This window comes from Cupressus sempervirens, chromosome 6 (genome assembly GCF_028749045.1).
Source record: "Cupressus sempervirens isolate cs-2001-9-10 chromosome 6, ASM2874904v1, whole genome shotgun sequence".
Classification (NCBI taxonomy): Eukaryota; Viridiplantae; Streptophyta; class Pinopsida; order Cupressales; family Cupressaceae; genus Cupressus; species Cupressus sempervirens.
In genome coordinates, this window is record NC_143123.1 from 334,377,862 (window position 1) to 334,449,950 (window position 72,089).

A 72,089-nucleotide genomic window follows, 5' to 3' on the forward strand; every position below is an offset into this window, starting at 1 on the left:
AGATCACCTGCATGTGAAAACCTGTCAAAGAGAAGCCAACGAAGGAAGAGTGTGGAGCAAGGGAAAAACCCTAAGCAGACATGAGAGAGAAGAAGATATTGCAACACAAGAAAATATGTATTTACAATATACAATATGAGATGTTAAAATACAATGAGGGAGCTCGAATCTAAAGAGCTCCAGGAATCTCCTAGAACAAGCTAGAAGACACTAGGAGATAAGTGTGACAACTAAGCATACATCCACATAAGGTGGAAAGTCCGCGAACAATGTGAGAGGATAAGTATGACTTAGGAGAGAACAAACTCTCATATTGTCAACAACTTATAACAAACTCCTAGACTACAACTAATAAATAAATGCATTTACCTAAGTAAGCTTAAGTAAATAGAATAAATAATTAGTAAATTAATTATTTACTCTAACAGATTTCTTATAAATACATGGATGTAATAATGTACTCTAGGCTGTTATTTTGATACAATAATATATGTTATTGGTGTTGTCATTCTGAGAATAGTTATTCTTGTCGCAGTGTGTTATTTTTCTGAATTCATGTTCATGAATAATAATGTAGCCAATGGTTTTATTGTGTTGTTATGATTGTGTGATCTTTTAGTTCTGGTGTTTTCCTTGTGTTAATGAATTATGTCGTTGTGACGAATTAGAGAAAGGATCATCTTTGTTCTTGCATAATGTTTTGTCTCGTGTGAGCGCACTCTCTGTGGTCTTGTGATTTGATGAAATGTGAAATATCTTTCGGTTGTTATTGAAGTTCTCATCGACAATTGCATCAATGGAGTTGAGGAAGCATTGCTCCTAATTTCATTGGTTTCCTACTTGATCCTTTTGATAATTTAATTCATAGACATGTTATCTTGGTTTATGTCCATTGTGGTTTCAATTATTTGCTTTAATCTCTCATTACTCTATCTTTGTATTTACTTTTCAAACACTTGGTTAAAATAGGAATTCATATAGTTGCATCAATAAATTGCATTCTGTTGGAATAGGTATATGGGAAACAAGATACTGAGAGGGGATGAATTAGGATCTTAAAGTTTTAGCTTCAAAACCAATAATATAAATTCACTCCTAATTCATCTCACAAATCTACCATTAAAATTGAAATGTTCTAACATAAATGAAATACATCACACCCATAAATAGTTCAACACATAACACAATGATTTGGTAACCTAGAAACACTTCAAGATGAAAGTAAAATTGGGGTGGGGATGAAACCCTCAAATCTTCACTGTTGCAACAATAAAGTTAACCTATTAGGCTTACAATGTTCGATCATAAAATATGATATACCCCATGAGGGATCTGCCATGTTTAAAGCTTAAGAGACTATTAGCTCTCACCTTGTTAAAGGATTTTACACTTGCAATGAAGTAAAGACTCTATTAGGAGATTTACGTAGGCCTATTAGGACCACTCTGTTAAGAGATTTACCTTGTCTCAATTAAAAATAATTGATTTAGTACCTGACCCTCAATATGCTCTGAAAGTTGATATTGGGTCTCCTCCTTGTAATCTGATAACTTTGTTCAGTCCTCCACTACTCTAATTGCTCTCTATCTGCTCTACTCTCAGACTTTGCTTTCTTCATATGCTCGCAATCTCTCTCACATACACCCTTGCGATTCTAGTGTTAGAATCCTCTTTAAATAGATGTTCTATAAAGGTTCTAGATCTTGATCAATGGTTTACAGTTCACCATTTTTATTTTGTTTACATCCCTTTTTTTGATTGGTTGAATCGTTTGCCTAGGGATCATTACCTTCTGCAATGACGTGTAATAAAAATCTTAGTCTTCTCTTCAAATACTAAATATCATAGAAAAGTCAACCAAAATAGTATACATATGAGTTTGTGCCATTACAGACTCTCATATCAAAAGTAAACTACTTGGCACTTGAATGCTCTGATGCTTGGTCATGCATAAGCCTTCATATTGTTACTCAGCTTCTATATAACTTATTAGTATGTGTAGTCTTCATTGTATTGATCGGCTCATACTATATTTCTCAGCTCATATCTCTTCTCGGTAATCATTATTTTGCTTAGTATAAGTGTTGTATACTCAGCCTTTACTAGATAACTTGGTCGCAGTGATGACCTTATAATCTTTCCTAGTAAATGACTTGCAAATGACTAAGTGTTTGGAAACTAATCCCCAATATAGGCTTAGTGACCAACGACATTCATCATGAAAATAGAAAATATGAAAATATATATATTGTGGTTACATTTCAAACAGTAATAGATTATGCAGATTAGTTTAGAACCAGCAAAGGCCTCCTTGTGAACATACACATTTATCTTCAAATTGAGTTACCCAGTCAATTGAAAAATCCACCCAAAACCTTGGAGTTGGCCCTCGGTCAACTTTTCAAGAGAGAGATTCGAAAGGATTCCTATCATTCAGCATCGTTCAAAATGATAGCTCAACACTAACTCGTAATGAAAAATGCCAACTCATTCGCAATGCCCTTCACTATACCCTTGCCTCTAGTGACTTGTATAGAAAGGGTCTAGACATAGCATTGCTTAGGTGTTAGAAAGGGATGAATCTAAAAGAGCGTTAGCTAAAATTCATGATGGAATTTTTGGGTCTCACTCAAATGGCCTTTTGTTTGCTCAAAAATTGATTAGGGTGGGTTACAATTGGCCTCCTATGAAAGCTAATGTTGTGTGTTATGCTAAGTCTTGTAAAAAATGTCAACTCCATAATAAATTTAATCATGCCCTTGGATGTGAGTTGATTCCCTCTATCACATATTGGCCTATTTAGCAGTAGTCCTTTGACTTGGTTGATGAAATACATCCTATTTCTTCCATTGGACATAAATTTATCATCCCAGCTACAGAGTGTTTCACTAAACAAGTTGAATTTGTACCTCTCCATGGCTATTGGGAAACATGTTGTTCTCTTCATATTGAATCACATCATTTATCACTATGCCATGGCCTCCTCTATAGGTACTGATAGTGGGGGATAATTCAAGAATAAGGAGCTTGAACAACTTTGCAATAAATTCAAGATTAAACAACATTGGTCCTCTATTTAGTAGCCCCAAAGGAATGGTCAAGATGAAGCTTTAAATAAGACAATGCTCAAAATCTTGCATATAATTTTACATAATTCTGGAAGAGATTCGAACCCATAGATAAATTATGTGCTATGGGCTTATAGAACTAGTATATACACACCTACTGGGGCTACACCTTTTTCTCTAGTATATGGCTTTGAGGTTGTTCTACCATTAGAGGTTGAGATTCCTTCATTGTAAGTCCCCTTGAAAAGGCTAGTTACTGATGAGGATTATAGAGCTATGAGGATACAAGAGCTTCAACTCCTAGATGAACATCAAAAGGCTTCTTTTGACCACATGAGAGCATATCAAAAATGAATGTCTGCTAGCTACAATAAGAAAGTTCATCCTAGGGAGTTTCAAGTTGGCAGCATTATCCTTAGAGAGAATATGAAGAAACAAAAAAATGGAGAACAAAAGAGTAGGTCTAAACCTAATTGGTTGGGTCCTTATATGGTCACTTCTGCATTTGGCTCTAGTGCTTATCATCTCTCTACACCTGAGAGAGAACATCTCCCTAATCCCATCAATGTATTAAATCTAAAGAAGTTATATGCTTAGTGCTCTTATTACTCAAATAGTGTAGATACTTTATAATCTTGAAAAAAAATTAAAAAATCATATATGATACTAAAAAAATCCTAAAAAGAAGAAAATGTCCTAAAAAAATGACCATCTTAGTGAAAACCTGGCAATAGGTGCTTTGATGTATCACCCAAAAAAAAAATTACAAAGATGTTAAAACCTAAAAATAGGCACTACTTGAGCCCCTTACACTTATGTCTATCAGCATCTTGCTTTGTGCTCTAAACCATTCCTATTGGTTTTCCTTCCCTAGCTTGGAACTGAATCTTGTCTACGTCTAGGGGGCACATACTATATAGCTTATCAGGGTCTCTTAGTTGTGTTAGGGTTTCTTTGGAAGCTATCTAAACAGTATTTTTCAACACTTCCCCTTGACATCAATTGTTTCTCAACACTTATCAAATACTTTGGCTATAGTCTAGGATGTTGCGATATTTCTCACTGGTAGACTTGAGTCCTAGGAAGATGGTCATATGACTTTCACACAAACACTTAAACCAAAAAATTGAGACTTTCTTAACTATTTCTTGTGTTGTCTATGTTGAGTGTTTCCTCCTTAGCCTCTCGAGGATGTCATTAAACTAGAGGACTAGGGGCATGGGGCATGTTTTCCTTTGGTTTCTATCTACAGGTCTACTTTGTAGATCTTATGTGTCTTGAGCATCTTTCTTGGCCCACTTGACACTTAGGGTCTTCAAAGTTACGTCTTGGTTTATTTTTGCAACACTATGCTTATGCCATCTTGACATTTTATGTCTCGAAGCAATTATAACCTTGCTACACTAAACTTAGAGAATCTAACTACACTATCATCTTAACCTTATATCTTCGATTCATGGGTTGGGTTTCCACATTTCTATCTGATATAGATCATATCCATATCCTCATCAGTAGTATGATCTTCTAATGTGCCTAATAAGACTCAATGATAAAAACTAGGACCTACTTATATAAGCCTTGCAAGTTCACTTTGCATACTAGTCTACATTCTAGGGTTCATGTTAGCTTAGCTTTGCATTTGGAGTGTCAAGAGAGTCTTCTTTATCTTTATCGGACACATTGTCAGTTGCACTTGATCACCTTTTCATTAATCTCTTCTTGATCATATCTTGTCACTTCTTCTAGTCTTTCATTTATCTCCCTTTTATCTTGTTATAAAAAAGGGTAAATCATATCATCATATTTAATCTATCCTTTTGGGCCCCTTATATGCCCTTTTGACCTCTCTTTTTTTTTTCAAAGTCCCATATTTCAGCAATAATTGCACCCTTACCAAATTTTGACTTTCTAGATCCATTTTCAAGATCAAAATCAAATTTTGGGTTCATCTTGCTAGTCAAAATTGTGTTTTAAAACTCTTCCTTCTTCTATGCAATTAGTTGACCTTTTGAGGCTTAATCTTCAAATCTTTTTGAGGAGATCTCTATTTCTTTATTTTTTCATTATTTCTACCCTCTTTATTTCTCTTCATTTATCTTCGCATTCATTATATTTCATCTCATCTCATTTTTCTTCTCATTTTGACATTATCCTTATGCTTTATCTTTCTACTCAAACTTAGTCAAACTGGGGCATATCTTCATTGCTCGGTGGTCATTCTTTGGTCTTAATCTCTTATCTGTCATCATGGACCTTGGCTTATCTCAATTTGATCAAATCTATTTTATTTCTACATCTCCTCTACCTCATTTCAATTTTGATCCTAAGGGGGCGGGAATACTCTTATCATTTTATCTTGCTCTATCTATTTCTTAGGAGCATATGTTTGACCTTTCCATTTTCCCTTGATCCATCTATCTCTCTATGCAATATATGCTTGACCTTTCTATTTTCTTTGGATCCATCTCTCTTAATGTTTAGTCCCACTGCTTATCGCCTATGCATTCAGGATCAATTATCTCTCTCTCTACTTTATTTTTTGGAATCAGATCTATCTATTATCATAACATCTTCATTATTTGACTTAATGAATTCCTAGATTGATCACACATTAGTCAAAGAGGGTCAAATTTAATCAGTTATGTCCACTTATCCTACAGTCTCTTCAAACAATTTTAGTACCAAACAAACTTCAAAAACATCATAAGATTCCACTTGGTGTACTCATTCAACTTATCAATTAACTCACTCAACCACTTTACTACAAATTGTTCTTTCATTGTTATGTTGTGACTAACTAACAATAATACAACTTGGTTATTACTAACCATTAACTTAGATAACCTAGAGGGAGGGGGTGGTTGTGAATCAGTTATGTCCACTTATACTACAGTCTCTTCAAACAATTTTAGTACCAAACAAACTTCATAAACATCATAAGAATTCAATTGGTGTACTCATTCAACTTATCAATTAACTCACTCAATCACTTTACTACAAATTGTTCTTTCATTGTTATATTGTGACTGACTAACAATAATACAACTTGGTTATTACTAACCATTAACTTAGTTGTCACCAAGTTGGAGTAAAATGAAAATAACATGTAAAACGTCTTGCTATATAACAACATGCACACATTTGACACCAGGATTTTTAACGTGGAAACCCTATAAAGAGAAAAGCCACCTAAGACCAGCAACCCAAAATTTGCACTCTTTTGAGTGAGCTATGTTAGTGTAGGACTAGGAAATGAGTTAGAACCTAGCATACTATGAGCAACCACAAAGCTCAATCAATATATACTAAACCCTTCTAATATATTATGAAACCCAATTAAAACAAAGGAATTAAAACAAATTAAAACCTTCAACTGTAGTTCTCATCTCCTTTCTTCTCCATTTTGATGTAGCTCCAATTGCCTATAGTGCACACAATTGAAAGAAAATGATGCAATGATGGGATGAATGCTATTGAGAGTACTAGAAGCTTGGTTTGGGCGTAATGTTAAGGATAGGGGTTGATGACCAAAAATGAGTGCAAGATGGTTCAATTTATAGCCAAAATGCAAGAGTTGAGACATGAATGAGGAGATGGACATTTGTCAATTCGAATGTGCAATTTGGCACGATATTCCTTAGAATATCTATGACAAATATGACGTAATATGCCAAATGTAGGATTCTATGACACATAAAAGTCAACATGGTTAAAAAGTGTAGGAGAATCTATGACGTGCATATGACACATCAAAGCCACTTGTAGACAAAAATCTTATGATGAATGTGGCTTATTATAGTCATGCGTAAGGAATAATATATGTCAAATATGACACATATTAGCTAAGTGTGGGGAGATAATATATGACGTATGATGTCCATGTGTCAAGACTAGGTAGAATTTTTGAATTAAAAATTCATAATTCTCATAAATGAAAATTAGTAAAATAGAAATTAGAAATGGAAAATAGGACTTAAGAAATTGACGATTCCCATAGTTTGCAAAGGTGAATCAATTAATTAATAAACATCAATTAATTGAAAATGTTGGTTAGTAAGAATAATTAGTAATGCGAGATAAACATGATCGAAATGACATATTAATAGATTATGGGTTAACTAATCCTATAAGACGAATTAGTAAATGATTGGCCATGTTGATGAAATAAATGCAAGATTAAACCTTCAACGAAATCCGATGATTATGCAGATCGATTAGGACGATGGTGAGTAGATCAAAGTCATGATCAAATTGATTGAGTGATTAGGATTGATAACATGCCAAGGACACATAACATGGATTAAGAACATGTGACATTTAATGGACATTTTATGTCACAGAATTGAAGTTGATTGATATAATAACATCGGCGGACATTGTCAATGTTATTAAATTGATTGGATAGAGTCACAATTGGACACTGGGGGACTCAACAATGTCAATGATTGGATGATGAAAATGACAATTTGACCTAGCATTGATGGACATGACCCACTAAGGTCAAATTTGATAAGTTTGAGAGGTTGGATAGATTGTCAAGTCACTAAGAGACAGGAAAATCCCTAGGGTTGGATAAAGGATGATTGATTATAGGTGTTTGACATGTTTTGGGTTGATTAGGGTTGATTTGGGATGATTTTGAGTTGATTTGGGATGATTTTGAGTTGATTAGAAAGGATTTTGATGATATTGAAAAGGTTTAGGGTTGATTGGATGAGATTTTGATGATGTTACAGTGATTTAGACTCAATACCAAAAAGTTTTGATAGAATAGGAACCGATTCTGAAATGATATGCAGTTGATTTGAAAGGGGATACGAGTTATAAAGAATATTGTCGAAATACGCTCGAATGATAATCAAGTTAGCCAAAAGATCAAAATTAGTGAAATGAGAAAATGGAACAGGTTAGTGTAAAAATATGATTAAATTGTAGATGCACACCATTTTTAGCGTCTACATTTTGCCCCTTTGATACAATGTGATTTAGAGCATTGTATCAAAGAATAACTAATCAGAAAGTCATAAAATCATGCCCTAATAGGGGGTCAGGGCACACTTGGTTCGCATAAAGGTCAAGTTTTAGTCATAATCTACATCTAGGGTTTCATTTTGATTCTAGGACCTAGAGTAACGGTTTTTGTGTTACTGGTGATCTGTTTGCAACATGTGGAGTTTGTTGGGAGAAGACTTATCCATTGAAAACTACTAATTATTTGGTGCATGACGTTGACAAAGACTTGTGTGCTCGTTCAAACTATGTGTGTGGTTTTCTTTAGATTAGCTAACACTTAGTTTAATGCTATAAAATGAACTTTCTTATCTCATTGGTGTCTCTACATTATTTAGAACCCTAAGAGTTGCATGGACATATCCTCACCCCTCGCCATTTGTGGATCTTGGGTGTAAGAGAAATCCATGCAATTCCTTTTAGAGAGGCATGCCTTGGAACAAAGACTCACCACTTCGTAAGTCCCAGGGGTCGACCTCAAAGCGATAACGGGCTAAAGCCAAGTCTACAGACCAGCTACTATAAAAAATTTGATACAATTAATGCCATATTGGCAATATTGTTTCATGATTGTTCTCCTCCAATACCCTTGTGGTGCATCAAACCCTGATTCTCGGGGCTAGTGGACCTTCTAAGGAAGTCTATCATTCACTTTCCGAATGGAGTGGCCGAACTAAACACCATATCTTAGTGGCCAAAATCCTTTCTATCCATTAGCTCAGGGGGGGGAACCCATGCCCATAAAGACATCCCACATTCTTGTGGTCCTTAGTAGAGGTAATAGTCCATTGAGAAGTGATGACCCTTGGGAAGCAGATCTTGGTAGCCCCTAGAAGTGAGTATGTTGTAAGGGGGAGCCTATGGTGCCAAGATATTAGGTTGTTCAGCCTAGATAAGCGTGGTCGAACTTTGATTCAGGAAGGAACTGCTATGTATAGACTTTTTCCTAAGTCGGAGAATGTTAGAAGGAATGTGCAGCCCTGGAAGAAGAGATATTTTGGTGATATCTTTAAGACTAAGGTAGAGGTGGAAGAAAAGTTAGAAGTGGGAATTCAATGGAAACAAGCTTAAAGCCTAGGTTGTTATGTGTCTTTTAAGTTTGACAATAGTTATTCTTGTCTATTGTGTCTTTGTGTGTGTGAATAACATTGACCAAGATAATGCCAAATTTACAAATGCACACCAAACACATTTGAACCTTGGACACTTTCAAACATTGTCAAAACATTACAACTCTTGTCAAAACATTGCAAACCTTTTGTCAAACACTTGAGATCTCTTTAGACATGGAAACTTGTAGCCTTAGGAGTTCCTTGGCATGATTGAGACTTCACCTTTGCATAGCATACCCTTGCATTTGCCATCTTTTGATCCTCATACTTGCATCCTTTAGTCCTAATTTTGCATCTTTTAGTCTTCATAGGACATCTCTTAGCTTCATAGTGCATCCCTTAGGCTTCATTTTCCATCTCCTTATCTTCACCTTTCAGCCCTTAATCTTCATCTTGCATCCCCCAGCTTGCACTCTTGCATGTCCTAACCCTCATTTCTCATGTCCTATCCCTCATTTTGCATCTCCATTCTGATCATAGCATCATCCCTAGTCAACTCACTCTTTGGCATAGTAGTTTGAAAGTCACCTAGTCCAAAATCAACAAAGTTTCAGCCCACTTAAACAACTGCACTCCAAAACCACCAACTACACCCCAGGCATAGTTGGTTGTGTCATAGCGCACTTGGTTGCCAGAATAGTCAATTTTGACTTCTAGATAGCATTTTGAAACGCTAGAATTGCCTCCAGATGCCTATATAGGTCCTCGTTTTGATCATATTGCACCCTAAATATCATTTTGCATCCTAGGATCCTTGCAACTTGCATATCCAATTCACATAGCCCTCATTTTGATCCCCTCTAAACCTCATTTTGAACCTAAAACCCTTTGAACTTAATCAAAAATCATAACAAACTATGAATCCTAGAGTATCTCCTTATGTCGATGGATGATGAATCTTGATCTTAGTCTTTTTGTCATCTTCTTTGTCATTTTCTTGGGTCAAACTCTATCTCTGTCTTGATATATTTTAGCTTGTCCTTTTTATCAACTTGATCTTTTCATTTTTTGTCTCTTTTGGTCAAGATCCAAACTTCGTCTTCATAAGGTTAAACTCTTAGATTAATACTTTCCAAATATTTTACCCTAAGTTCAAACTTTGCATACACTTTTTCATAGCATTATCGCATCCTTGGTCTCCCTAAACGTCATTTTGCTTAACCCTAGTTGCATAATCACTTCATCTTGCATTGGCAAAAACCCTAGTATTTCCTCCAAGTATCGAACTCCCACAAACGTATCCAACAATCAACTTGTCCAAATCATTTCTCAAACCCAACACTTTACTTGATCTCATGTCCCTATCTTGCATATCCTAAACGTCATTATCAACCTTAGCATAACCCCTTGCATAATCCAATCTTAAGTTGCATACATCAACCTTTAATAGCATTTCCTAATCTAAGGTCCAACACAATCTGCATTTTGCATACCTTAGAATCATCTTCATATACCTTAGCCAAAGTCCAAAACATCACTTGCATTTGTGTTAGTGCATCATTCTTATAGGTGTATCCCCATGAAGATGAAAACCAACCAACCAACCAACCAACCAAATTAAACCTTTAGGTCATGTATACCTTACATATCATAACCCTAGGTCATTTTACACTTCCTTAGCTTGCGTAACACACCTAACCCCTTGAAAATCAAAAAAAAATAGTCATATCTTTCATCCCTCTTTTAAAATTATCAAGTTGCAACCTATTTTACCAACTACACACCTCAAGTGCGCACTTGGTAGTTTCATAGCACATTTGATAGTTTCATAGTGCACTTAGTATCTAGGAAGTCCATCTTAGCTTCTGGAACCCTAAACTGCATTCTTACAAATAGCATTGCATCCCTAAACCCTAAAAACACTTAGAGAATTCATACTTTGCATTTTTGTCACCCAAATAGCTCATTTACCAATTGCACCCTTCTAGATACCAAGTGCACACCTCAACAACTACCACAAGGAGCTTTCCATCTTCAAGGTGCCAACATACCTCCACCTCCTAGCGATACATCACCCAAGTCTTCAAATACAGATATGTCAAAACCGAGTAGACATAGTTCTTGCCATAACAAAAGATCTACTCGAAGACATAAAAGACTCGAAGAAATGACTACCACTCAACATCCTAACAAGGATCTTCTACACCAATTCAAGAAAGAAATTGGCAAACAAGTTGAGGAATTGGGAGTCCAAAAGAAACAAGTTCTATACACAGAAAGGGATTTACATCCTAATCCCTTCGATAAAAGTCTGTATATGCCTCCATTTCCAAGACATTTTGAGGCACCAAGATTTGAAAAATGTCAAGGAAAAGGAAACCCAAATGATCATATCAGAGGATTTTGTGCCTCTTTTGCCAAGTTCATTGATGAACCCACTTATCTCATGAGAATATTTCCTCGTTCTCTCGGTGGACCAACACTTGAATGGTACTCCAAATTGTCAGGTAATATAAAATCTTGCTCATAATTAGTAGACAAATTCATCCCACTTTGCCTTCAACATAACAAATGAGGTGACATTATGTAATTTATGCTCAACAAAGAAAAAGACGTGAGAACCATTCATAACATTCTTGCTACGTTGGAGAAGCATTATCAGTCAATGCTCACTAGATATCCCTAAACAACAAGAAGTCAATCTATACATTGAAAACCTAGTCCCTGATCTAATGTACAAACTTAAGTTCAAAAGTGTTAGCATCATTTCTAAGTTAATGAAAAATGGAGCTAGCATTGAAGATGCCCTCATTTGTAAAGGATTCCTAAAAAGAAGGAAAATACCAACACACACTAGTATAATGACAAGGCAAAGGTTTTCTCTAAGAATAAGAATGTCACCATGATGGTATTGTCAACGCACAAACAATTAGCACAACATAACCTCCGCTGACTTTTAAAGGTGCAGAATCTATGAGTTCACAAAATCCTAACCCAACGCCACCTCATCAACAAATAATTGATACCTCAATGTAGAAAAAACCGCAAAGATGCCCAAAAAATAAAGATAGAAAAATCACAAACCTAGGGATACCACACAAGACTACTCTTCCACTATTACTCAACAATATATTCTTGTAGTTACCCCCAGTCAAGGATGGACCAATAACTAAACCCTCTTGGTGGGATGATAACAAATTTTGTGATTATCATTGTCCCAAAGGGCACTAGACCACTTCATGTTTCCAACTTAAACGTGAAATACATGACCTGGTCAATGAAGGTGTGATTATTGTAGACCCTTCGCTATTGTCCTCAAATTTTGATCATACAATTTTTAGGGATCCTTTGGGAAACTATGACAAAGGAAAAGCCTCTAGTTCAACCTCAAACTCGCAAGCTAATGTTAATTACACATGCACTGGATATGACTACACCATCAATTGTTTCAATGAGTCTCACTCTTGTGTATCCACATTCACCTTAAAAGCTGAAGATCCTTCTTGTGTTGTCACCATGCGTCACACTAGGATCACCTTACTTGGAGCCCCTGCTAGACCTACGGCCCTTGGTAGACCTATTGATCCTACTTTTGATTACAACCTTGTTGACCAACTTGGCAAAGCCCCTGCACAACTATCCATCCCAGATTTGTTGTGTGCATTCCCCCAACATCAGAAGATCCTTGACCAAGCCCTAAAAGAGTCGGTAGTACCAGATAACATCAATGTTTCCCACTTCCAGGCCCTAAAAGAGTAAGTAGTACCAGATAACATCGATGTTTCCCACTACCAAGCCCAAAAAGAGTTAGTCATACTAGATAACATCGATGTTTCCCACTTCCAAGCCATAGTTGGGAACTTATCTGCATCACATCATATCACATTTTCACCTCGAGATGTTCCTAAAGATAGAACTAACCACAATCATCCCCTTCTTGAGGTCTTTATGCATAACGCTAAGGTCAGGGATGTCTTGATAGGATGGTGGAGCACGACTGAACATATGTACCCTTAAGGTTGTCAAAAGTCTTGGTTACTCTAAAGAAGATGTGGATCCCTCTTGTAGAATCACAATAAAGGCCTACGATGATGGTGAATGCTTCTCTAGGGGTGTTATCATATTGATAAGTAGGAGATAATTGCCACAAGTAGTCAAATTGTGATATCGCTATAAGAATTTAACTGTGTGATTTTGATTCATACTCATTGACCCATGTTTCATGAGTAGTGATTCAACATGAATCCATCTCTCATGAGAATAAATGGAACACTTAGCACTCATTGGATCTAAGTGATACTCACAAGGGTGAAGCACCGGGACTTCCCGGGAGGTCACCCATCCCAATCATATTACCTGTCAGAGTTGGTCGTGCCATTAAGAACACATTGTTCCAAGTCCTAGATATTGAAATGAACTGCAACATGATACTAGGGCGTCCTTGGATTCATGCTATGAAGGCAATATATCATCAGTTTCTAAAGTATACCTTCAATAATGTGGAGGTTACCATCCCCGATGACCCAGATTCTTTCTAGTTTTGTGCTAATCCGAGAGATGCTACACCATACAAAGTCCCAACAAACAGCGAAGCACAATCCACATATTCCTCTAAATATATGGACCCACCTAACTCGGTAGTCCAATTCAACAACTAATAAAGGAACCATAGAAGAGTAGAGGGCAACCAAATAGCTTCATTCACCCTCAATAGTAGGTTCACCCCACTTCCCTCAATAGTCCTTCATTCACTCCTATCTCGGTAGTCCTTCATTTGAGAGTAGACTAGTTAATTACCGTTGGAGGGAGTATACTAGTGAACTCCGCGTAGTTTTCACTCTTTCTCCCTGTCGTAACCCCCGGCTGCCCCTACTAGTTTAATGGGAAGGATAGACAGAAGGAGAATTCTAGCTCCTTGAGAACCATCTAGCATCATCTGGCGTCTTTATTTCAGCTGGAAATTACTCTATGGGTTATGGTTCGGTTAAGTTGGATTAATGATGTAATAGAGTAAAGGAACCATAGAAGAGTAGAGGGCAACCAGAAGGCCTCATTCACCCTCAGTAGTAGGTTCACCCCATCTTGGTAGTCCTTCATGTGAGAGTCGACTAGTTAATTACCGTTGGAGGGAGTATACTAGTGAACTCCGTGTAGTTTTCACTCTTTCTCCCTGTCATAACCCCTGGATGCCCCTACTATTTTAATGGGAAGGATAGAAGGAGAATTCTAGCTCCTTGAGAACCATCTGGCATCATCTGGCATCTTTAGTTCAGCTGGAAATTACTCTATGGGTTATGGTTCGGTTAAGTTGGATTAATGATGTGTGCATCATTCTCTCCATCTTTGGCCATTTTTTTCATTCCTTCTACTCTTGTGTTTCCAGAAGCAGTATACATAACAAATACTTGTGAAGTAGCATGCATTCACACATCACACCATACATGGATACACTAGCAAACACCGAGGTGATTCAGCTAAACTGGTACTCCAGATGGTGAAGAAGCCGGTTCATAACTTTTTGAATGAATGTAAATTTGTACTCCAGATCTTGAAACATATTTAGCCACTTGTTGTGAATTAGTGCTACAGAAAATTAAAAGCTATTATTGCCTAGAAATTAATTTAACTACTGATTGAACACAGATGTCTTTGTCTCGCATCCAGCGTATCAGGTTCATCGAACCATGTTCACCAAACCATATGCATTTTCATTCTACAAATAAGTAAAAAAACTACAGAAGCCATGAGCATATGAAAAAGCATTAATATGACACAGATAATTCCCACTATGCCGTATGAACAAAAAACGCCTAGAAATATATATTTCAAAGTTGTACTCTTATTGGCAAATGTAATAAAAAGCATACTGTAACTGAGACCAATCCCAATATGCCATAAGAAAACAAAAAATTACAAATATATTTCAAAATTGTATTATAACTGGGATGGCCAACTGATGCAAGCAAGCAACAATCTACAAGAACTGCTGATTATTAAAATAACCCTACCCAGTTCCAATACTGATACAAAATGGCTAGAAAATATGTCTATTATTCTTCCTTGAGAAAGCCACCAACTCCCTTCGCATGGGTTGAGAAATGCCACTATGAAATAAAACATAAACTACAAAGTAAATGAGAAATGGCAGCAGGCATTGTCAGAACCTTGGACGTTTGTTGTAATCATAGACAGGAGCATTAACAGCTTGTCCTTGGGCAACCGGCTGGAACACAGCTGCTACAGGCACAGATTGCTGTTGCTGATACCCATCTCCCACAGGTACAGCAGAAACTGCAGCTGGAACAGGTTGTTGGTATCCTGTTGCAGCAGGTTGTTGCTGATAAGGCTGAACATTAGGTTGCATTTGATAGCCAGAAGGGGGTACTGCGGTCTGTTGTTGATAAGCAGTTGCTGTTACTGCCTGGTTTTGCTGATAGGCCCCAGATCCAGTAGGAACTTGCTGGGTATAACTTGTTGGCGTCTGTTGCTGATAATTGTAAGTCAATTGCTACAAACAGATATTTTAAAAAAGCAAAGGTTTAGCTTCAAAATTGAGAAATAACATCTAATACCTTTAATAAAGACGGCAGTAACTGCAAAAATTAATGCTAGAAATAAAATGCATACTTGATTTTGCGAACCAGATTCCATTTGATCAGCAGATCGCTTTTGTCCGACATCTGGTGTCACTACAGGTTGCTGCACAAAAAAAGCATGTTCTTAATTTTTTTAAAACTCAGTCAAGGGAAAATAAAAACTAAATTTGTTCGTCTCTTTTCTCTCTGTACAGGATTAAAACTAAACAACAAGATTTATGGCCCTCACCATCTATATTGATTAATCGATTATGTTGGTTTGGTATTCTGGTATGGGCAAAAAAACAATTGGAGGGTTGGGTGCATTTGCACAGGTCCTAAAAGAGGCCAGTCATTGCTCATTCTTCTCATTTTGTTTGCAGCTGGGCTCTCTTCTCATTTGGTCTCCATTTTGGCATTTTGGCATTTTGAAAGCAAGATCATTATTTTTGAAGAGGATCATTAGTAGGGTGTCTAATAGCTTCTACAAAAGCTGTCGAAGAATCTATGGCAAGCATTTCATCCATTTCATGAGCTTTTTTAGTGATTGTTTCTAAGATGTCTCTGAATTTTTCAAGTTTTTTCCTATTTTATTTTTTTTAAGAAATGAAGGAACAAGTTTAGCTATCTTTTTTTAGTATTTGTGTGTCATATATTTGCACTTACATGTTTGATGTTCATAGTTAATTTAAATATTTCCAATTTAACTTTTTTATTTTCTTATTAGATTCACAGTTTGAATTGTGCAAGGATGGCCACTACTAGCAGTCAAATTTCAGCAACAGGGCAAGGTGAACAAAGTGATAACTTCAATAATGATGTGGCATCTCCATTATGGAGACACACCACAAGATTATCACAAGTTTCAGAAGGTGGGTCATAAATTTGGAAATGCAATGTATGTCATAGTAAACCATTCAACAGCTCATATTCTTGGGTCAAAGCTCATTTTATGGGCCCTACTGGTAAAGAAATAGCATTGTGCAAAGGAAGCAAAGATGGAAAAAGGATGAGTGATGCACAATTAGCCAGATTTATAAAGGAACAAAAAGATGCTGATCATTTAGTGAGCAAATCAAAAACAAGTTTCTATAAACCTTCATCCACAAAGAGCAAAGTGAATGTGCCCACCTATCATGTTGCATCCTCCAAACATCTATTTTCAGAAGTGGGAGAGGAAGATAAAGAAGTAGAAGTTATTACCTACAAAAGAGGTCCCTTGGATCAAGCATTCAAGATGGAAGCAAGAGAGCTTGTTGATGAAGCAATTGCATGCCTTAATGCCAATGGTCTTCCTTTCAATTTGGTAAGATCACCATATTGGAAGGAAATGGTTGCATCCATCCATAAAGAGTCAGCTGATTACATTAGCGTTGGGTTTGAAAAGGTACGTACTACTTTCATTAAAAAAAAAAAAATTATAGACAAAGCTCTTCAACCAATCACGACATCGAGGAAAACTTCCAAAATAACTAGTGTCTAATGGATGGAAAGACACAAGAAACCAACCATTGATTAGTGTGATTGCAATGTCCCCCAAAGGGGCAATGTTGTTGAGGGTGATTGGTTGTGAAGGGCAAGTTAAGGATTCACAATTTATTACTAGAATTCTCATTGAGGCAATAGAGATGGTGGGGACTAAGAATGGGGTCCAGGTGGTCATAGATAATGCCAAGAATTGTACGAGTTCAAGTGCTTTGGTTGAGTCTCGATACAACCATATTTTTTGGACACCATGCACCGTACACTCTCTCAACTTAGTCATGCAACAAATTGGCACCCAAATAGATTGGGTGAAGCAAATATACCAAGAGGGAGAGGGGAATGTTTGTGAAAGTCCACCACATGTCACAATCCATATTTAGATCATTCTCCAAGTTGGAGTTGGTGGACGTAAATTTAAAATTGAAATTAGTTAGTTTCATTTATTAATTTATTTTAAAGAAGTTCTATATTCATATTCAATTATCAAATTATTACTTGTTTATAACTTTGCTTTATATTTGTTGTCACATTGTCAACTTGCTTAGGTTGCTGAAACTAGAGGTGCTTCATACTGTTATTATGAGACGACTCCTCAAAGTGCGAATGACATTGAGCCAAATGGTTATTTGTAACCAATGAGGTGTATGGAAGGCTTCAAAATTAGAGAGAGCCTTGAAGGTCGAGGGTATGATCTTGGATGAGCATTGGTGGGCTCGTGTACAATTTGTGTTGGATTTCACCGAGCCTATCATGACTATGCTACGCTTTGTTGATAAAGATGCACCTTGCTTGGGGGGGATGTGTACAATGGCATGAACACCATGGTAGAAAAGGTAAAACTCTCCATACAAGCACATGAAACTAACCCCACAAGATGTGAAGCCTTGTGCAATAAGGGGGAGGCAATCATTCATCATCGTTGGGAGAAGATGACTACCCCGTCGCACCTCCTTGCATATGCCTTATCTCCAAAGTACTATAGCCAGGAAATACTTGCTATGCCAAATAGAGTTGCACCATATGCAGATGAAGAAGTTGCTACTAGGTGCTACACTGCATTTACAAGATTCTTCCCAGATGATGAAATGTACAAAAAGGTGAGGCTAGAATTTGGCTTATTTGCTTCAGGATCGAAACTTACTCCATATGCAATAAAGGGCCAAAATGACATGGAGGCTATCTAATGGTGGTACATGTACGGTCAACAATTCAAGAATCTACAACCTCTTGCAATCAAGATCATCTCACAAGTAAGTTTTCATTTCTTTTTTATTTAACAATTGCATTCTACAATTTAGTGTTTAACATTTTTTAATTTGCTTTTCATTTGTAAGTTTAATTTTATGAACACCATCCAAGTTGCAAGTTCTTTTGCTGCTGAACAGAATTGGAGTACATACTCCTATATACATTCAGTGAAGCGCAGCAAGTTGGGCTCAAAGAAAGCTGAGCACTTTGTTTATATACATACCAACTTGTGTCTTTTGTCACATACGGAGGATGGATACAAGGAAGGGTCGACCAAGCTTTAAGATATAGCCCCTGAATGTGCAAACTCAGAGGCAACACTTCTGGATCTTACTGTGATGATAGATGATGATGTTGATAACATCATGGCACGTGCATCTAGCACAAACTGGAGCCATGTTTGGTTCAAATGAACTTTCAAGTCTTGCAGCGGAAGGAGATGATGAGGATGTGGTTTTTTTTTTGAATCCTTATGATTCTGATTGACTGAATTTGATTTGTGAATCTTGAGCCTTGACTCTTGATTGATCAACATTGAACCATGAACTATGTTTTGATTTTGTAATTCAAATTGCATTGTAATCTTGAATTTGAGTAATTTACTAATTAGACATTACTGTTATTTCAATTTGAATTATCAATGGTTAGGTATCATGCTATACGGAATGGTTTATTTCTGTATATTTCTTGCAGTTCTTTGCATACATAAATTATAGTATATACTATACATATACGTACATACATACATGTATATACACATGTATATATTTTTTTTTAATAAATTATATATGGACGCACCCAAATGCATCCAAAATATGCAAAAAAATAATAATCAGCCCATGAGCACCCAACACCCACATCAGCATCAGTATCAGAACCAGCATCAGTAACTTCATATAATTCTAATTTTTTTAGAATGAGGAATATATTTCAACACGTACATCTTGATATATCCTAATCTATGATACATTCAATATATAATTATCTTGTACTATTTCTACACGTACATCTTGATATATCCTAATCTATGATACATCAAATATATAATTGTCTTGTACTATCGGTCAACTATATTAACATACTTATTCACATATTTGTCTATCTATAAATTTTAGAAATATGTTTCAAGCTTGTATTACTTCTATCTTAACTGATAAACAATAAATAAAGATTCCATACCAACTAGTATGGTTATTCAAAGAGTTCAGACATCCCTGAAATAATTATAATTGATGTGATTTGGATTGATCGGACTCAGCAATCTCATTGCTTTCCACTGTCTCCACCACAGCTTTTTTGTTTTATCATATTATTCTGCACTCTATACATTGCTAACAAAAAAGTTGTACTTTTGGATAATAACTCTGCTACAATTGTTACACTCTTTCCATCAGAAAAAGATTTGCACTGGTTATTTGCTGTGTTCAGCAAAAGTCTGCAGGTGTAAAGCAGACTTTTATCAGTAGTAACCTGGTAGATTCTTCTTTTGTTTAGTGTTAGTTCAAGGGACCCCACGGACCCGCAGAAGTTCGAACTGGTTTGAAGTTGAGATCAGGTTCGCAGTCCAGTTCGGGCATGGTTCCAATTTTTGCCTGCTGGTTCAATATGGTTTGAACTTGGCAAACCAGGGCAAAAAAATAGAACACAGTTCAAACCGCATGTTTTCTGGGCCATGCAGACAGCAATAAAGTGCTATTTTTGCAAATTTAATAAGTTTTTGGCATTCACAACCACAACCCTAAGAGGTTGTTATAAAATGCTTTTGGTGGCCTCAAATTGTCGTCATCAATTTTTAAAGAATTTGATGCCAATACCATTGTTCTTGCTGATGATCCCATTGGCCTTATAGCTCTATTGCTGACTCAACTAATGCCAAAGAAGAAGGTGAAGATTGAAGAACCTAGAATATTAATAGATTTTTATTCCATTAGTTGAAAAATGATACTTGAACTTGATGCTGTCATTTATTTTTAATGTTTTGAATCTTTGATCTTGAACTATATGATGGTATGATCACTATGATTACAAGTTTATGGTGTTTTTGTTGTTTAAATCTGTTTATGCTACTATGCTACATTCTAGTTTTATCACATATATATATATATATATATATATATAAAACTTTTACATGTTTTTGTACTAAAGAACCCAAGCCCCTTTCCAAAATTTTGACAAACTTGCAAAATGGTTCTCAAACTTCGAACTTGGAACCAAACTTAAACTAGTAACTCAGCATTTTCTTTTTATATTTTATTCACTTCTATAGTTTTTCTATACATTGATTGTGAACTGGGAAGTCTAGAAATCTACTACTTTGTATTAAAATATTTAGAAATATATTACCAGCAGTCTAAGCATCAAAGGTTGCAGCTTCAACAAAAAACAATGAATATTTAGATCTCTTAGTATTGCGCTTTGACATACTGAGAGCTATGATTGCATCTGACTTGTTACACTGTAGTACAGGACCTTTTTAAGTAATCAGATACTGTTAAAATATTTGTGTAATACATTTACTGTTGCAATATTAGGTTTTTGTTTCTTCATAGTTGGCAGACTGAAAACCCAAAACTTGTACCTTGGCAAAAACACAAAAATTTGCTTTCTTTAAAAACACCATTGTCCCCTAAAAATCAGTCCTAAACCATACCCATATCGGAAACACATCCCCCTACCCCCTGCTGTCCTCGTCCCCAAAATTTCATGGAACACAGGTGTGGACCAATTGCTGATGTGCTTCATATGATTCGTGGTGACACCCCTGGATCAACATTCTTTCTGAGATAATGGATGGTTTTCTTTTTGCAAAATTCAGAGAGAATATATCAGATGAGTACTGACTAATTTGAATACAAAATTGTGTGCAAAATGGCATCATCATGCGAAATCATAATACATAGTTAGCTGCCAACTATTATAAATGTATGATAATTGTCTTTGAAAAATAAAACCATAGTTCGTAATTGCATATCTTCATATCCCAATAACTCATAGGGATCTAGGAGTGGAGACCCCAATGATTGAGTGGGAGTATTATTCACGGCCTTGGCATTTGAAGCAAATGCCAATAGCAAATTCATTGAACAACACCCCAATAGAGATCTGGGAATTGGGTGGGGAGTATTCTTCATTGGTCTTGGTATTTGAAGTAAATGCTACTAACGAGATCATGGAACAACACCCCCATAGAGGTCCACTAACAACACCCCTCATAGAGGTCTGGAAACAACATCTCCATTGGGGTCAAATTGCAACACCCCTCGTGGGGTCCAAGATTAGGGCCCCAAGCACATGGGCATTCGTTGAGGGGCAGTGCCCCCTGCCACTCATCCCAAATTGAGGCCTCTGAAACCACACAACTTTTTGTTGCACACCATTTAAAATTTTATCACTTGATAGAGAAATCTGGTATTTGGAACTTTTTTTTGTAGAATATTGGTTCTCCACAAGCTAGGTGAGGAAGTGTGAAGGATTTATTGGGCAAAATCTACTTACAAGTTACATGATGAAGGGTGCTCCCTTAATACCACAACACATCACAGAAACAAAGAAATAACAGCAATTTGCAAGAACAAAATATGGGCTTCTTATTATCACCACAAATGCGGAATTACAAAATTATGAAATACAATATGCAAACCCACATAGAGGCCTTACAATAATTTGCAACACAGAGCTGAGCACTATCACCTAGAGCTGTCCTATACAATGTATGTGCATTCCTTAAATAGGCATTTTAACACTGCGTGGGAATTTTCTAGACATCAAACCTAAACCCTTGAGACCAACTAACCCTAAAATTACATATAGAGTCGGCCGAGACACCTTTGACACTTATTTTGAAAATTCTGGTTGGCCCAACTTTGGAAGGCCATAACTTTTGAACCGTTGCTCCAATTGGCTATTATAACCACTTTTCAAAATCCTCAGCCTTTGATCTACAAGGCCTCACTTGTGTAAGCTCCAGTTGACCCCATTTCAAAGCCCATTCGGGGCTTCTAAGGTCTTCAACGATGAGCCTAAAATATCCACAATAAATTCACGAATACTCATGATGTGGCACTGAACCTCAACTGGTACGCTAAAATATCGAAGAGTAGGCTAAAATATTGAAGATGAACATCCACCTCTGAAATTAAGACATTCTGAGCTCATATGACTCACTTACTAGGTAGCGAGCCTCCAAAAATAACTCCGCACTAAGACAACCCTTCTTCAAGAAACAAAAAGCAAATATTTTTGTGTGATGCAAGATTGCTCTTACACCCAAGATGCTCCTACATCATTACAATGAGTAGCATTATACAAAAATATGTACAAAAAATAGACGGGAGACCTCTAATCATCCCTTGAGGCAAACTCCTCATACTGGTACTCAATAAAGTTGGTATAAATATACCAAGTTGATTCAACATTCCCCATCAATTTCTTGTTTTATTTTTCTATTCAAAAGCGAGGTTATAAGAGATGCCTTTAAAACATTTTTGTGCCATTATTGATGTGTTTTAACAAAATATAAAAACATACATTCATTTATTTATTTTAGTTCACTTTTATGTCATTCACCGAGAGCAAACACCTAGGCATCTAATGTGTGTTCCATGGACATTGTGTCATCTCAACGTCACAGTGGTGGCAAAAAGGCAACTATGGCTGCAAGCCTTATCCCCAACTTGGGAACACAAATTTCCCATCCCCAACTAACTCTAGTTGTGACTCCGTCACAATAAGATATGAAAGAGACGAGAGTTTTGTTAAACGGGATATGGAAGGAGAAAAGATGAAAGAAGGGAGCATGGGAAATATGGGAGGAGTAATATAAGAAGATTGGAATGAGAAGAATTTTTTATGAAGGGTTTTGACTTTTTCAAAGGGTGGTAGTTACAAAAAGGGTTGTGACTCTTCTTAAGGGCTGACTCTTCTAAAGGGCATGAAGAATGAAGGGTTTGACTCTCTTGAAAGGTTGCAGTAATATAAGGTTGTGACTCTCCCATCATGAAGATATAAATAGAAGGGAAAGTCAATCGTTAAAGACTCGGAAGAGTGGATCATCAGAAGGGAGGTAATCATACTAAGATCTGTTCTGAGATATAAGACAGTTATGACCTGCATAAAGGGAGCATAAGAGTTAAGGAAGGTTTAATGGAAGGAGAAGAAATAACTTCCAAAGAGGGAGCAAAGATGGAGGGTTGTGACCCTTTCGAAGGGTGATAATTGTGAAAGGGTGTGACCAATGAAAAGGGCAGCTATGGTGAAGATGTGCGGCCCTTCCTCACAAAAGATGTAAAGGGGGACAACGATCAATAGGGAAACAAGAATGAAAACTTATCTCTTCTTTTAATCATCAATAAAGAAATAAGAATGCATTCAATCGATCGGAATAAGAGATAGGTGTCTAAATATAAGCAACATATGAGATTGCTAAAGGCAAACAGTAGACTTGTATAATGCGTAATGATTTAGCTACCTATGGTTGGTCTCTCATTTGTTAGGAAGTACAAACAGTGGACTTATAGACTGATATAATGTATAATGATATGGCTACCTCTGGTTGATCTCTCATTTGTTAGGAATTAGAATATCAGCTACTGTCTTACACACACAGAGGATATTATTATAAGCAGAGCCTAGTTCTTAATCAATTCCTATTGAGCCTTTGAGGAGAGGTTGGTGTTTTGTAGTAAGATGCAGAGTAAATCCTCACAAGGTAGTTGACTCCCAAGACAGGATATGGACAGGGGTCCTGAAGCCTACTTGTAGATTGGTGTCAAACTCCCTAAGGCAAGTAAATCCCCATCCTCCCTAGGGTCAATAATTAGAAAAGTTATTGGGGTTTAAGTTTGTTAACTGCCAGATATATTATGAATCCCTAATGATTTAATTGCTTAATGTGATTTAAATGCATGGTGATATATGTTGAACATGGGAAATGGACAGCTTCCTGGTAGAGAACATTAAAGAGACTAAGTAAATTGCTGTTTCCAAGCACAACCAAAACCTTAGGTGGAAATTTGGGGTAAATCAAGTAGAGTCCCAAGTGGGGACATGACAGAGTACTTGCCAGAAAGTGGCAAGTTCTTTGCTGAGTAAACATGGGAAAAACTTCCAGTATTGCTGTCAGGATTCAACTATGTAGTTTTTTAGTCAAACTCGTTGACAGTTATTTCATGAATGGTTCACAAAACTCATTTTTTGCAAAGAGCTTAGTGAGTACGTGCCAAGACTGCCAACTATGGTTTGATTTATTTATTCTTTTGCCCATTTTTCTAGGTTTCCTAGTCAGTTTCTATTTTTCAGAAAAGAAAATGGCATCTGGAGGTAGATTGTGAAAATTAAAACGGCATCTGGAGGTAGATTATGAAAATTAAAACCACTACCAAATTTAAATGTAATTTTTTATTATTTGAAACTCAAGTTTATACATATTATACTTGTTTTTTGGTGTATGATATGTATTCAACTCTTAGTGTTGATATCTACATGTAGATTATCGATCATTTAATCGCCTAAATAAAGTAGTCAATGATTAAGACTGTCAATCAAGTTGTTGGTAGGTGATTTTCTGAACTGGACCTTTACTTATAGAGGCACACAATCCAGATACAAAATATTTTGTACTTCTATAGTAAATCTAAAAATTAATACCCAATAGACATGTGGTGAACTTATCTTGTAAATAAAGCCTTGTCTAATCTGGTATTTCTTATATTTGAAATCCTTATAAGCCGTTGTCCCAGTCCCCGTTTCTAAGATTCACTATTTAAAATAGTATTTGGTTGCCTAGAAACTGTGAGGAGAGAAGCTACTGTACAAAATGCACAAGCAGGAAAAAGAAAAGATAGCTGCAAGGTAAGCATCTTTTGGTACAAAGCATGTTTTGATATCTGATTCAGAGACCTAGAAAGCCACTTATCCTCTTCTATCATATGGCTTCCATTGATGAAGGTCCACATTTCAGATGTACCTCAGAGATAGATTACCAAATAACATGTCGTATAATTTCAAGCTATGCATCATCCATCACTTTTCCATGTCACCTCAGCTCAATTTATTATTATGGTTGTGTATTTGGCCCATTTTCCTAGTCCATAGGCTTCATGTTATCTTTATAATGCACTGTTTCCTTTACCTAGGATTAATGTGCAATACTAAAAATATTCAGGACCAAAAGATTGATAAGCAGTTTGATAAGTTAGATAGAAGCCGGCAATGTCAGAAATCCACCGTTATTAACTAGCAACTACACCATTAAGACTATAAAGATATTATTCGTTAGTATCTATATGTGACACAGAATTAAATTATAACTGCCGACCATCATGAATAAAGCCTCTAAGTTTAAAAGGCATGTAAAGAACTCCACCTGCAGTGATTATAGTAAAAAATCATCAGACAACAGGATGTGATCTTATAGAAAGGAAGTACCAACTACATAGGATGGTCAACTATTTCAAAGGCATATGCCTAATACAGCTATGGAGATGGCAGAATGTAATAAGGAATTATATAATCATTGTAACTGAGACTACACTTAGAAAAAATCAGATTTAGTCGACAGTGACTCAGAAAGATATCAGGGGCGAAGGATGAACACGACTTAGAAAGATATTATAGAAAGGAAGTGCCAACTACATAAGATGGTCAACTATTTCAAAGGCATATGCCTAATACAGCTATGGAGATGGCAGAATGTAATAAGGAATTACATAATCATTGTAACTGAGACTGCACTTAGAAAAAATCAGATTTAGTCAACAGTGACTCAGAAAGATATCAAGGGCGAAGGATGAACACATGACCTGCATCAAGCATAATGTCCGGCTTCATACTTGCCTTCACATCTATCTGCAATGTTACCTGCCGATACCTATCTTGTTATAATAATCACCATACATCATGAGAACAAAGTAATATATTATCAGGCATCGTTTCCAATTCATATATCAGATTATATATACTACCAGTCCTACAATAGAAGACGATAACATTATCAGTCTGGCAAATCAATGATTCATAATCATGTAATCGGCTGGCACTTAATGGTTCATGATTAATTATGTCATGGATTGGAGATGGTTACCAATAATCACTCATGATTAGTTTACAATAATCATGAATGATTATTATGAATAATACTTACATTCATCATCATGGGTGATGTCTTCGCACCCACACCCTTTCATATTTTGAAGCACATATATACACAAGCCAATCAGCTCACAGGAGTGAATGGTTGATAAGTGATATAATGATATTTGATTTATTCCCTTGTGGAAGACACTCAACTCAGACCATGGTAGGAATGGTAGGTTGTGATAGCGACCATTGGTGCAACTCTTTCATTTATACATCCGATACGCCATCTATAAATAAAGGCACAAACTATCGATGATATATCAGAGATGGCCCATACATCAGAGAAACAGGGCATAATTAATTCCAAAATATCAGAGGCAGCAAATATTTTCTTCCTACAAACTTTGTATCAACCTGTAATTGCACTGTAAATCACATACGAAGATCAGAGACAGCCATACGGGTCACTGCATATTTGAAATTACTGTATCAGAACAGCCTCATATTGGAAAGTGCATTCTTGAAGCATATTAATATTCAACATATGCATCTGGAACCACCAGTAATTAAAATTTCATTGTGAACACAGTTGTAAATGCATTTGTGTATTTAGATCCATAGCATTTTGATTTTACTCTTCAAAAAAATTATATTTGGCAAGCATTCAAGTAGGAAATTGCATAACATCAGTACTGTCTCGTATATTACATAAAGGAGACATTACATAATGATTAGCCATGGATTAGCCATCACTTGGTTGGTGTTTTCTTTCCCTTTTAATATAAGGTGAGGGAACGCCCTAAAAATGAATTTATTTCAATCCTGTTTAGTTATTTCAATAAAAAGAAATATCATGAAGCACTCATGTACGCGCTCATGTTAACGCCAAATTTGAAGGTGCAAAGGTGTTTCCATTCTTTGTATGTTTGTTCTGAAAGAATAATTGATACATTGAAAAAGCAGTAATTACACAGAAGATGAAGGCTCCTTAAATAATCAATTACAATAACTGGGCAGAAATAGAAAGAAACTAAAACTAACTGAAGATACATTAGTCCATAAGGTGCGATAGACTGACCATGGAAAAGGTTGAATGATCTATTATTTATTTATTACAACCCTTGTCTTAAAATGAGACAGATTTTGGACAATGAACAACCTAGATCATACTAGAGGAGCTCAATATAGTATTCAAATGGATCACTGAGCTTATGGATCCTTCCTTTACTGAGGACTTGTGTGGACTGACCAGGCAGATAGACAAGCTGAGGTTGTAGCCATGGAAGAGGATGAGGATAGTGATCAGATACAGGCACAGGCACAGTTGATGTTGGTCCGAATGGCATCTCACAAGTAGAGACTACAGTGATTCATTCAGGACCTACCTTAGATGCCTTTGTACGAGGGCTGCATGTTCCTCTCAGGCTAAGCTATACACTTGTTTTTGCTTTGATATAAGTTTGGACCATTTGCTGTCATGGATTTCATAACCATGGATTTTATATACATTTGACATTTAAAAAATAATTATAAATTAATTTTATACATCTAAGTTTGCTATTTCCTTCAGCTAAAAGTTTTGTTTATACTTTGCTATCAATATATACCTAGTCAATGTGATCAAATTAGCTTCTATTTGACGATGTGATTGTGTTTTTAAGGTTTCTTCAATAAAACAAACATGAAACGAGTTTGCAATCTTTTAAAACCTCTATATTTATTATATTTTTTTCATTAGTTGAATTTTGTTGGGTTTTTTGCTGAGCTTTGAGTCCCAAGTAGGATCAGCCTTCCTGAGTGCAAGTCCACAAACTATGGTCTCCTTCAATCATATTTTTGTTTTTCAACACACAGAACTGCCATTCTTCCAGTAATGTTGAACAACAGCCAATTTTGCATTTTATTTACATAAATCATTTCAAACATGCCAGCTGTTCCTACTCCAGCTCCCTTGCTGGAGGTGTAAAATATTTGTATTAAAGTTTTCATAGCTATTTGCCAAGGTAATTAACAATGGCTGAAGCTGCTAAAAAATTGGCATTTGAAACATTTGATGCAATACCATACTGATTAACAATTAATGCTTTATCAACAAAAAAATCCTTACATATAAATCTGTGCATAATACGATTCCAGCTACTTGAGAAGAAAAATCATAATCCTTGCCAACAGACTAGGATTAGACTAAATGGCAAACTTCTGAAGAAAAACACTAGTTTGAAATGGTTGAACCATAAATATAGGAAAAAGTTAAAATAGAATTACAATCATCATGCTGGAATGGCATCGGGACAATAAAGAGTGTATCAGTTTATGTAGTAATATGATGTATACCATCTAAATGAAAATGTGAGAATCAAAGGAAAAGTTATGTAAATTTTTGGTCCCCGATTTAATTTGTTTAGATAAAAGATTTATGGAGCAGACTAACTATTATATAGTATTGAAAAATATTACAAGTAAAATAAAATTCTGAAAGTGGAAAAACCTTCACTTACAAATACCAAGTAGTTTAAAAAATGTAGTGTACCTTACAAAATTATTATACACATTATTTATAGATAGAATACACCCTGGAAAGAAAACAAAGAGCAGTTGAATTACCTCAATATAAGAAGTTGCCACCTGAGGTTGCTGCTGTTGTTGCTGTTGTGGGTAGCTTGCCTACATCAATAGGCATGACCCATGCACAGAAAATAAGTAAAAACTATACCTTAAGCACCCAGAAGAAAAAGACATAAATAGATGCAAACTCACAGCTTGTTGATAAGCTGCCTGGCTTGCATAGTATGCAGCCCACTGAGCCTCCAGGCTTTGCTGTGATGTTCCAACAACATTTGAGGTTTGTGCAGCACCGGATGCAACTTGCGCAACATTCTGTTGTGGCTGTGCCTGCGGCTGCAGCTGAGACTGAGGCTGAGGCTGCTGCATTAATAAGATCACAGTAACAAATCACTCTTACATATATATCTTAAAGAAAAAGTGAAATCTCAGTTTGAGAGGGTGGGGTACATTTTCATTCTTTCAAATGTATAAAAGACAACAACTACCAATCACGTGAAAGATCATCTCTGTTGTCAAGATGAACTCAAATGACTAATCTTAACTTTTCACGAAATTGCTGAAAGAAAAAAATTTTAAAATCATAGAAAATATTCAAAGCATGCACAAAAAATGCAATACGAGAACTTAAGTAAACATACTGGTTAACACAGTAATTCTGAAATATGAGACATTCACATACTTGTTGATTGTAATAGGCTGTATATGCTTGTTGTTGAGACCCATCCTGGGACTGTGCTGTTAGAATACCCCCGCCTGAATTAGCTACTGGAGTAGCTGCATTAATTTGTTGATATTGTGGAGCACTGTTTTGAGGCATTGGCTGATTATATGGTTGGCTATACTGAGCTGGCGCCTGTGGTTGAGCAGCCTGCTGGTAGTGTTGAGTACTGATTTGAGAGGCTGGCTGGTTATATGGTTGGCTGTACTGATGTTGAGGTGGTGCTCCATACTGTTGGCCATACTGCTGTGTGTATGGTTGCACATAACCATATGATTGAGGTTGGACTGCCTGCAAATCATAAAACTCTAAAAGCGTTGGAAGAAACTAAAAATTGCATCCAGAAGCAAAACTACCACCTAATTAAAAGTAAAATTAGAACTTGAGGTCACTGCCAGGTACAGGACATCAAATGTAGAAATGTTTTCTATTTGCCTCATATAAAGCTAGATGAGACATATAACCCAACCAATTACAAGAGAAAATTACCCAGAGAAAAAAAATTGCATTCATACAATAAATCTTTCATCTCCATAATTATCTGTAGATATTAACCTTTGACGTTATGAAATGATGGTAAAAGCCAAGGCTAACATGGATAACTGAAAATGAAGAAGAGAAAAGTTTCAAGATTGAATATTTCAAGTAGAGATGACACATATGGAAGGTTGCCTGATAAGTAAAGGTAGTGCCTACTAGGTCAGTCACATTAAAAGTGATTGGAACCTTCTGAGTTAAATACCACAGCAACACCACATGATCTACAAGTTTCTACAATAACATGATAAGTGACAGAATGGTCAAACCTTAACTGCCAATACCTGTTACCAAAGAAAACTCATTGTTATAAATTATTATCATTCTTGACAACAAGAAGGTACAGTTTTTTCACTTTTTTCAGGATGTTTTCGTATACTAATTACTGATACACAGCAATCGCACAGTTGGACATATAGCGAAACTACTATTAAGTGATACACATACGTAGCACAATTGAAAATATAGTAAAACCAAATCAATAGGTTTGATCATTGATGTGGTGGCATACTAGTTCTTGTTGTGCAGGCTGTTGCTGGTAGTACTGAGCACTTTGAGAATACTGCAAAACAACAAAGAGAGATCCACGCATGATTCTTGTCCCTTGATTAGATGCTACTCAATAAAGCTGACAACTTCTTAGTTCTTAATAATGATCAGACACAAACCTGCCCCTGCTGCTGCTGCTGTGGTTGCTGTGATGGAATATAACCTTGTGCTGGTTGTGAATAATATTGTGTATACGGCTGTTGAGTGTTCTGTCCAAGCTGTTGCTGAAAAAATGATCAATATATGAGATAAAATAAAGAATAAATCACCAACAGATTCCAGCATTCAAAAGCTAATTAGCCGATGCAATATATAATATATTTTATGTCTAACAAACATTTCTAAAAACCAATGGCTATTTGAGACTGAAAACAAACTATATATGGCCATAAAAGTATAAAAAGGGGATCAAAGATACTCCAGAATCAATCAAAAGCTTTATATGGATGCATAAAAGTATTGTCAATTGAAAAAGAAAATACATTGAGAGTATTGTCAACTGAAAAAGGAAAAACATTACTAACCTGATATTGTGCTTGTACTGCAGTTTGTTGCTGCTGCGTTTGTTGATGATATTGTTGCTGATAACCATACTGTGAATCACCCTGCTTGAATGCAGTATCTACACTCTGCTGAGGCTGATTTTGGTAATATTCCTATATATACATACAATTTACACTCTAAAGATTAAAAATAACGGTGAAATACAAGTATCATCTTTTCATTTATCCAAACAAATAAATAAGTTTAGTATTTTATAAGCATCCTCTTTCATCTTCACTTATTTCAAAATCTTAAACTATAAACTTGATAGCCATTCAACTCAACAAAAATAATTGACAGCTCGAAAGTGAAGTAAATACATACCAAATGTTTTCCTATCCATAAATATAAACTTGATAGCCATTCAACTCGACAAGAATAATTGTCACTAACAAAAAATTTCGGGATGTGGAAATATGATGCTAGTTTGTCAAATCAGCTCCCCAATTAATGTAATAGCCTTGGTATAAAATAACTATATCTTTATCTTAAATGCATTTAACAAAAATCATGAGTTAATATAGTTTTACAAGAAAGCATTTAGCAGTTTGCTCTGTATAAGCAACTTTGCATTCAAATAGGAGTATAAATGCTTAGCATTAAATAATCACATCAACCAGGACTCAATACAGCTATTATACAGTTGAACAGACATAAAACTAATTTTCTATCAAGTTAAGGCATAAATGCTTCATATAAGTTAGACTAGTGAGTACCTCTCTTGCCTTGACTTCTCGAGCTTTAGCTTGAGCAGAAGCAACCTATAATAAAAGCAAACATTGTTAAATGTCACAACATGATTAAAACAAAACAACAGCTGAGGAACGCTGTTAAGAGCTATAACTCAGTTTCAATTATGATGCTTATCAAATTGTTGTCACCTGTGCAATTGTGGCAGGATTTATAGAGCTGTGCCCTGCAAGAACAACAAATCAAAGATTAATGCTAGAAAAACATAAATAGTATACTCTGAGAAAAAAAGGCCAGATGAGTTCTAGAACCTTGGCCAGGTAGACGAGGAATTGGTGCCAGAGTCGCACCAGCAGCCATTCCACGCCTGGCAGGCAAACTATTCATAAGTGGAGGGCGACCCATCATTCCTGCAGGAGCTGCACCCGCCCCTAGCATTCCAGTGCCACCACCTGGATGACCATGATCATGCAAAGCTTGGCCAGCATGAGATCCACGTCCAAATTGCTGCAACATATTAGTCAAAACAATTCATCAAGAACCCATATCCCAACAAAAAAATTGCCACCAGACAAAGAGGTTGATTTAAATGATTAGAACAAAGTTGTATACCATCCCAATGCCCATGCCCATCATGCCTGTACGGCCATGTCCCATAAAACGCTGTCCCGATGAAGGTGTGGGCATTGGCATGTGTCCTCTTACAGGGGCATTTCCCATCATACCTGAATTACACAAAAGCAAAGAAGCATATATAAGAATTTGCTACACTGAAACACTCTTGTAAATTTAATAGAGTTAGTGTACATGCCTGGATGTACACCTCTACCACCATGACCATAAGGAGCAGGTGCAGGCTGGCTTCCAAAACGCATTTTGTAAGACTGCATTTGCAAATGATTGATTGGTATTATTTTAAAAGACTAGAAACCAAGTGCTCAAAGGTGTGTGTGTAAATATTACCGACATAGATCAGGAAAAATGGCATCAGTGCGATAACTAGTAATTGAGATCATCTCAAATGACTAGAAACTAAATTGTCCAATGCCAAAAAAAATCTAACTAAAAAAATTAATATTTTAATCACTATTATTTATAACACATTTAGATCTTTTGTGCCACCACATAAAGCCTTCAGTTCTTAAGATAAGTAACTTAATGATGTATGGCACGGAAGGCTTCAAACAAATATTAATCACCTGGGCTGACTTTGTGGGATTCGCAAAACTGACACGTATGCTATGCCCTTCCAGCTCATGGCCGTCCAAAGCTTCATGTGCTGAGATGTTATAGCAATTTTCTTGTTTATTAGATTTCTCAAAACTATAAACACAGCATAAACCTAAAATGCAGCAATAACTGTCCAATGACAGTTCAAATGAAAAACTTGTCAAACTTACTGTAGATACTCACCCATGTCTGCACATAGAGAATGATAGAAGTCAATAAATCCAAAACCACGAAACTGGTTACTCATCCCAATAGCTAAGTGGCAGTCCCTAACTTTCCCATATTGCCCAAATAATGATCTTAGAGAAGCTTCTACCTGTAATCCATTTGACAGTTGTAAAATTATCACCAGAAAATCCCTCAGGGTATTTTCCCAAATTCTAACCTACTTCTTCAGACTTTAATCAAGAACTACATGAATCTTAAGTTATAGAAAAGAAAACGTACAAACAATTTGTGAATAACATATCTTACATTTGGATTTTCCTTGGGTATGCGGTCAACAAAGAGAACAGTTGAAAACATATCTGCAATCTTCTTACAGTCGGACCATTCAACACGTAAGACTCGGCCATCCATGTTTATATTTCCCATAGCCATCTTAGCAGTCAATGCCTGCGAAGATGCATTTATTAGATATTGGCAAAAAGGAATTGTTTAATTAATCCACAACATTAAGTTACTTCACATAGCTTATAGACTACACTAACCTGAGATTTTAAACTATATTCCACAAAACCATATCGCTTACTCCGACCCGCCGCATTGCGCAAAACCTAAAAGCAGCCAATTATGCTCTAAACTTCATAGCGTATCTGTTGCAATGTAAATAAATTGAAAACAGACTTTAAAATTCATAGTTAAAATTTAGTATGGCAGGATGAAAAAACTTACAAAAGCTCTCTCTATTGTACCATGTTGTTCAAACATTTTTCTCAGCATTTCATCATCAATGTCTGGTGTAAGGTTCCCAATAAAAAGCAATGAATCTGAACGAAATGCTTCAATGCGCAGTGACCGATCACCAAGTTGTGCATTCTGAAGCTTTTCTTTTGTTTTAGCAACTAATTCTTCTCCTTCAGCAGTTGCTGTTTCAAAGCGAATGATTGCAGCTTCTTTCCTTTCATTTTCAAATACAATGCTTGAGATCTTTCCAAACTCGGAAAACATATTTGATAACTCCTGGAAATTGACAAGCAATTTAATGCATGATTGAAAGAATACAATTGCATTAAATGTCACCCTATATATTTTCCAAAAAAATACAAGGCTTACACAGTACATGGAAACCAGTATTGATCAGCAATGCCATCTCTCACATGATCAGACAAAAACTTAACCAGTCCAGTTTTGTAATATAAAAAGGTCACCCCGAGTTTCCATATGAGGGTCACTCACACCAATCAAAGAAAAGAAGGTAGCAAACTCTTTTCATAAAGCAATAAAAATGTTTGAGATGTATAAGAACATGTACAATATTCTCTTAATCTAAAAAAAATCACAGGTAATGGTGAAGTACAAATGCCATGGAACCAAAACCACTTGCTATATACTAAGCTGATAATACATCACAGCAATGGAGGATATCCAAAAGCAAGAATTCTCTATAACAGTATCAAATAACCAACAAGCTTATGTGACTCGTGAAGAAAGACGCTAATTAATGGAGACATTAGTTTTGACTGAGAATACAACTCATTCAGACTTCTTTGTCAACACCAAATAGGAATTACTAGTATACACTATATACTATATGGCTTGCAGATATAATTATATTGGCAAGATGTTTTGTAAACACTATTTGAGCTTGTTTTCCTGCAGAAGGCCTTATAAGATCCACAGAAACAAATTTGAATATTTCAAATAATAATTAAGGGAAAAAACAGACCTAATAACACATTGTACTCATGCCAACTGATTAAAACCTTTGAGCTTTAGCATTTAAATTATGATAGGCAAATTATCTACAAGTCACATAACATTGAAAGAGTGTAGAAGGATGCAAACTCTCAAACAGTCTTAATTTATAAGCAAGGTAAAATACCAAGGTTGCATGCATACACATACCCACACCCCTGTGACATGTGACGCATACCCTGAAGAGAACACGATTATACTGTGGGGGGAGGGGGAATTGAATCAGTATAATAACAATTTTGCCAATTTAAACTTTAATCCAAATATTAGCTTCAAATACTGAAATAAACAATTATGTACATGAACACAATAACACAAAGATTTACACAGAAACCCAATATGAGAGAACAACGGCAAATAAATGTTTCAATATAAACTTGTTCTTTTACAAAGATTTGTAGGCTACAACCTACTAAAGGCTCCAACCTACTAAAGGCTCCAACCCTATGTTTATGAGCACCAACTCACTGGAAGCTCCAACTCCACACTTCACAGGCACCGACCCACTTGAAGCACCAACTCCCTACTTCTGTCTTCGTGAGCACCAACCCACTGCACAAAAACTTCTAAGCGTAATAGACAAGCCTCACTGCTACAACCAGATGTTGCTTCTGTCTCTGTTTTATTATTGTATATTAAAATTGACTTGTGTATGGTACATTTTTTGTCTTCTAATACCTTTTTGTTTTCCTCAATAATCTCGGCGGCTCCTCCATAAACATTTATTCGCTGCTTCAATATATTGGTTTTTGCCATAAAACTTCTTCTCCATTGTTAACATATATTACCTGCCACTTAGATTGTCTGTTCAATGTACAACTTAAACCTGCCATTTTCCAGTTGAAGTCATTCATCGCTATCACTTTACTTCATGAATTTGTCATGTCTGTGCTTTTCTCCAGCACCAGCATCAAACTGCTTGATTCTCTATGCATAGCCGTGCTAGTTTGCTGCATATATGTTTGACTCCATTGATTTATATTGTTCAATCTGTAGGGGTTCAATTAGCTTTGAACGCTGATTCTTCTATCTGGAACAACCAAGCTTCTCAAAAGATGTAGAAATTTCATCACCGTCATCTCCAATTTGTTGTTATTGATTTAAGAAAAAGCTCGACCATCTGCATTTATTATTACTGAATAAAAACTTTGCGTCAGTTTCTTTGCCGTCAACAATATATTTACCAATATATAGTCATTGTTTATTAATCCTTGTGTTACATATATTTTATATTAATCCTTCATTTCTGCTTATTGTACCTTTCTTTACTCTGTATACTCATCTACATTTTATATTAATTACTAATATAATGATTGTTGCTTCCTTATATGTTCATATTTGAATGCTTCCATATGACTTCAATGCATATAGTTTACTGATGATAAACTCTTCTGTATTGTCTTCTTTTGATTTAATCATTTCAAGTATCTTAACATTAAGTCTAATGTTTAAACCCTTAATATAAACATATTTTCTTTCTTGTCCACAATCTCTTTTATATTCCTTCTTTGTATTTAAATGATTATATATATCACTCACTGCTATCTATTTCTTAGCTTCAGTACATTGTTCACTTCATTATATTTATTTATCTCTGATCTTGATATTGATGAAACATATATTTGTTTATTCTTTTGGGTGCATTGAATGTCTTCTATCTTTATGCCAATATCATTGCAGCTGTAGTGAATCAAACTGTAAGTGAATTGCTGTAGCTATCACGTATGTTTATAATATTGATGCTATATATATTTATATATATATCACGCCGCTATCTATTTCTTAGCTTCAGTACATTGTTCACTTCATTATATTTATTTATCTCTGATCTTGATATTGATGAAACATATCTTTGTTTATTCTTTTGGGTGCATTGAATGTCTTCTATCTTTATGCCAATATCATTGCAGCTGTAGTGAATCAAACTGTAAGTGAATTGCTGTAGCTATCATGTATGTTTATAATATTGACATCAATGACCATGCTTCATCAATCTCTGGGACACCTTTGACATCAATGACAAAATTTCCATCATACCCACATAGCCAAGTACCGGGTGCTTAGTGGAGAGCATCATAGCTAAGGAACTTGATTAAGATTTCTGATTTCTGTTTCAGTTTTTTGCTTGCATATCAGCTTGTTGTTTATCATCTTTAATTCAATAATTAACCAGTTTGAAACTTTGACGTAATACTGATTAACAGTAAACTATATCAATGTTCAAATCAGAAGTTTATCATTTGCAACATGTCATTGTTATATGGTTTATGATCTTCTTATTCATGTTTAAAGTCTGCCTTCTCTGTTATGCATGTATACATTTAGCATATATTATTATTACAAGCATACTACAGATCTGAAATCCGACACTGAAACCAATACATTACATCTGCAAACTTTATCACAGTTATTGTTTTGAAAAAACCAATGTTATGACTCATATTTTCAGATTTCCTCTAAATATTAATCTACATCTTTTTTAAAATTTATGTACCAAATTACCCGTCCCCCATTTTGAAAAATGGCTGTATCCAGACCATAAGTACCCAAGTAGCGCCCCCCAAGTCTAGTCAGTGAGCAAACCTCAAGTTGCCTTTTTTTGCAACTCTGAACATAGACCCTTGTAAAATACACATTACTTATTGTCAACAGAAAGAGTTTGCTTCAAAATCAAGCACCAGATTGATTATCTAAAATTTTGTAATCAACAAGAAAACAAAGAAAATTATATTATTTTGCCTTCTGCTGTCCCGTGTAATTATTGATGTTAGAAAGTTGAAACCAAAAAGGAAGTATACCAATATGCTGGTTTTTGTCACCTACCACAGCCCCTCTTGCTAATTTCCAATGGATAAAATCACCATCACATATCCACAATATAATTTGCAGTTAGCATCTGAGGTAAAGGTATCTTGTTTTAATAGCCCATCACCACGCTTAACATCTATGCAGGTAGTATCGTGGAGAGCATTCATGAAAAGAAAACCTTGCCCAAAGGTGTAGATCAGTCAGCGAGTCGCTAAAAGACACAAAATTAGGTGTGTTCAAGCTCAGGCAACACAACTAAGAGTGAAGCAAGCCTCTGGCTAAGGAGATTTAGTGCTTGAATAGCTTGATAGCACTAATGGAACAGTAAGACTTGAACATTTCTGTTTTTTGGCTTAACTTTTCAAACAATACTTTTAACTCAAAATGGTAGTTGTAATATATTTATAAATATTAATATACATAAAATCATAGTTTGTAAATTTGTAATGTAATATTCAAAGTGTGAATGTTTCTAGAATTATAACTTATCCTTGTTTTCTGCTACGTTTTTCCTTAAATTTGCTATAATTTCCTTTGTGTCAATGTCCCTAAATTATGGTCAAGCTGCGGGTTTTCATCCACCAACTTATTGGCGAAGTTAACTCTCTTCAACCTCAAAATCTCTCCATGGGTCTGGAGGGACTTTTATCCTCTTTGGCTGTATGTCACTTTGAATATCATAATATTTCTTGACAATTGGTTTCTTTTCTCCTTACTTAGACTACCTCAAATAAGAATATTTACCCAAGACACCACTCTTTGAATGTCTCCTTATAATTTCACCAATTAATCAGCTGCCTTTTTACCTTCTGTTATTTCTTTTATTTGGGACCTTCTAGCCTTTTAGTGTTCAGAAGACTAGTCTCATTCAGCAACTCATTTGGCAGCTAGCAACCTAATGGCAGTTTATGTAAAGATAACACTCGCTTGTCATATATTTAAGATAGAATTTTAATTTTTAATAATAGTTAACTATTACAATATCATTAAATGTATAATGATAATAAAATCATAAATTAAATTTAATATTAAAATATAAAAAAAAGAAATGACAATAAAATATTATTATTATATAAATAATAACATATGGTATAATTTATTTTAAAAATAAGATTTAAAAATAAATGACAATTAACTTATTAAATAATAATAAAATTACAATGAAAGAATAAATAAATAAAATTAACTACAAGAAACAATATTGTAAAAAGTATGTTACCTTTCTAAACAAGATTTAATAATTAATGATAATAAACTTAAAATGAATAAGTAAATATTATAATATAATGTAATAAGATAGATTAACTATATCTAATGAAAGCTCACGAGATATTTTATAGAGAGGTGTGAATCCTTCAAAATAAGATATAAAAGGGATGAGAGATCGATCATTTGAAAGAAGAATGAAGAAGAGGAGAAGATAAAAGTTAAAGAAGGATTAATGGAAGAGGAAAGGAATGAGAACAAAATAAAGTATGTTTGAAAAAGGTTGCAAGGATGAAAGGATACAACTCTTCGGAAGTGTTGTAATTATGTATGGGTAACTCTTCAAGAAGGTTGTAATTATTAAGTGTTTTCGGAAGTGTTGTAATTATGTATGGGTAACTCTTCAAGAAGGTTGTAATTATTAAGTGTTGTGACTCTTCGAAAGGATTGTAATTATGAAGGGTTGTGACTTTTTGAAAGGATATAGATGATAAATAAAACAAGATTTATAAATCACCATTGAAAAAGAAAAAAACAAGAATCGCATAAAAAGGAAAAAAAATAGAATACGATAACAAAAGAGATATTATTGCATACATCTAGACATATATTTAACGTGAGAAGCAAGGCAAATCTAAAAGGTGGTAAAGAAATCCTAAATGTACAGGTATAAGATAAGATAAATTTATTAATGTCCAACAAAAGACCAAAAAGCGGGCCCAACAGACTACAAAAGCTTGGCCAAAGAAAAGTCACCAAAAGGAGAACCAAACGGTACCCTTAGAAAGGAAAAACAACAACAACAACAACCAAATTGAGGGACCGAATGGAAAAACTGAACTGCAACATTAGCTGCCCCAAACCACCAAGAAGAAACCCAAAACTAAAGGATAGGCTATAGGGTGGGGAGAGTCCCCAAGTTGTCACTGAGAACCTCTAACAGAGGGTGCACAAGAAGGCTGCAGCTGTAAGGAGGAAGTGCAAAGACACACAACCTAGTGGGTCCCCAACAGAGGATCGCAAGGCCACTCAATTCCTTGCACCACAAAACCACCATAAAGAATGATGTAATGAGCTGATCAGGGTGTTTTGTCATGTGGAAACAATACTATGAGGAATTATCTCAAAGTCTCAAAGCCTCTTGAAGATAGAGAGCAATACACCTCTAGTTTGTGTATCTGAAAGAGGAGGAAAGAGATTGGATCTCTCTGAACAAACCTTTGATCTCATAGTTTATGCGGCAGCAAAAAATAAAATGGGTCTCTATCTCCACCCACCTCCCCATATCACAAAGTTGGCACATCCTGTCATCCCTGGGTAAATGATGATCGGACTAAACATGAAGCCTATGAGAACCCACCCTTAATAAGCCAAGGGAGATACGGAGTGCATGTGACCAACTGCTAGAAAGATAGAAGGGGTGAACAATGATCCCATCCTTAATATCCAAAAAGTGCTCAACGTAGAAAGTCATTCTTGGAGGCAATAGATAAGTTGGGACATCCAAAGAGTATTGATAAGGAGGAAGGTTGTTAATCTTAATTTCGACATTCCCTAGAAGAGCCAAAGCTTGAGCACACCAACAACAAGACCTCCCTATAGGGTTTGAACGAGCAATATCATTTGAGGAGTGGCAAGATATGACTATATGTGGCAACCCTCTTAGGAATTTGTGAAACACCGTAAGCAATATAGGCACCAAACCAAGTCAAAGATAGTGCCAAGTTTGAAAGGATGGACCCCAAACTCTACTTGGACAATACCATGCAGTGTAGTCTGCAAAGAACAGATAATGCATCAAAGATATAGTGTTTGAACCTACTCCACTGAGGCGCAATCAGACTCCAACTACAAGAGCCCTCAAACCATAGAGCCTTAGAATATCGTCAATCTAATCAAAGTGTCATAAAAGTCAAGTTCAACATGTGTCCTAAAAGTGACGCCTAAAACACTATCAACAAGGGCCAAAGAACCATACCCTTTGTTGATGCAAGGTCGAAGCGTGGTCCTCATACTGAACCGAGGGCTAGAAAACTTGGCCCACAAATGCATGTAGGACAACGACATCTCAATCTTAGAAGAAAAAAGTTTCCCCTCATCCTTGCCTCATCCCCAAATAGAATAAATAAGATATCTTGCAATAGGGTAGTTTAAAACCAAGGGTCGCATCAATCCAAAATTCAATTTCCCCTTTAGCATCCTCTGCATTTGCAAAGATCTGCTTTGGTTGGCTCAACCTTCACGTTGTAATCCATAAAAATTTCGTAGTGTTGTCCAATCTTCTCTTGGGTAGTTAGTCATTTATTTCCTTGTAATCCATTTGTCCCAAAAGATTAGGACTACATTAAGCTTAATAATAGATTTAGATAAGTAAGAGATAATTTGGGGAATGACCACCTCATAAATGTGCCATTATATTATCCACCTACTTTATAACAAATGACGATATTTTTCATTAGATGAGAGATAATCAGAATCATGGTAGTGTTCTATTTATATGGTATCAACATGGCAAACTGGAAATGCAGAATTTTAAAACAGAAAGATCCATGTCAGTAAAAAAGCACTACAATATGTAAATGAAAACAGCTACTGCCATGTAGTAGCATTCTCTTTATATGGTATCAACATGGCAAACTGGAAGTGCAGGTTTGAAAACAGAAAAATCCATGTAAATAAAAAGGCATTGAAATAAGAATATAAATACTACTATCAACTATTGTCAGTTCATGCCAAACATAATTGCGTAATAAAAGGAACAAACATTAGACACGGTTGACCGATGTTATCTCACCTTAAAAAGAAAAGAATAATGATACAGCCAACATCCCCTGAATTTTAGAAACCAAACCTCACACAAACACCTGGCAAAGCACTGCCATTTGCTATACAAACACTGTATGTGTGTGTACACATGTATATAGATAGATGTATACACTAAACATATAAACACTCTAAGATCTTATTTATTGCTTTCCAAGTCATTCCCGGACACAAGTCCAAGAAACAAATGCTTACCACAATATCCTTTTGAAAAAAAGCTGTTAAAAAATCTCACAAGACTACTCTGAAATTCTCCTCAAGATGGATTTGTTATAACTTTATTAAAAACTCAAACTATGATGTAATGATATGATTGGATATCCCAAGATGTTTTACAACAAAGTATCAAAGATTAATGAAGACATGTAATATACACAGAGTAAATAAACTTTCTTACATGATGGGTTCTTAACATTTCACCACTGTTCCTAAACACCAATTTAATATTCAAAAGTCAGGCAATCCATATTAATTACAACTGCATAATCAAGTGAACATACCATCCTACAACATAATTTGTAAATATACTTTTTTATACTTTTCCTAAACACTAGCATAATACCAAACAGTTGTCAGCTGCTTTTATCACTGTTTTAAATACATATCTAGCTCATTTCAAGCATATTCTTATCATATTCTTCTTATGGACCCTCTGATAACATGTGCTGCTATTGATAAATCACCCTTTCTGCAGTTAGCAAACACGAAAGCAATTAACTGTTAAGGTCACTCAACAGTCGTTCTTTGAACAATGAACAAGAAATGGACTTTTTGTAAGCTTCCTCGATAAATAACTTGACCAGTTCTTGAGAATAGTGCATACTAAATAGAGAATGAGGTAGTCCAATCTCTTTAACTCCATTGTTATAAACTACTATCAGGATCACAAATAAGATCCTAATCATTCCAATGTGAATTTAACATATGTGTACCTGCATTATTCTTGCAAATGCACTCTTCCAATAAATCCAACAGACCCCTTCAAAATTGGTGCCTTAGTGCATACTAATTAGAGAATGAGTAGTCCGAACTCTTGAACTCCATTGTTTAAACTGCTGTCAGGATCACAAATAAAATCCTAACCATTCCAATATGAATTTAACATATGTGCACCTACATTTTTCTGGCAAATGCACACTCTTTCAATAAGTCCAGCAGACCCTTCAAAATTGGTGCCTCTTAGTTACAAATATACACTTATCTCCTTCCCAGCTCTTCAGCCCACGTTCATATTGCCAGAAAATTACGCACATTTCTGTTTAGAACAATTCCATGACAAGGAATAATACAAGCTGTTCATTCTACGGAATACACTTCCATCGTAGTCTAAACCCTAAATGACAATATACCAAGCAAATGCCAATCATTTTCCAATTTTAGATGCTTTCATTCTTTGATTTGAACATGCCACTAACAATTAATACTCGCAGTTGTAAATTGTAACAGCCTCGCAGTTCCATCAGCTAGCAAATGTTGCTTATTATATGGAATGCACCTGGCCAGGGACATCTAGGAATTTATATATTCGCTTTCAGGAAAAATTCTGGTATAAATCCATCTATTTCAATAGAATCTCAAAGCCGTATTCAAATACTTTGTTGATAATCCATTTAACAGGTTTCAATTATATGTGTTGCCTATCATAAGTAATATGCCTAGAAAGGCACATTTAATGATTTATAAATTCACTTTCAGTAACAAACTTAATGTAAATCCCCAGATCCCCCTGTTTTAATAGAATACCAGAGCTGCATTCAAATACTTTGTCCATAGTCCATTAAATGAATTAAAAATATTCAATCATTATGCTCACTGTTGTACTAAATATCTGTTTTTACAAATAGAATAAAGCAGGCAATTTGATATCCTACACCAGAGAGACCACTCGTATGACATTTTTATTGAATTTTAATAAAAGAGATTTATTACCAACTAGATATCTTGTTGAACAGTAACTAGTGTCATTTTTTAAATTTGGATGGCCATTAATTAGCATTTGGCAAATCCCAGGCAAAGGTGTACAAAACCATTTGGGTTCGGGCTCTAACTGATATTAAGTATAACTGATCTGAATGTCTCCAATACAACAGATTAATTGTTATATATAATAGAGGATTCTTCTCCAATGCAAACCTGAGAAATGCCCTGATTCCAGCTATAGAAAATAGACAAAATATGGTCAGGGCATACCTCGGCTTAAATTATGAGTGAAATAGAGCATCAAAGATTTAAATAGGTGCAGTTCACTGACTGACATTTTAGTCAAATGACTGCAAATTTGGACTTCAATCCAAGCCTAAATAACAAAATTGATATATCAAGGTAGTCCAAACAAAGAAATAACACAGATTAGTCAAAACCAACACAGATATTAGCACTTTATCATAAGGGAAAGACAAGTGATGACAGATAATGCACTGAGTTAAGCACCAAATCCATGCCATCTTATGCTCGTCTTTCACAGCAACAAAGGCATCGTATTTGCATGCCGAGAAGCAAAGTATTTTGCAATATAGAGACTCCTCCATAAGAGAAAGAAAAGCATCATCCATCGTGTCAATTCAAGGGCTAGCTTAAAATAAAAGGATGTAGTTCATCCAATATCAGTTGCACAGAAGAAGCTAAACGAACATATATTTAAAACACAACTTCAACAGATTAAAGAAAACAGATTAGTTGCTTTCCACATTAACTCTGATTGTGTAACCATATTCTTTGGAAAAACTTAATCATTCACTTACATGAGAAAACTTTATGAACATCTCTCCAATAGGATATAAAACCTTATACATATCATTCTATATCTTCAGATGAAAAAACATTGATGAACTTTTTTTAAAACACAAAATTTCATAAAAAGCATACCCAAAATAAAGCCTTATTGTGTGTTACTTCCCAACAGATCCCGCAATAACTATAGCTTTTTAGTATTGACCATAACCTTTCTTTGCATTCACAACTAAATAGTAAATATGTATATAAATAATATGAACTTCTCTCCAGAAGGATATCAAACCTTATAGGTATCATTACATGCATTACACTAAAAGAAAATCAAAAAATGCCTAGGAAATACAATTTTTCACAAAGAACATAGCCATTCTGAAGCCATCTCATGTGTCTATTCCTAGTAATCATTCCAAAAATATCACTTTCTTCCATTGCCTTTCTCCCCATTCACAAGTAAATCTATATATAAAGTCTTTGAAAAATTTCGTTGTATTCTTCATTCCAATTGCCCCCTATCATATTTTTGAAACAGATTCTATCTTTCATGATAGTATCCAGATCATTAAGCACACTCCCATCACAACCAAGTAGGCCCACAAGTGATTACCTGAGCCAACAGATAAAAGGCATATACCAATAAGGATTTTGTGAGCTGAAATGAAGAGACCAACAATCATAAGCAGCAGCCTCCATCCAACTTTGCTTGCAACGATGTTGCTGCACGATCAGGATCAGACAAATTCAAGGAAAGCATAGCATAGGGACTTTGTAAATAACATCCATGTAGAGCTATTCCAATCACGCATTCCATTTTCATAGTTCCCATTCAAGATTTTTCTTGAAATATGTAAACACCATTACATTGTTTGATATGCCATTTTGAGGGGAAAGAATCATTTAAAAGGATAAAAGGAACATCAGAAAAGAGAAAACCCAATTTTAATAGAAGTATTCTTGCATTATAATTCAATTGTTATAAACAGTCCGCATTTGAAACCCTGCAGGGATACTCCTGCTGCTACGGTAAACTCAACAAAATGTAAACACTGTGGGACAAAGATTAAAAAAACTCAGAATGCATACAAACACACATAGCCTTCTACAGATTAAATATAGAACAAGTTTATATTCCAAAACTGCAAATGCAAAATTAATCATCAACTTGAAAATCTTAGTGCAGGAAACAAGCTCTCTGCTTGCATGCTGAGGGAAAGAACTGTTGATTGTATAAAATCATAACCATGATTATGAAATGCATGTAAACAATAAAGAATTTATTTTCTCAGTTCCGGTGGAAGCTTTATCCAGAAAATTTAAATTTGTCATTTCAAAAAGTAGGATTAATGTCTTCGGGTTGAAAATCAAAGTTACAACCATTTTCCACAAAACCCTACTTTATTAACTGTATATCAACCCCAAAGTCACCTTTTAACTACTCCACATAATGTCCTAAGAAGCACACCCACCCTTTGCACTTTTGATTTGAGATATTTGCAATAACATACAATCTCAAAGCAAAGCAATTACCACATCCTTTCAAAATCAAGCAGATACAATTTTCACCATTTCTTAAATCCCCATGAAATGTGTATTCACAAATGATCCTTACAATATAACCTTGTTTCCTTCCTAAATTAATTTTCTTTTTTCCTTTTCACTCTTAATGTTGCATCCTCAATTCTTCACACATCAAAGCATTTTCTATACATCAATAGCTATCAATTGTGTCTGAGCTTTTCTAATACTGTTAGTGGTTGAATTGTACTTACATTGTATTTTATCCAATCTGCAGCAGAGGATACATATCAACTTGTCTTCTCCCTTTAATGAGTCCTTCGTCCCGATGCTTGAGATAGCATATTGAACTTCCATTGTCAAGCCAAGTCCAAAATAAGCATTGTTTATGTCCTCTTGCTTATTCTAACATATGCTATATATTTTGAAATTGTACACTTCTTTTTATTTCCTTCTCAAGCAAAAATGTATCTACTAGTCTCACAAAACCAAATACCCTTCAGTCTTATTCAATAACCAACAAATACTGCCCTCTTATCGGCCCAAGTAAATAGAAAAGAAAGGATTCATTTCATTCAGGCATGTGAATTCATCCAAGAAAAAATAAACCTACCTAAGACTTTAGTTTCAATATTTATTAAAACGAACATGTTATATCTTTCATCTTCCATGTCACAGCAAGCCCAGAATGAAAGGCTATGCAATCTAAACTACATCTGTTTAAGAGATCATTAATACTGCATGTAAATTTATACAAAATAAAAGCCTACGATTTTAATAAAGTAATCCTTTAACATATTTATCTTTGCATCTTCATGTTTTGTCTTAACATAGAAGTCCAAACAATCTGAACCATTCCTATTTAAAAAATCGTGAATAATATTTGTACCAATACTGTATCAATTCCTAACTGTTCATGTATAGTGGAGTTTATAGTATAAAATAGTCTTTGACAAGATATGAAGAGAAGGTAACACTTTTCATCTCAAAGTAACCCCAAGAAAATGAAATACAATTCAGAGTCTTGCTCCCCTTCTACAAGCATTCCTAATAAAAAATAAATATGGGTAAAAGCTTTTCTTTTCATCTCGAAATAGTTCCAATTTAAAATATACCTCCCCTGCTAAGAGCATTCCTAACAGTAATTACTAAATAAAAAAACCAATCATTCATTTTATATTAAAAGTAAAGAGCAAAAAAATTGGCCATTTCCAGATATTCTTGAACATAAGGCTCCAGGGCACGCATCCCTAATTTACAACTATGATCAAAACAAGAGATCCTCTTCGTTGGAGACTACCATGACCTTGCATAAAAATGAAAAACTAAACTAAAATCCCCCACATTGATCCCTATTCCTAAAATGCACCCCAAGAAATAATCTTGAAGTATAAGGTGCATTTAAGTTGAGCAAAGTGGCTTAATCTTCAATGGAGGGCACTGGAGGCTACAAAGGGTATTGCTATCTGAAATTCCGTGTAGTCATTTGCTTGTGTCTTTGATGCATGATAGACAAGCATACGCAGCTAATTCTGAGAGTAAAACTGAAATATCAGTGTGGCTATTATTTGCAAGAATGTCCAAAAGGAGGATCTACAGTTCAACCCCCTTGCAGCGGATACTACTGTGAGTTCAGAAATAAAGCTAAATCGAGGGGCCTCAGTGACTATGGCGGGTTCTTCGCTAAGGTCGACATTTCCTCCTAAGACACTTCTCGGGTTCAGATTCTCTTCATCTGTGTTCAGCTACATACAGTGAAGTCTTATCACTATTTGAATCATCATTATATTATGTACCGTAACCCTTATTTAACAACGAAAGCTTTCTATCTCAAATCAAAGGAGCCACAAATATTAGCGTTCGTATCACTTTCGAAAATCACAAAAAGGAATTAAAAGATTTTAACTTTCTGAGCAGAAGCCATTCTCAGGCGACATAACGAGAAAGCCATTTACGTCGTGGCATAAAATTAGACATGAGAAACAAAATGGGTATGACATCGTACCTCTTGGGAAATAAACCCACCAATGCTAGTTACATGCAGGCCGGGCTTAGCGTGCCAATGGGGCGGAACCACGACGCTGTCTACTTCTGGGGGCATTGAATCCTCCTCTTTCTTTTCCTGGGGTTTCTCCGAAACAACGACTTCTGCTGCGGTGTGGTTATTTACCGCTTCGACATTGGCTTCAGTGACATTTCCATTGCCATTGATGGAAGCAGGAGCAGTGAGCTCCGAAGCCTCGGACTCGGGAGCAGGGGCAGGGTCCATGGAGACCCCATCGGCAGGGACAGAGACGGGGATCTCGGAGACCTCATCAGCGGGAACAGAGGTAGGGGTCTCGGAGACCTCATCAACAGGAACAGAGGCAGGGGCCACGTTTAACTCATCAACAGGAGGAAGAGCAGGGGCAGGGGCCCCGGAGACCTCTTCAGCAAGAGCAGGGGCCGGGGGTTCGCAAAGCTCTGAAGAAGAAGGGGCCTCCAATGTCGGTGGCTCTGACGTAGAAGCCGCCGGTAGCTCCGAGGCATAGGCCTCAGAGGGCTCGGGAGCAGGAACTTCCTGCTTGCTCAACTCCACGGAATTTACATCTTCCTTGCTTAACTCGGCCACGGAATTTACTTCTTCCTCATCCTTGTCGAGTGCGAACTTTTCTTCCGCAGGAGGAGAGAGCAAGACCTTTTCTGGTTCAGAGTTTTCAGCGGCAGGGATGTCTGGGGGAGATTGCTCTGGTTCCGCAGCGACCACTGGTGATCCTGTAGGGCTTGTGGAATCCTCCATGGCCAGCTTCCGAGTAAGGGTTTTCTCACAGGCGGCTCTGCGATTGCTAGTAGAGCAATACCGCCGTGTCTTGGAATCAAATCAAAGCACAGGGAGGAAATAGATCAGAATTCGATAATCGTATATGATACGCTGGCCTGAATTAGATTTTGGAAGTGGTTTTAGAAGCTCCGCAAGTTATAATATAATGTTTCTGTGTTCCTGTGGTTAGGGTTCGTCACGGATGCTAGTTTCGCCCTCACCTCCTATTAAAGACACGATATTATTATTATTAGTTCCTGTATGCATGCATGTCAATGTAAATAGAATATTAACACTAACCAATCAAATCAAATAAGTTAAAAGATTATATGTAATTTCAAATGTTTATATCTTTTTCTAATTTTTTATTATTTTATAAATCTTATTTTTCATCCATTCTATTGATCCATACTATTTTTGGTGAGGAAAAAAATTAATTTTTTTCAACAAATATACAAATATATTTCATTTGCATTAATGAATGTACTAATTACAACTTTATATTTTCCAAATTGATAAGATTTTATCTTTTCAATCATTTTATCTTCCACCTCACACAACATGTCTAATCAATATTAATTATCACAATCTATTAAATATTTTTAATTTCTTATTTTAAATATATTTATTATTAGTTTTATATTGATGTTTATTTTTGACTATTTGATATAACTTGTTTCTAAAATTTTATGTAATGCATAAGTTCAAATTATACTCTTATATATATCTAACTAATAAATATGTCTTTTTGATTGGAGGTTTTCTTCTCCGTTTTTTCCTACCAATGTTCGTTTGAACGGAAAAAGCTATTGTTACTATTGTTATTAATAAAATTATCATAGCCTTGGCTGTTTACCGATCAAATAAATAAATAAATAAATATGTTTTTTTAATATAATTTCAATATGTTATATCTTTGTATTTGAATGTTTATTTATTTTAAAATATTATTTTTTACTAAAAGTAGTTAAATTATTAATATTATTTTACTTTTATTAAAAAAATTAAACAATATTATTTTTTAATTATATTTTTTTAATAGTATTTGTAATATGTATAATTTATAAGTTTTATAATTTATAAATTATATCATTTATTATTAATAATATTTTTTATTTAAACAATTTATCATTTAGTTTAAATACATTTAAAACTTAAATATATATTTTAATATTAAATTAATAATTATATTTCATATCAAAAAGAAACTAAAAAATAACTAAAAAAATAAATAATTCAATTCTAAAAGATATATAAATTATTATTATGTTTTTATAAATTGTGTATTAAAAATAAATAGTTATATTTTATTTCTTATTTATTACATCATATTTATTCATCAACATCAAATTTATATGTATTACATCTATTTATTATTTACAAATGTATATATTAAATTATATAAAAATTATTTCATAATTAAAAATTACTTAATTTTATGAAAAATTTAGAAATACAAAACATTAAATAGTAAACCTTCTCTAATTGTGTAAAACTAAACAATTAGTTTCACTTATAAAATATTTTTATATTTCAATACATTTCATTTTTTCTTATAGAAATGTGAATTTTAATATAAGAATTAAGTTCTTAGTTTCATTAACTAAAATATAATATATTTTAATTTTTTTTTATAACCATGATTTTATTTTGACTATTTGTTTTATTAAGAAAATTAATTATATTTAATTCTCTCTCCCCCTCTCTCTCACAGACACACAACTTATGTTGGTATCACTCTATCTTACTATTTTATATCTCTTCCTCTTCCTCCTCTATATTATATCTATCATTTTTTTCTCTGCATATATGTTTATGTTGTTATTGTTGTATACTACTATTTATCATTATCTATATCTCTATCATAGTTTTTGTTCAGTGCTAATGATTAAAAATAGTGTGAGTTCCATTTGATAATCAAGATGAGAATAATACATAGTTGGGGGAGTTTTTTCAACTACTTATGGTTCTCTAGTAGCATGCATGGTATGCTTAAACACATAATGTGATACTCCAAATACTTCATCACTTATTCAAGTTCTATAATTCAAATATAGAAATTAAGCATGTAATCAAAAGTGGAAACTATCTATTGAAGAACATGAAAAACTTCTAGAGATAATAAAAGCTAGAGAGGATCATAACAATACAATGTTTGTGGAGCTCTAGTTTACCTATGTACTTATTGTGGAGCTCTAGTTCAACTATGTCTATATAGCTCTTATACTTTCACATTTAATGTTGACAAGATATTTGTTTTATAAATTTGTATACATTGGATCATTTATCTTGGATATGCGAAATTAGACATGTTTCAAGTTGTTTTTATTTAAATTAGACATGGATATCTCATTTAAGACAACCTCTTAAGACGTCCCCTTAAGACAACCTCGTAGGACCTCCCCTTAGGACTACCTATTACCTAACCTCCCCTTAAGACCGCTTATTAGGACATCCCCTTCATACCACCTTTTAGGACCTCTCCTTAAGACAACCCCTTTAGTATTTGTATGTGTTGGTGTAAATAAGTATTTACTTATTACACCTACTTAAGTTTTACTTAGGTTAATGCATTATTTAATTATTTTGCATTTTTTTATTATTATTTTAGGTGAGACACTGAAGAGTTTGTGAACTCTCATTGAGTTACGCAACTCTAATTATGCACATGGTGTCTACAACACAGGAATATGCATCATTCGCTGAGTTGTTGTGATGATAACACAATTTTTCGCACTCCTCATTTAGCACATGTTGTCTACTCCACTGATTTGTGTGCTACACCATTGTAGTCTTATCCTCACATCATTGCACTTAATCCCGTGCTTAATAGAGGATAATCCATATCTAGTAGACATGTGCCTGATTGTATGACATGTCATTGTGCTAACTTCTATGCATTCTAGAAGCTCTTTTGAGGCTTTTATATTCAGGCACTCCTAGTGTACTCTTGCATCAATTATTGAATGAATATCATCATTCTGATCATACTCTGCCTATTTTGGTCTACTGTGTGCTTGTGTTGAGTTCTTTAGTTCTTGGGTGAATTCTGGCCTAAGCCAAATTCTTACATGGTATCAGAGCTGAAGAGATTCTCATCACCTAGCCATTTGAGACTATTCATACTTCAACACCTCGATTCTGAAGGATCCGCAAAAATTGGGAGCGTCTAGAGCCAGATCTGACCTCTCTGTTGCGTTTGGAGCACTGAATCGATGAAGATTGACTATAAATTCGCCTATCTTGGGTGAAAGTTCATCGTGAGGCAAAAAAAATTTGCAAATTGGCACCCAAAGGCACCGATTTGCAAATTGGGTATGATTATTTTCATTGATCTAATTTTATTTTTCGGATCTAAACTATTTATTTCTCTGAAATTATTGGCCTTTTCAGAATTATTTTTCAGATTAAGGTCAGAGAAATTTTTTTAGCAGAATCGGGCTATCAACCCCTGGCCTACTATTTTTGGCAGAATATTTGTTATTATTTCGCAGGTCTTTATTTGTTTTTTGGGCCGAAATTCTACATTATCCGGCCTGCCATCGATCCTGCGAAATCCGACAGATTTAAATCCGACAGTGGCCCATACAGAATTTTCCCTAGCTGAGCGCAGTTTACAATACCGACAGCCGAGAGACCTTTCCCGACCAGCGTTAATTAACCGGTGAGCACTGTCATCTGGCAACAACAAAACTTGCCGGCAACCACGCCCCTTTCTAGCACCTTTCATTGTGTTTGAAACATCTGCGGGCTTCTTCATATAAACTGCGCTTTCCATGCTACACCCACAATGTGGGACTAAAGCAACAAACTGGCATCGGCGAAACCGTATTCTTCGGCACGAGCAAGTTAAATTTCAACATCGGCAACTCTAAATTACGGCCATTTCTGCCTGTTGTTTCCTGCAACCGCCGACGACACATAGCGATATTAGATTCGCCCACCCTGCACACTCATTGGTGACTGTAATCCCAATCAAATTCGACTGAGCACATGTCAATCAGACACGTCAGCCCGCTCATACGCGCTCAATTAGCAAATCGTACTGACACGCAGGTAGGCCACGTCAATTTTTTCATACGAATCTGTACATTCTGTACAGTACGAAAAGTCTGAGTCAGTTGTTGCGTCATCCAAGTGGCCAAAATTTTTGCTGACGTCATCATTTTGCGAGCCTAAAATTGACACTTGTTTGGACGTCAAACCAGCCCATTTTATAATTGCTGCGACAATCGTATGATCGTCAAATTTAACCCAGTCTTTTGCTGGTGCAACCCCTCACCAAATTGATTTTGGTTTTGGCAGTCCGACTTCAAGAGGCCATAACTTGCACATTTGGACTCCAAATCAGGTGCAATTTTTTTAAAATTGGGTAAAATTTTCTAAATTTTTCAATGGTGCAGCTATTTTTTGGTTTTGGTGCACGAATTTTTCAAAATTTGCATTTTTTGGTGATTGTACTGGATAATCCTGCATTTTGCAACTTCAATTGCTCTGTATGAGCACATCTGGAGTCGAAAATAGGTTCTATTTTTTTTGAAAGTGCGTTATTTTTTGTCTACTTTCCAGATCTGGCATTAGATTGTAATGTTGTGTGGACAAAATTGTCACTTTTAGCATAGGGTTTTTCTTTGCTTTGTAATGCTTCAGAATTGTAGCGCATTGTAAAGTTTTAGATTTGTACTCTATCAAGAGGTTGTAACAAGCAAAATCAGAAGTCCACAAAGGCCAAAATTGGCAAGTGGCCCATTATAATCACACTACTGATAAAGTGCCCAAAGCATCTATTTTTGGGGGGTTTCTTGATTTAGTGAAAAGGGGGGGTGTTCTTAGTGTTGTGTTCTCTCTTTTCTGCAATTTTCTTTCATTTTTTGCATTATGGAAAACTTTAAGTTTCCTAAATTAACTCCTCATAACTATGTTTCATGGTCAATCAAAATGTTGTATCACTTAATGCATAATGGAGTTTCACAATATGTAAATGGTACTCTTCCTAAACCAGCAGGTGGTAATATATCAATAAGTGAAATTTCAGATTGGGTAGCCATGGATAGAAAAGCCCTAGGTGATATATGTTTGGGGGTAGATGATAAAATCATGTATCAAATCAAAAAATGTACAACATCCAAGGAAGCTTGGGATACCCTCGAACGCCTATATGGTAAAGTGTCTGAAGAAGATGTGTTCAAAATAGAAGATGAGCTAGTTTCCTTAGATCCTAAGTCATATGACTCCATACAGGACTTCATCATCAAGGTGAATGAATTAAGGACAAAGCTTACTGATTGTGAAAATTCTATCAAAGATGACAGACTGATCTATCTCATCCATAACAAGCTGCCATTTGAATATTCCACCTTTGTATCTTCTTTTAACACCTCAAAGACTACCTTAGGGTCTGCCTACAAGAAAGTCACTTTTGATGAATATGCTAAACGGTTGGATGATGAAGAAAAGAAGTTGAAAACAATGGGGATTCTCAAATCACCTAAGTCCAAAGCATTGGTGGGCAATGAGGGTTCACAACATTCAGCTGGACAGTCTTCAAACAAAGGAAAGGGTAAGAAGAAGTTGAAGAAAGATAAATCTGAGAATGCAGAAAAGACAACACCTCAATCTAATCAACAAGGCAAGTCCTCGAATTCCAACAAGAAAGGGGACAATAATAAGGAGAAGAAGAAGTGTGCTTATTGCAAGAAAACGGGTCATGAAGAGCATGAGTGCTATCGCAAACAGATTGATGAATTGACAAACATCATGAAGAAGCATAATGTTCTATTTCCTAATGCTTACAAGGAGAAGGGATCTTCTTCTGAATCAAAGGGCAAAGGGCAAGCATTCACGGCAAATGCAAACTCTTCTAAGGAATGGATATTTGACTCAAGTGCCTCATATCATATGGGTTCTTCAAAGGAGGATTTTTCTTCATTGAATCACTCAAGGGTACCGCACATCTTCATGGGGAATGATAGCAAAATGGAAGTTGAAGGAAAAGGAATCGTGGAAATGGAAAATGGAGAGTTTCAAGAGGTTCTCTATGTTCCAAACCTAAGTTCGAATCTCCTCTCAATCTACCAAGTCACTCACTTTGGAGATGGACATAGAGTTGAGTTCCTTCCTGACTCAATAAAAGTGCACAGTCTTAAAGACAATTCCTTGGTTGCAGTGGGGAAAGTGAATGATCACAAGAGGTTGTACTCTTTCTTGCATTTTGTACCCAAGTCTCCTTCAAAAGCCTTGTTAACTCAATCAAATTCAAACATGCAATTATGGCATGAGCGGTATGGTCATCTTGACTACCGCTATCTTCAGCAACTTTGCACATACCAAATGGTCAAAGGTCTACCTCAAATCAACTTTTCTAAGGGTAAGTGTTCATTAGATTCAATGGATATGCATCCAGAGGGGAAGTTACAAAGAGGGAAGTCTTCTAGAGCAACAAGTGTTCTTCAAATGGTTCACATGGTATTAGCAGGTCCTTTTGCATTCAGCCAGGGTCGCTACATACTCACCTTAGTTGATGACTTTTCAAAGTTCACTTGGGTCTACTTTCTGCGTAGTAAGGGTGAAGTTTTGGATGCATTTCTTGACTTCAAGGCTCATGTAGAATGGACATCCAATAAAGCCATCAAAGTACTCCGCATGGACATTGGTAACATGGATGTGAACAGAAGACTTAGGGATTTTTGCAAACATGAGGGGATTGATCTTCAGACTCCTTCAACATTCAGTCCGCATAAGACAGATGTTGCAGGATTGAGGATTAGAACTCTTAAGTCTGTGGCAAGTTGCATGATTCATGCCAAGTCTCTAGATCCATCATTAGAAGTCGAAGCAATTTCCAGTGCCACTCACATTCTTAATCGTTCTCCTCATCTAGCCTTAGATGGCAAAACACCTTTTGAGGCTTAGTGTGGCAAAAAACCTATTGTGACACACTTCAGAGTCTTCGGTTGTCCTGCATGGGCAAACAGATCTTACAGGGGTCGCAAGGCACAGACATCTCGGCCTTGTACTTTCATTGGTTATGAAGATGGTGTGAAGGCATACAAACTTTTAGATCCTGAGACACATCAGATATTTGTGGAGAAGGATGTACATTTTGAGGAAAGTTCTCCAAGGTTATCATCTACTCCTCTTCACCGATCATACAGTGTGGATACTGATAGTGACACCAACGATAGTGCTTCAACAGATTCAAAAACGTAGAGTTCTGTCGACAGATACAGTGAGAGGTCACTTCGTTAGTTCAGTCTGCATGCATACATCGCCACAATGATAGGTCCAGAACAACAGGGTACATTCAATCTTCCAAATACAGGTTCAGTGATAAATTTGGGGGACAGTATTGATGATTTGCCTCTTTTTCTTGATGTAGAATTACCTTCTTCAATTTTTATGAGAGCTCCATCAGACTCTCTTGTTCATCCTCTACATGATCAATCATCACAGGTTGAAGTGATTGTGGATACTCATGACCAACAGTTGCAGCAGGGTTCTTCATCAATTGTAGGGACAGACAGTTCTTTGGGATAGATTCTTTAGCCAGTTGAGCAGGTTTCAGAGACATCACTTATCCATGGGATTCTTTCCACACACAGCGGAAGCGTCTCATTTGTACCCTTGGCATTGTTTCTTCCTAAGGGGAGGAACACCATTCTACAGTCTTGGATCAGCTTCTTCATCGGAGCATTCACTGTTTGACATTCTTCTTTAGGGGGGGAAGCCCATCTTGTCTCTCTTCCTTTTCTCATCATTCTTTTATGTATATATTGGATGTATGTCGTAATGGGGGGGTCTTGATTACTCCATCCATCAATGCATCCTATTTATCTCTCTTTTTGGGGGAGGGTTTTTCCCATGAGGTTTTCCCTCTTTCCTTGCTTTATGGGAGATTTGCATATCATTATGTACATGGGTACCTAACATGGCCTAGTAGTCGGGACCCATATTGCATTTCATCCTAGATTGCGTAAGCTTAAGGGCATTCCCCTAACTTGCACTTAAGGGGGGGGTGTTGGTGTAAATAAGTATTTACTTATTACACTTACTTAAGTTTTACTTAGGTTAATGCAATTTAATTATTTTGCATTATTTTATTATTATTTTAGGTGAGACACTTAGGAGTTTGTGAACTCTCATTGAGTTAGGCAACTCTAATTATGCACATGGTGTCTACAACACAGGAGTATGCATCATTCACTGAGTTGTTGTGATGACAACACAGTTTTCCACACTCCTCATTTAGCACATGTTGTCTACTCCACTGATTTGCGTGCTACACCATTGTAGTCTTATCCTCACATCATCACACTTAATCCCGTGCTTAATGGAGGATAATCCATATCTGGTGGACATGTGCTTGGCTGTATGACATGTCATGGTGCTGACTTCTATACATTCTAGAAGCTCTCTTGAGGCCTTTATATTCAGGCACTTCTAGTGTACTCTTGCATTAATTATTGAATGAATATCATCATTCTGATCATACTCTGCCTGTTTTGATCTACTGTGTGCTTGTGTTGAGTTCTTTAGTTCTTGGGTGAATTCTGACCTAAGCCAAATTCTTACAGTATGTATTTCAATACATTGTTTATGTTTTCTTATGATTGTTAATGCTCTTATGTATTTATGTATATAATCTCTATGTTCTTATATGTATTAACTTTTATTAATTAAATGTTGTAACATGCATTCTTTATGTCATACTCTTTATATGTTCTTATCTATATGTTTTTATGTTCTTATCAATAACATGTACATAAACATTAATAAAAATATGAATATTGAAAATATTTATTACATTCTTTATGTTGTATGTATTATTTGTGTTCTTATATGTATTAAATTTAGTGATTAAATGTTGTAGTTCACATCATGTATTCTTTACTAGTACTCTTTATGTTCTTAAATGTGTATGAACTATAATAGCATGTATTACATTTTTTATGTTTGTATGTATTCTTTGCATCCTTATATGTATTAAATTTAGTGATTAAATGATGTAGTTCACATCATGTATTCTTTAGTACTAATACTCTTTATGTTCTAATTTAAGACAACCTCTTAGGACCTCTCCTTAGGACTACCTATTACCTAACCTCCCCTTAAGACCACCTATTAGGACATCCCCTTAGTACCACCTTTTAGGACCTCTCCTTGAGACAACCCCTTTAGTATTTGTATGTATTTATATACATTGTTTATGTTTTCTTATGATTGTTAATGCTCTTATGTATTTATGTATATAATATTTATGTTCTTATATGTATTAACTTTTATTAATTAAATGTTGTAACATGCATTCTTTAGGTCTTACTCTTTATATGTTCTTATGTACATGTATATATTATATTCTTACCTGTGCATTAATCTACATTCTTATATATGTATAATTTAGGATCTCCCCTTAAGACATGTCATTAAATATAGTTAATTATACTTAGATTAAGGCATTAAAAACAATAACATATACATAAACATGAATATTGAAAACATACATGTCTACCTTTAACATGAATATATATACATACATCTATGAAATAAAAAATACATTTTAATCTACATTCTTATGTATAATTTAGGATCTCCCCTTAAGACATGTCATTAAATATAGTTAATTACACATAGATTAAGGCATTAAGATGAATAACATATACAGAAACATAAATAAAACATACATAAACATAAAAGATTAAGACATTAAAAGATCAATTTAACATGTACATAAGACATTAACTAGTACTCTTTATGTTCTTAAATATGTATTAAATTTATTGATTAAATATTGTAACAAATACATTACAAAATAACACATGATCTATGAAATAAAAATATGAATATTGAAAACATACATACATTCAACATGAACATAATATGTACATCTATGTAAAATAACACATCTATGAAATAATGTATGTACCCATGTAAAATGTATCCAAAATACCATATAAAATGTCTCCAAAATACCACATCAAATGTCTCTAAAATACCACATGTATCAAATGTATTTGAAATAACATGTACATCCATATATAAGTATCTGAAATAAGACATGTATCTAAAATAATATACATATCCATGTAAAAGTATCTGAAATAACAAATGTATCTGAAATAAAATACATCTCCATATATATAATATCCCAACATCAATGAAATAGACATGTGTAAACTAAGATCAACCACATCCCCCTCCTGATCCCTAACCTCAAAAGGCTCTATGATTTGGATCTGAACCCTATGTTAAATGAAAGAAATTTGTAAAATTATAAAATTATAATGTATACGTGCATGTATTATATCACACACACACACACACACACACACACACACACACGCACACACACACACACACGTGACTCATGTCGTGTAGGATCTGTCAAGGTTTGAAGATCTCCAAAACACAACAGACTATCACTAAGACCCTATAGAACACACATTTACATGTACACAAGTTAAATTGAATACATATAAAAGATCTTGAGTGCGCTAAACAAATTGTATACATGTGCAAATTATAGTAACAAATAAATATAAACATATATAAATTTATAATATTTACTATAGCATCATGTAATGCTCTGCCAATCTAACCTCTACAACCATTATGCGTTAGGCACGAACTATGACGCATTGCGTCTCTTGTTATTAGTTCCTGCCATTGCATCTGTTGGGTGCAATTAAAACTTTATAAACAACCAATCACGTGAAAGAATTTTTTCAACTAACATGTATTTATTATAGTTCATACATTTATCTATGATTTTAAAATATGAAAAAAGCTAATTATCTTTATTGCGATTGGTTGGGAGTAAAAATAGTAAGAAGTAAATTAATTTTCATTACATATAAATATAGATTTTTCAAACACTCTACAAATAAATACATTGATTTATAAGAATCTATCAATGCATTAATTACAACTTTATCTTTTCACATCTGTGACAAGTGGATGAACTTTTTAAAAAACAATCATTTTTATCTTCCACCTCACAAATGAATGTCTAATCAAAAAAAAATTCACTATCTATTTTTCTTCCCAAGTTCAAATATAGAGTTAAATATTATATATTTTATATTTGAATTTCTAATTTTTTTTAAAATGATTTTTTAATAGAAGTAGTTAAATTATTACTATTATTTTACTTTCATAAAAACAAATTAAACAATATTATTTTTAAATTATATTTTATAATAGTGTTTGTAATATGTATAATCAATAAATTTTACAATTAAAAATTTTCATTTATTATTATTGTTATTATTATTTTTTATTTAAACAATTTATCATATAGTTTCAATATATTTTAAACTTAAATATATTTTAATATTAAATTAATAATTATATTTTATATTTAAAAAGCATGCTAAAGGAAATAACCACAAAAAAAAAAAATCAACTTTAAAAGATATATTCCACAAAAAAGAAATAATTCAATTCTAAAAGATATATAAATTATTATTAAGTTTTTATAAACTATGTATTAAAATTAAATAGTCATATTCTATTTCTTATTTATTACATCGTATTTATTCATCAACATCGAATTTATATATATCATGTCTATTTATTATTTACAAATGTACATATTAAATTATATAGATATTATTTCATAATTAAAAATTACTTTATTTTATGAAAAAATTGGAAATACAAAACATTAAATAGTAAACCTTCTTTAATTGTGTAAAATTAAACAATTATTAGTTTTACTCATAAAATCTTATTATATTTCAATACATTTCATTTTTTCTCAAATGTGAGTTTTCATATAAAAATTAAATTCTTAGTTTCATTAATTAAAATATAATATATTTTGATATTTTATTATAACTATGATTTTATTTTGACTATTTGTTTTATTAAGAAAAATAATTGTATTTAATTCTCTCTCTCACACACAAAACTTATGTTGGTATCACTCTATCTTACTATTTTATCTCTATTCTTCTTCCTCCTCTATATTATTAATCATTTTTTCCTCTGCATACATGTTTATGTTGTTATTGCTCCATACAACTATTTGTCTCTATCTATATCTATATCCTAATTTTTGTCCAGTGCCAATGATAGGTGCAAATTTGTCTAAAGCATATGTATTGATCGTAGTATGATATTAAGTACTTAGTGCCATATTAGAGACTTTGGCCTCTTATTCTTGGGCTTAAATGCCCAAAGATATAATAATATAAGATAGAAACTTAACAACAAAATATGAGCCATTCTATCAGATCACAAGTGCATTTCTAGGCAAAAATTAATGCATTCGCAGTGCTAATTTAGAGCTATTTTGTAATGCCCCACCAAGGGATCCAAAAGAATCAACCTAAAGTTTTACCAAGTTTGCTAAACATTTTATTTATTTTTTAGAACAAGAAAGATAGATCATTCACATCAAACACATAGTAGTGGAAGCAATAACATACAATCAAATGTAAACATACATAACAGGTTACATTCCTTAAGGATCCCATGACGTTGAGTCACATTTAAATTTAATTAATTCTAAGTCTAACAACTACCACATCCACATGAAAGAATAATGAAAAGTCCAATGTCCATAATATACATTTGTTTTGAATGCCTCTTAGCAAATTAAATCCGGAATGCTCAATCATCCACTGTACATGTCACAGGGTATGAAAGGCTTAAAAGAATATACATATATAAAAATAAAGATACATCATCCTCAAATCCGTGGCATAAAGTACAGTAAAATAAATGAAACTAATAACATACATGATACAACTATCCATCATAAAGATATAACATCATAAAACACAACTAACTAAATGTGTGGTTCCTCCCAACCATCAATAGCATCATTAGACCATCGTGGGCCCTAGCCATCCCCCACCCGTAACATCCCAAGCCACCGAAGAGATCATCGATAATATCATAATAGGGATGTCACACCTAAACATGCTACAACATATACATAAAGAAATCTAACATGCTATAATAAAGCATAAGTAAACAACATCATCTAAACATGATAAACAAGTATACCAAGAAGCTCTAGCCATGGTGACTACAAACGGATCTCAAATGATAAGAGTGAAAAGCACTACCACCCGACCGCGTGGAACCTAAATGGTCCACTCCCACTGCGCTGAGGAGATAATCTCAAATCCCAAATAGGATATCAAATCACATAAAACAAATACTCTCTAAGATCAGGAAATCCTAAAAGTATACTAACTCAAGGGTTCCAACACATGGATCGACATTTAGACCCAGAGGCACCACACAGACACGTAGGAAACCTACTATGCAAGCGGGAAAGTGTCATCGCATGAATCGCGTTGGAAGTTACCCGAGCAATCCCCTAGGAATCTCGGGTCCCCTGTGTTCCTGTGGCCACTATGTACTGACGAGGCATACTACGGAATGCAAGGTCGCAACCAAATGTTCTCTCTACCCCATCCTAGTCTGTACTAGCACTCAAGGCATGGGAGAGAACATACAATTATCTTATTAGGTTCATTTTAATCCCCATTTAGTGTAAATGTTATCACTTATTAAAAAAACTTACACTGGGTTTCTCCAGGCAGCCTCTTAGGGCCCTAACCCCCATTGCAAGCCACTTCCCGACACTACACATAGATAACCTACCCTAGGCTCATGAAATCTCAAATCAAAGAATCATAATAAAATCACCTCAGTCCTATATAAGCGACTAAAAACATCATAAATATAGTCCATAATAACCACATCAGTTCTCCATGGGCAACTGAATAGCATCAAATAATAATCATAATGATCACAACAGATCTCTAGCAACATCTGAAGGCATCCATGATAAATCATAATATCCAATGGTTCTCCAACGAGCAACCAGAAAGTATCCCAATAATAAATCAAAATAATGATCGAAGACTCCAAAGTGGACAAGTCAAAACATGTCACAACATGACAGCATCGAGAACAAATCATCCAAAACATCCCAGTCCTCTCAAAGTGACTAGAAAGTAACTCAAGTATAATTGAACAATGACTCAAAAATGGTTATCAAATATAATTGATCGAAACTCGAAAATGGTTAAGTCAGGTATCTCATAAACATACACCTTAGCTTCACACAAAGAAACTGGAAAGCAATAACAACCAGTAAATACAACATGTCATAGAGCATACTAATCACATTACCATGGTTGAGTAAAAAAGATCGAGAACAAATCATCATATCATCACAATTGAATAATCCCCGAGCCTCTGGTAACAACCTAAACTGGTCAATATCTAAACAACCCCAAAAAACCCAAAACATAGATAGCATAAACAAACAGTACAGAGAAACATAATAGTCTTATAGTTTGGGTTTGGTTTGTAATACACAGTGGAGTTAAATAATAATATAACAATCTTTATGTTTTCAATGTAAATTTTCAAATTTATAAATTTAATACTTAACCCCTTACTATTTCACCCATTCCTGCATTTATAATTACAAGTCATAAGATGGCTTAAAAGTAATAATAATCATTAATTAATAATTTATTGATATTAAATTCAATACTTCCAATTCCATTAATAATTGAATTATTAAATAATAAATATAACTAACATTATTAATTGATATTTATTATTAATTCAATCTTATTTTAATAATCATTTACATTATCTAAGTTATAAAAATAACCATTATTGATTAGAATAATTACGTTTTTATTAAAATCAATAATAAATTGTTATTATTATTATTATTTTATTAAATAATAAATATAATTATGATATTTATTATTTATTCTAGTTATAAGTCCCAATACCAATTTACCTTGCTAAATTAATAATTAAATAATTATCAATATCTATTAACAAAATTCTTAATATTTAGTAATAGCTAATTATTAATTAATTAGTAATTAATAATTAAAATTACGATTAAAATTCCTTTAATAAATAGTATTTACTAATTATTAATTAATAAAATTACTTATTAAAAACTAATAATAAAATTACCAATTAAAAATTATTAACAATTATAAAATTTAAAACAACTAAATTAATATATATATCTCAAACTTTATTAAAATAAAATTATAAATAATTAATAAACTTAAAATAAACTAATTAATACATATCAAATGAAAATCGCATAACAAACTACTTACATTGCAAAAAGTGCTCTTAATAAAGTTTTTATTTAAAAAAATGTTTTGAAGCGATTTTCATATCGCTATGTGCACTTATGAGAGCAGCGCACGGCTGCTGACACAGTCGTCCTACGTCAGCAGGTACGACTGCGTACAGCAGTCGGCCTGCTACAATAACTAATGTCGTGGGTTGGGGTACTTGCCCCCCCCCCCCCCACCACCAATTAATTTATATATATATATATATATTTATTTATTTTTTCAATTTATGTTTATACTTTTAACTTATTAAATTTTAAAATTTGTTTTAACAATTCCATTGAAAGTTTAACATTATATATGTATTTTAATTTTAATTTTATAAAAATTTAATAAAATTAATTCAAACATTATTCTTTTATTGTATATATATTTATATAATTTTCTTTTTAATATATATATATTTTTAAAATTTGCTTTCATCAATATTCTGATAGAGAAGATATTTTTAACCATCTGAATATTCAATCTAAATTTTCATTTAATTTAAAATTCAACCCTTCCCCGATTGAATCTGGATTCCTTTAAGCTAGAAGATGAGGGTTTCCAATAGATTTATCTTTCTTCTAATCATATTATAATAATACACCTAGCGTAAATTCAGAACCAGAGAACAAAAGATTCACGCAATGAAATCCAAAGACTTGATTTTTATTTTTTTTAAACAATCACAACGAAGACAAGAATCTCAAATTGCATAATTTAACTAGTGATCAAGCACAAGACCCTACCTGAACTTGATGCTAACACAAAACCAACCGATAATTGTGAGAAGATTCGCTTCCAATATTTGAGTCCAATTTGTCTCTAAAATTCATCTCCAAAATTCGTTCTCAAGATTCGTCTCCAAATCTGTGTCCCTTGAAAATGAACCTTCTCCTTGTGATAAAAGGGTTCTCTCTCCTTAAATCAGGGAACTAACTATATGTTTATCGGGGAGAACTCCGTGCTAACAAGACTCAACTCTAAAATTAGCTTTTATTAATCTATCTTTTTATCTTGCATTAATCTTTTTCATGCACGTTAAATGAATTTTTACATAACCTTATTTAATTTTCCACTTGACTTCGTTTTTAATCGATTTATTAATTTCAATCTCATGCGCACTTAATGCAATTTAAAATATCTTTATTAAGTTCACAGGTTTTATCTTTTTAATTAGTTTCTTCTATTTTAAAGTCATGCACGCATCATGCAATCTAAAATCTTTTATTAAATAATTATATTTTTCACTTTTTAAATTATTTTAGAAACTTAATTGATAAAATATTTATTAACTCAAATAATAACAATATTCAGCATTTATTTAGAAATGAACTCTAAATATATTATTACTAAATTAACTAAATATTATCACATTCTAAATTTATATTTAAAACTTTTATCTCCAAAATTTAATTCCTTTTATTTAATTAATTTCTTAATTAATTAAATATAATTAAATATTAACGTATCATAATAATTTTCCATTAAATTAAATCATTAATTAATCTTTTAATTAGACTTAATTAATAGAAAATACATGAAAGACTCATAAAACAACATACAAAAATCCATCATAGAAAAACACATACCAAATCAAACAAAAGGTTTAGAATCACGAATTAACGTCATTCGACGCATTCGGAGTGTACTGACTCAAATACTTGTCCTAATTTTCAATTAGGACAAATGGCTCAAAGGGTTAGGATTTGGACTCAAGAATTTATCTCCCCTCTCTTACCATTGAGATAATGCGATAGGGTACGCTCATCTGGGAATTCAGGGAAGTCGATACCTAGTACCTGCAACCTGTATAAAATCCATGCATGTACAAGCACAATATATGCTAAGCTAAACAAGCAATGGCAGGAAGTGGTGCATCGTGTAGATCCCGACTAGTAGGTGACTGTGACTCCCTTCCTTAATGATGCAGAGCACCCTCGCTATAAATGGATAGTTAAGTCTAGTTAGTGAGTTTTAATTGAATTCTAATTTTAATTATGCTTAGTTGTGTTGAGATGAGTTAGTTAATCTCATAAGTTTATTTGTTTGTAATAAAGGACTTGTCATAGTCCATTTTGTTTGTCATAGTCCACATTTCCTAGGTTGTGAACAATTTAGTATTTTGCAAGGATACTTAGCATTTTGAAAGGATAAGAGGAGTTGGTTATTGTAGAAACACGTGCTAAGGCTTATATAAGTCAAAGAATGCTTTGTTCATTCGTTGGTTGGCATTAATGAGGAAATCCATCATTGAAAGTACAAAAAAAGTGTTGTTACAGCTTGTTTTCTGAGTTTTTTATGAGTTTTGATGTATTGTAAGGATAGTGTACTGATGCTTTTCAATTTCTTGTTGTAATATTTAATTAGTTCTCTGAATTACCTTTCATTTGCACTTGGTCTCATGCTTTGAATCGATATTGTTGAGAAGTTATAAGCAAATTACTATCAACTAGTCTAGAATCTTGATTTTCAGCATTGCCAGGCAAAAAGAGGACTCTATTGCCACTTGTCATGATTGAAAATTCCTGATATCTGGTGGGAAGTGGTAATGGAGGTTGTATATTGTATTATATTCTTCATTTTGTTTCTACAAAGCTTTCAAACTAAGTTATGGTGATGCCCTAGGCTGATCCCTGTGGTTGGATGAGCCTTCAGAGAGGGAAAATCTGTTTGGTTTAGAGTTTTTGTGTAAAGAAAGACACCATTAGGTATATGTTCTGGAATGGTATTTGAGTCCTCTTTCCAATGGTGTATGGGGTTTATAAATATATGCTGACTGGTGAAGCATTTGAAGCATAAACTTAAAATCTGTCCTGGAAGTCTAGAAACTCTTAAAATGCTGCTTAGTGTGGAGCCCGTATCTTTTTAACCAACCGTTGGATCTTTTTGAAATTTGACTATGTTGGTGAAAACCTAATTTTTCTCATTATCAACGGTGGGATTGAGAATTTTTGTCCTAGTTCAAAAGTTACATCTATCTATGTACGAGTCTATCTAGAAGCATAAAAGAGCTTGTTTGAAATTTTAGCAAGACTCAAGAAAGTTGTACGGAAAGCATAGATTATTAAAGAACATGAAGAGGACTTATGGGAGTGAAAATTCATGGAATCTAGGGTGATGATCCAATAGCAAGGGTTGTGGGATTTCAAGGGAAGTAAGGCTATACCTAGGAGGCAAGCCTTGGGGTTAGGCCTAGGAGGTCTAACAGATTGAAAACTATATTTAGATCATTGGATGATCTTGTTGGTGCTATAGAGAGTTTTATTGAATCCCATAAACCCTCTGCATCAGAGTGTTATCAGAGCCATATATTGGCTAGAAGTGGTGTATGTCAGACATAGAAGAATCTGAAGGTAGTTCAATGCCTCGCAAGGCAATGAACCAGGATGCTGTATGGCAACTGGTGACACAAATGTTGGAGGAAATGAAGACCCAAGAAAAAGATAAAGAGAAAGAACGAAGTCCCAAGAAAGATAAAATGAAAATGAAAACAGAGTGGGGTGATGAGACAAATGAAGAGGAAGAGGAAGTTGAGGAAGAGAAACAAGTACTTGCCCCTGATCAAAAGGTAATGATGGATGCATTTAAATCAATTTCTAGGGATAACATGGATGGTATACCTAGCAATGGTGGTAACTTAAATGGGGAAGAGCTATTGGAGTGGATAGATGCTTTAGGCAACCATTTTGATTACAAAGAGGTGGCAGAAGAAAAGAGGGTCAATGTAGCCAAGTCAAGGCTAAAAGGATCAGCATTAGTTTGGTGGAACATGATCCAAGAAGAAAGATTGCAAGAGGGAAAGAAGAAGATAGTTTCTTGGGAAAGGATGAAAATCAGACTCAAGGCACAATTCCTTCCAAAAGACTATGAAGTACAACTTCATAAAAAACTTTAGAATCTAAAACAAAGGGAGTTAGATGTAAGCTCCTACACAAAAGAGTTTCATAAACTGAGTTTGAGAGCCAAGAAGCATGAGAATGAAGTGGAAAAGTTGGCAAGGTACATGAATGGGCTTAGAACCAATATCCAAGATGAGATCAGCATTCTCACCCCTAATAGTGTACACAAATGTTTTTAGTTGGCCTTAAGGGCAAAAGAAAAGTTCAAGAGAAGACATGAGCAACAACAAAAGCAAAGAGGAGGTAGGAGTTTCAGAGGAAGAGGCACATTTGGAAGAGGTCCCAATGCTGCAAAAACAGAGGAGAATAGTCCATTTGAAGGACATGGAGACTCATCAAGAGGATCCTTCAGAGGCACATATAGGGGAAGAAGTAATTTTAGAGGTAGATGGGGACAAGGCGACAGAAATACCCCAGTATTTACAGGCAGATGCTATCATTGTAACCAAGTGGGCCACTCCATTAGTAGATGTCCAGAGAGAACCTCAAGTTTACATGTTGGAGAAAGAAGAACACATTTAGTTCAAGAGGAAGATACAACATCACCCATGATAGCCATTGGTAAGGCAGGACCTACTATGAATGGAGAGAATCTCATGGTGAAAAGAACCTTGTTAAAAATACCTCAAATGCAAGAACCACCACAAAGGAAGAGTTTGTTTGGAACAACATGTAAGTCACATGGGAAGATCTGCAAAGTAATAGTGGATTCAGGGTCTATAGAAAATATTGTCTCTGTTGAAATGGTGGAGAAATTAAAGCTCAAGAGATTACCACACCTTACTCCATATAAGGTGTCTTGGTTGAATAAAGGACAACATGTGTTGGTAGACGAACAAGCATGGGTAGAATTTGAGATTGGAGAGTGCAAGGATAGAGTCTTATGTGACATCCTTCCTATGGATGCATGCCATTTAATTTTGGGAAGAGCATGGCAGCATGATGTGAAGTCTACTCATGATGGGGAGAAGAATAGCTACATTATTATCAAAGATGGAAAGAAGTATCAAATGGATCCTTTACCTGATCAGCATGAAGAGAAACAATTGGGTTCTAGTGTCATGATGTTGAGTGAGAAAGAATTCCTACAAATATTTAAACATGAAGGAGAGCAAGGATATGCAATTATCCTAAAACGAAAAGAAGAGGCAAAACCAAATTTCATGAAGGACATCCCACAAGAAGCACAAAAGTTGCTGAAACAATATGAAGAAGTTATAGGGGATGATAAACCAGACCCATTACCACCTATAAGGGATATTAATCATCAAATTGATCTCATACTTGGATCTAATCTGCCCAATAAAGCTGCTTACAAAATGACTCCTAGTCAAAATGAAGAAATTGGTAAACAAGTACAAGAGCTGATGGATAAGGGCTTCATAAGGAAAAGTTTAAGTCCTTGTGCTGTTCCAACAGTGTTGGTACCTAAGAAAGGAGGAAAATGGCGAATGTGTACAGACTCAAGGGCCATTAACAAGATTACAATAAGATACCGTTTCCCAATGCCTAGAATAGAGGATCTATTGGACAACTTGGGAGGAGCTTGTTATTTCACCAAACAAGATTTGAAATCAAGGTACCATCAGATTAGAATCAAACCTGGGGATGAGTGGAAGACAACATTTAGGACAAATGCAGGGCTCTACTAATGGTTGGTGATGCCCTTTGGGCTCACAAATGCACCTAGTACCTTCCAAAGGCTCGTGAATGAAGTTTTGGTTGAGTTCATTGGTAAGTTTGTAATTGTATATCTTGATGATATTTTAATATTTAGCAGGTCCAAAGAAGATCATCTCAAGCATGTGGAGCTAGTGTTGAAGAAGTTGAAGGAGGCCAAGTTGAAAATCAATCTTGAAAAGTTTGAGTTTTGTAAAACTGAATTAGTTTACCTTGGTTTTGTTATTTCTCAAGGTTGCTTAAAGATGGACCCTAGTAAAGTTGATGCAATCTTGAATTGGCCAAATACACAAAGCATAGGAGATGTTAGAAGTTTTCATGGAATGGCTTCATTCTATAGGAAGTTTGTGAGAAATTTCAGTCATGTGCATGCACCTATTCTTAATACGATAAAGGGGGGAATGAAATGCAAGTTCAAGTGGATAGAAGAGGCTAATAAGGGGTTTCAGTTGCTGAAAACTAAAATAGCAGAGTTACCTACACTTAGGCTACCTGATTTTAATCAGTTGTTTACTGTTGAGTGTGATGCCAACCAAAGGGCTATTGGGGCAGTTTTGAGTCAAGAAGGCCATCCAGTTGCTTTTTTTTCTGAAAAATTGAATGATGCCAAACAAAAGGATTTCACATATGATTTGGAACTACATCCTATGGTACAAGCTCTCAAAAAATGGAGACATTACTTGCTTCCAAAAGAGTTTGTTGTGTTCACGGATAACCATGCCCTTAGTTTCTTGAATGGACAGGATAAGTTGAATCAAAGACACCTTAAGTGGGTTCAATACTTGCAAGCCTATACCTTTACCATAAAACATAAGAAAGGGGTCAACAATAAGGTGGCGGATGCATTAAGTAGGAGAGTTTTGGCACTCTAAGAAATCAGATTACAAAGTGTAGGCATGGAAGATATCAAGGGACTCTACCAAGAAGACAGAGATTTCAAAGAAATCTATGATACTTGTCAGCAATATTTGCAGGGATTCAAAGTTGATCATGTTGATTATAAGTTGCTGGAAGGTTTATTATTCAAAGGACCATTGCTTTGCATACCTCAGAGTTCTATGAGGGAGAACATCATTAGGGAGAAACATCAAGGTAGTTTGGGCGATCATTTTGGGCTTGATAAGACATTAGAATAAGTAACCAGATATTATTATTGACCAAAGGTACAAGCTGAAGTCAGGAAGTTTGTTGAGCAATGTAGCATATGTCAAAGAGCTAAGGGAACAAGAAGTAATGTAGGACTATACCAGCCACTACCCATTCCCCAACGACCTTGGGAATGTGTGAGTATGGATTTTGTATTGGGATTGCCTAAGACTCCAAGAGGCTATGATAGTGTCTATGTCGTGGTGGATAGGTTCAACAAAATGTCTCATTTTATCCCTTGTAAGAACACAAATGATGCCTCCCTTGTTGCAGGTCTATTCTTCAAGGAAGTGGTTAGACTTCATGGGTTACCAATTAGCATTGTTAGTGATCGAGATAGCAAGTTTGTTGGTCATTTTTGGAGGAAACTTTGGAAGAAGTTGGGAACTAACTTATCATTCTCTTCAGCCTATCATCCTCAAACTGATGGCCAAACAAAGGTAGTTAACAGAAGTTTGGGCAATCTTCTTAGATGCTTAACCAAACAGCACGGGCAGTCATGGGATCTTATTCTTGGGCAAGCAGAGTATGCATATAATGATTCATGCAATAGAAGTACAGGTAAAAGCCCTTTTGAAATAGATTATGGTGCTCATCCTAGAGGCATTCTTGAGCTTAGAGACCTTTCTTTGCAAGACAAAACAAGCGCTCAAGGAGAAGTGTTTGCCGACCATATCAAGTCACTTCATGACCAAGTAAGGAGACATTTACAACAGCAAAATGAAAAGTACAAAGAAAGGGCTGATCAAGGGAAGAGAGACCTTCAATTTAAGGTGGGTGACTTAGTCCTAGCATATCCTAGCATATCTTAGGAAGGTAAGGCTTCCTAAAGGTACCCCACACAAGTTGCTGATGAAAAAGATTGGACCTCTCAAGATATTGCGCAAGTATGGAAACAATGCGTATGAAGTGGAGTTACCTCCAAATTTGGGCATCTCTCCCATATTTAATGTTGGAGACCTTTACCCTTTCAAGGGTATAATAGATGAAGACACTCTTGGGTCAGCAACTTCAAGTGACACTACTCATGATTGGGTCAAAGACTTACCCACACCTCAGCCTGTCACATTGGAATGCATTCTTGATTCCAAGGTTCT

At 34.8% G+C, this 72,089-nt stretch overlaps 1 protein-coding gene across 7 annotated transcripts; it reads right to left on the minus strand.

Annotated features, from left to right (window-relative positions):
* Positions 1-14,926: 14,926 nt before the first annotated feature.
* On the minus strand, positions 14,927-49,380 carry LOC149552516 (uncharacterized). 7 transcript variants are annotated; one of them, XM_089788096.1, is made up of 19 exons: positions 48,351-49,380; positions 34,241-34,528; positions 34,057-34,122; positions 33,821-33,961; positions 33,530-33,662; positions 33,316-33,395; positions 32,928-33,000; positions 32,729-32,841; positions 32,428-32,623; positions 32,308-32,342; positions 32,143-32,187; positions 31,408-31,539; positions 31,003-31,107; positions 30,846-30,896; positions 29,759-30,088; positions 29,272-29,439; positions 29,119-29,178; positions 15,758-15,829; positions 14,927-15,638 (listed from the first exon to the last, which is right to left on the minus strand). In XM_089788096.1, exons 1-19 carry the CDS (start codon positions 49,122-49,124, stop codon positions 15,288-15,290), a joined length of 3,213 nt encoding a protein of 1,070 aa, XP_089644222.1. In that variant the 5' UTR covers positions 49,125-49,380; the 3' UTR covers positions 14,927-15,287. The 7 variants fall into 7 exon arrangements, with proteins under 7 accessions (XP_089644222.1, XP_089644228.1, XP_089644229.1 ...); XM_089788102.1 differs by having other exon boundaries at positions 32,467-32,623; positions 48,351-49,357; XM_089788103.1 differs by having other exon boundaries at positions 29,272-29,436; positions 32,467-32,623; positions 48,351-49,342.
* Positions 49,381-72,089: the final 22,709 nt, after the last annotated feature.

What these genes read in the sequence shown, in the direction of transcription:
- LOC149552516 (XM_089788096.1), bottom strand. Translation starts at nt 49,124, where the DNA reads ATGGAGGATTCCACAAGCCCTACAGGATCACCAGTGGTCGCTGCGGAA. An exon ending in AATATAGTTTAAAATCTCAG is followed by an intron (nt 33,962 to 34,056) that starts GTTAGTGTAGTC and finishes GCATCTTCGCAG; the next exon opens with GCATTGACTGCTAAGATGGC. An exon ending in GAGAAGTCAAGGCAAGAGAG is followed by an intron (nt 31,540 to 32,142) that starts GTACTCACTAGT and finishes ATGTATATATAG; the next exon opens with GAATATTACCAAAATCAGCC.